Source organism: Sorex araneus, chromosome 5 (genome assembly GCF_027595985.1).
Source record: "Sorex araneus isolate mSorAra2 chromosome 5, mSorAra2.pri, whole genome shotgun sequence".
Taxonomy (NCBI): domain Eukaryota; kingdom Metazoa; phylum Chordata; class Mammalia; order Eulipotyphla; family Soricidae; genus Sorex; species Sorex araneus.
Window position 1 is genome coordinate 54,003,722 of NC_073306.1, and position 69,576 is coordinate 54,073,297.

The 69,576-nt window shown below is 51.1% G+C and overlaps 3 protein-coding genes across 4 annotated transcripts; 1 reads left to right on the forward strand and 2 right to left on the reverse strand.

The window, feature by feature from the left end:
- Positions 1–3,528: 3,528 nt before the first annotated feature.
- UBXN10 (UBX domain protein 10) lies at positions 3,529–11,150 on the reverse strand. The gene is made up of 2 exons (XM_055139728.1): positions 11,116–11,150; positions 3,529–6,317 (listed from the first exon to the last, which is right to left on the reverse strand). Exon 2 carries the CDS (start codon positions 6,300–6,302, stop codon positions 5,448–5,450), a length of 855 nt encoding a protein of 284 aa, XP_054995703.1. The 5' UTR covers positions 6,303–6,317; positions 11,116–11,150; the 3' UTR covers positions 3,529–5,447.
- PLA2G2C (phospholipase A2 group IIC) lies at positions 10,835–30,830 on the forward strand. Of its 2 annotated transcripts, XM_055139729.1 has the most exons (7): positions 10,835–10,971; positions 11,142–11,245; positions 14,429–14,521; positions 18,672–18,783; positions 20,778–20,919; positions 22,819–22,922; positions 30,070–30,830. In XM_055139729.1, the coding sequence occupies exons 4-7, from the start codon at positions 18,738–18,740 to the stop codon at positions 30,237–30,239; spliced, it is 462 nt and encodes a 153-aa protein (XP_054995704.1). In that variant the 5' UTR covers positions 10,835–10,971; positions 11,142–11,245; positions 14,429–14,521; positions 18,672–18,737; the 3' UTR covers positions 30,240–30,830. The 2 variants fall into 2 exon arrangements, with proteins under 2 accessions (XP_054995704.1, XP_004603739.1); XM_004603682.2 differs by lacking the exons at positions 10,835–10,971; positions 11,142–11,245 and adding an exon at positions 12,117–12,209.
- Positions 30,831–46,349: 15,519 nt separating this feature from the next.
- PLA2G2F (phospholipase A2 group IIF) lies at positions 46,350–52,915 on the reverse strand. Its single transcript, XM_004603681.2, has 5 exons — positions 52,803–52,915; positions 51,704–51,756; positions 49,766–49,910; positions 48,827–48,933; positions 46,350–46,561 (listed from the first exon to the last, which is right to left on the reverse strand). Exons 1-5 carry the CDS (start codon positions 52,913–52,915, stop codon positions 46,350–46,352), a joined length of 630 nt encoding a protein of 209 aa, XP_004603738.2.
- Positions 52,916–69,576: the final 16,661 nt, after the last annotated feature.

Here is a 69,576-nt window from a genome sequence, read left to right on the forward strand (position 1 = left end):
CTCTAAAGAAGAAATGCACTCTGGGGGCAGAGAGAGAGGGTACAGGAGGAAAAGAGCTTGCTTTGTATGTGGCTGCCTTGGTTCTACACCCCCAACACCCCGGGCACTGCCAGGGGTTGGTCACTCCTGAGCATTTCCAGACCTGCTCCAACATGCTGCCCTCCCCAAAGGAACCAAAACCGAAACCAAACCCAAGGAGAAATGCATCCTGAATCAGCTGCTGGATTTGAGTATATGGAATAAAGGGAGGCCGGAGAGCAAGAGGGCAGGAGAGAGAGAAAGAGTCAATGTGACTTGTCTTAGAACAGGGATTGCTAATTAAGAAACCTTGATCAATAATTTTACATGAAGAATTGAACTGGTAATAGCTTTTGTTTACCAAGATATCAAGTAAAATTGTAGCCTTTCCTCTTTCCTTCTTTCGTTCTTTCCTTCCTTCCATCATTCCTTCCTCCCTCCCTCCCTCTCTCCCTCCCTTCCTCCCTCTCTTCCTCCCTCCCTCCCTCCCTCCCTTCCTTCCTTCCTTCCTTCCTTCCTTCCTTCCTTCCTTCCTTCCTTCCTTCCTTCCTTCCTTCCTTCCTTCCTTCCTTCCTTCCTTCCTTCCTTCCTTCCCTTCTTTCTTTCTTTCTTTCTCTTTTCTTTCTCTTTCTTTCTTTCTTTCTTTCTTTCTTTCTTTCTTTCTTTCTTTCTTTCTTTTCTTTCTTTCTTTCTTTCTTTCTTTCTTTCTTTCTTTCTTTCTTTCTCTCTCTCTCTTTCTCTCTCTCTTCTTTCTTTCTTTCTTTCTTTCTTTCTTTCTTTCTTTCTTTCTTTCTTTCTTTCTTTCTTTCTTTCTTTCTTTCTTTCTTCTCTCTCTCTCTCTCTCTTTCTTCTTCTCTTCTTTCTTTTCTTTCTTTCTTTCTTTTCTTTCTTTCTTTCTTTCTTTCTTTCTTTCTTTCTTTCTTTCTTTCTTTCTTTCTTTCTTTCTTTCTTTCTTTCTTTCTTTCTTTCTTTCTTTCTTTTTCTTTCTTTCTTTTGACCCAGGGATGCTCAGGGCCTATTTTTGGCTCTGTGCTCAGGGGGACCCTGGCGTTGCTCAGGAGACAACTTACTTAACACATTACACTATCTCTCTGACCTAAAATTGTGACCTTTTAAGTTTCATCTCTTCTTTTCAAGCAGCTAATACTTGGGGATATGGGGTCGTTCCCCTTCCCCCAAATTTGTCCAAGAGAATTTCCCACTATAGACATTGCTGCCAGGTCATGCTTTTCCCAGCTACCATGGACTTGTCTTGTGGGTGGTGTGGGCTTATTGATTGGTTGCTTGCTTTTGCAGAAACAGTCCACATGGTGATCTGGTCAAACTATGTCCACTTGGGTCAATCCCAGCCCATTAAACTATCTTGCCCTTTCCCCCTTTAAGAAAATTGGTTGTATGCTCAGGATCTGAACATACACTGACAACAGTGGCCACCCGGTGGGCCTAGGTCCTCACCCTCTCTCTCCTGGCTAGTCAACCCCCTACAGCTGTGTCTCCCATCTCTTACTCGGGTCCTAACAGCTACTCTTGAAATGGCAGAGGGCGTCTCTGAGCAGGACCATCAGAATGAGGCCTAATGGGGGCCTCTGGATAGATGTTACATCAGTTGCTCAACCTCTTGGTTGGGATAGATCAAAATGTGATCCAAAATAGCCGCAGAGATTTGTTCTTGCACACGGTTGCTCAGGAGTGCCACTGCTTCTAAGCCATTTGAAAGCAGAGGAACACAGAGGGACGTCGGGACTGGCTGGTAGAAACTGCACTGACGGGAAAGGGAAAGGTCACATCACCCGTCTAGACCCCAAACGAAATACCCCACTTTATTTCCGTAATGTGAACTTGTCTTTTGTGTTGGTGAGACACCGTCTGCTCTACTTGAATGGTTAACTCGCCTGTTAGTGCCCCAAGTATGCTCTGCTTATGGGTTTGGGTTGGTTCTGGTTGTGGGTTCAAGGGTAAATAGATGAGAGTTTTGTTTGGTTTGGAGGCCATACCCAGCAGTGTTCAGGGCTGACACCTGACTCTGCACTCAAAGATCACTCCTGGTGGTGCTCAGGGGACCTATGGGATGTTGGGAATGAGCCCGGGTCAGTTGTGTGCAAGGTAAGCACCCTACCCACTGTTCTATTTCTTTAGTCCCTAGAGGAGAGTTCTTAATTGTGATGTGTCACTTTAGGACATTAAGAATATGAATGGTCCTGCTAACTTTTCAGAATGATTTTCAAATGGACGCAAGAGTAAAATAATCTTGTTTTTTTCTGCAACGCTTTGAGAGGAAAGAAGCTTCTCTTCCCATTAGACATGCTCATCTAAAATAGACCCAAATGATAGAAAACTGGGTGTCCTCTTGTCTCCACTTATTATGAAGACCCTAAAAACTGTGTAGAGAGAAACATTTTTGGGGGGTGGCGCCTGGGGCAGTGTGGCTTTAGTATTAGAAACCCATTTAAAATGGCCAATAGAAGGAACAAAAAAAAAAGTTGCAATTCTATAGCAACAGTGAGCTGGTCTTTAAGGTTTTTAATTGGATTGGATGAATGCGGGGCTGGTCCGACTTGCTGTTTGTGAAGCACTTTATTGAGGTGCTCTGGGGTGACTCTGGTCTGCCACCTCACTCACAGGACTGTCCTGTTTTGACAGCTGTTGGCTGAATCCCCAGGTGCTTTCAGGGCAAAGACTGTTGCATTAAAACCACCTGCCATCTGTTGGTGAAATATTTTTTAGATTCTCAATGATGAATCACTTATTTATCCTGCTGTTCCTTCTGCTGCCAGGCCTGATTTACCTATTGGGCTTGATCGGGGGGCGGGGGGGGGAGGGGGGTGTGCTGGAAAAACTCATCAGGAAGCTTGGCTCTGTGCGACGTTGATATCGCAAGCAGCCATCCTTCTGGTGCCATCAGCCTTTCCTATGCATTTGCACAGGCTGGGGGAGAAGACAGCGGTGTGGTCTAGCCCAAGCCTCCTATCAGATTAACGCCGCAGCCACTGACTCCTGATGTGTTTGCGCTTAGAGGCCCGGATTTCATTGCCAACATTTTTGTTGCAAGATCAATGTCTAGACAGATGTGACACAATCTGTGACTGCTGGTTAAGTGATGACTAAAGTCTGTGACTCCAAAACAGACAAATATCTCATCTAGGGCCACCAAGAGTTGTGTGCCCAGGTTAGCCCACCAGACCAAGGGATCTAACTGGCAGAACTACCAAAGATTCTGCCGTTGTGAGAGGGTTCGGTCTGGCCAGCCTCAAAAGAAGAATATAGGTAATGACACTTAGGAGACACGTAGGAGACTCTCCCCCTAAGGTAAACTTAGGGCCACGAGAGGAAGTAAAGGCAGCTATCGAAAGGGTGAACACCTAGGGGGTCTGGGAAAGAGGACTCAGACACAGCAGAGGTGACAAGAGGCTCAGGTGACAGAACACCTCCATCCGTGAGTGAGTGTGACCCTCCCAGTCCTGAACACAAGATGCCCTTCACTGACTCGGCTTCACACAAATCAGATTTTATTGTTGGTATCATCATCTTTTGTCCAAAAGCAAAAAGAAAAAAAAAAGGAAATTAAAGCTTATCAAGATGGTTCAAACTTAGCGTTAGCCACACATCCTAAAATCATCTTATCATTTATCTATCTGTTTGCCCTCCATTATTTTTCACCCCAAGTTCTATGCTAAATAGCAGGAGCAAACCCCCAAGTGCAGAAAAACTGAACGCCTTCAAGCATTGCCCATTTCACTGAAGTTCCTTAGGCTGCTTGCCTGGAGAAATGACCGGGTCCCAGGTGGGCGGGATTTTATTCTTACCACAGAGTAGGTGTGATTTCATGGGAGACTCTTTCCCCAGCCTCCATAGGGATCAGGGTTCTGTGCTGGAGTCCTGGCTAGGAGGGGAGACGCCTATACCGTGAGGCCCAGCTCCTACTACCAGTCCCCTCTGCCGAAGCTGAGAGAGGCAGCCTGTTGTGTGACCTACCCGTCAGAAAGGTGTTAAGAAATTCCAGCAAAACCTTTAGAAAGAAACTGTCCTTCAGTGGGCTGGGTGGTGTGGGACCTGGTGAGCTTAAGGCTCGCCTGCATCCAAGCAAAGCCCTAGGGTGCCAATATCCACAACTAAGCATTGATCTGCTGCAAGTAACATTTCTCACAACGTTCCCTATGTCTGCACCAGGGGCATTGTTGCTGAGGGAGCAGCCCTGACATGCTTCTAGAACTCCTGCTAGCTCTCAATACCTAGGAGGCAGGGTGCAGTTCAATTCTCAGGACTTCGTAATGGCCAAGCTCCCTGGGCATGGCAGGGTGTGGGTGGGAGGGGGGTGTTCCTCACTCTGAAGGGGGATTTGACCAGAAAATCCAAATGAGATGGGAGAGTCTCATTAAAATTCTAACACAAGAAAACTTTGGCAAACTGTATAAGTTACCTCTTGTGCGTTGAAAAAACCAGCCTTTGTGTACTCTATCTTGGCCGTGGCCGAGGCATCTGGATGCACTGTCGGTCAATCAGTCAGCCCCCAGCCTTCAGGGACAGGCCAACACAGCAACGTGACCACTGGTCCAGCCAGCCAGGGGGGGGCCGGCATCCTCCGAGAGATCCCAATCAGAGGAGAAATTGGGTTGCAAAACAAGGTATCTGCAACCAGGTAAGCCGGGATGCTTTAGGAAAATTTAGATTTGTATGGTTTGGAATCCAAAGATTCCATTACGAACAAAAGCAGAGGAAGTCACGTCGCACTGTGGCGGGATTTTTGCATACAACATCTGCTGGAAGTTGTGACCTGATGGGTGTGTATTTAGTAGTTCCTGGCCAAGCCAGGGTTGCAGGAGGGATCAGATCGCTAGCTCCCAGTGGCCGGGGAAATGCTGGGGGTCCATCTAAGCAGAAGCCTGTTCTTTCCCCTGAAGTCACCTCACGTACGCAGAGGCCCTGCCTTGAAACCCTGCCACTCCAGCCCACAAGGAGGGCTGCCTCCTACACAGGAACCAAGACTGCCGCTTCTTAATGATGCCCCTGATAAGAAATGGAAGAGGCAGATGCAGGCTTCCCAAACCCTGCTGACCCATCAGACCAGAGTCTCTCTGCGAAGTGTTTCATCCTGCACCAGAGACACCAAGACAAACCGCCCGCCACAAGCCCGCGAGAGCTCATTGTGAAGATAAGCAAAGATCCCAAACCCTGCGAAGGAGACAGTGTGGCCAGGCTGATGCGGGGCATCTGAGCCACTGCAGCAGGGGAGAGACCTGCACCCCCCTGCCCCCAGGGAGAGGATGTGAGAAAATGTCGATGCTCCAACCAGGAGCTCCGAAGGGGGAGTCCCACGAACCACAGCAGCACCCGGTTCATGTGGCACTTGCAACTCAGCTGCTTGGCGAGGCCATGGCACCCCGGGATACCTCCTCCTCAGAGACCCAGAATGCCATCTGCGGGCGGAGGACTCAGGGCCACCCCTCCCCGGGCTGCTGTGAGATGCCGAGCACGGACTTGTGGAGGATTCTGCACTCTTGCAGGGACTTGGTGAGGTCAAAGAAACGCCTCCTGGGCACCTCTAGGGTCTCGATGCTGCACTGTTGGTAGGTGGTCCCGTTCCTGCGTTCAGCCACGGCCAGCACCGTCTGCAAGTTATCGGTGGGCCGGAAGTGACGCACGAACCTTCGGCCAGACGGTGATCGGATGGCGAGCAGCAGCCTGGGCTCGAGATCAGATGGCTCCTCCATGTCCCCAGTTTGTTTCTGGGATCGAGGCACAGGTATCCCTCCCGGGGAACAACTTCCTTGAGCCCTGAGGTCTCCTTCACTTGTCTTCAGGGTACGAGCTTCCTTGTGGTAGAGAGCCCAAGGGCTGCTCAGTTGCAGTGACCCTGCCTTCTTGGCTATGGTTTCCACTGCCTCCTCCTCCTCCTCCTCCTCCGGGGTCCTCCTGTTGATGGACGGGAGGACCGGGTACTTATTGAGGGAGGAGGCGGCCCCGATAGGCACCTGCTGCTGCAGCAGCTCCGAGATCTCATCAGGAGTCCCCTGGGGCAGAGACTTTGGGGTGCAGGCTCTGGGCTTCTGGCTATTCAGTGATGTCTCACAGGGAATGGCTGAGGGTGGAGAAGATGGGGAGCCCTGAGCACACCCCCCTGAGCTGGGGGGCCTGTGCAGGCTCGGCCGAGTTCGTCCCTTGGCAGACTTGGGTCTGATGACGTGCATATTTAGTGAGTTCGGGTGCCAAGTGTAGCTGTCAGACGTGCTGAGGACAACAGAGCTGCGACCACCGGGGGCTCTGTTCACAGGGGCTTCTGTGGCCATTGCTTCTTAAGACCCCTAAGGAGGCATGAGAAAAGAGAGGTGAAACTTCCTGGATTCCAAGGTCCGAGCCCTTAGCCACTGGGTGCCAGGAATAACCCCAACCAGCACGGAGTTAGAGCAGGGGCACCCTCCCTAGGTTCCTGGCATCTGGAAAAGCACCCCAGTGGCAAGACATTCAATCATCCATTCATTCATTTCAGGCACCTGGAATATGTCAGTGAACTAGCAGCAAGGAATTCATTCATTCATTCCAGGAATCTGGAATATATCAGAGAACCAAAGTCCTAGAAGCTTATCATAGTGAAGAAAGAGAGGTGTTCACCCCAAAAGTAAATAGGTATTTTCAAAGAGTATTAACCACTTTGAGTCAGTGAAATAAAGCCTTGCACCAGAGAAGTCTATGGGTGGGAGGGTTTCAGCCGAGGGGCCCAAATGAGGAACTGGAACAAGCTATGTGACAATCTAAAGCAGAGGATGATTTTTCTGGAAATATTTGTCAAGCTGTGTGCCACATGGTCTCTGTTCTAGCTATTCAACCCTGCCACTGAAGCACAAAATCAGCTCCGGCCCATTTGTAAATAGATTGTGGTTGCAGCATTCCAATGAAACTTTATTTAGAGAGACAACATGGAAAAAGCCAGCTTTGGTTGGCCCCCACTTCAACTCTTGATCAGGCTGGTGTTGGGGGAAGTGCACACAGATGAAGGAAAACAGAGAAAACTCCTGAGGTGGGGAAGATCTGGGGTGTTGGGCTCCAGGGTACAGGGTCCTGGCTGTGGGAAGTCTTGGGCCATCCCACACGTGGGGTGGGGGTGTGGGGGGTGGAGAAGTGGATTTGGGGTTGTTGTAGTTGTCTGTGCTCTTGGAACCCGAAGTCACCTTGTTGAGTCAGCCAGCAGGAATCCAGGCTCAGACCCTGCTGGAGAGCTGGCGGGAGGCCGACAGCTTCTCTCCAGGGTCAGGGAGACACTCGCCTCCCGGTGTCTCACAAACTTGTTTGCCCAGGGCCAGAAAGTAAAGCACTGTGCCCAGAACTGCCTGACCATCTTCTTCCTCCTGTTCAGGGTGCCGCAGTAACACCTTCACCAGCACAGTCACCCCTCCTCCTCCTCCTCTCAGTGCTCAGTGAGCTCTCTCAGGACAACACAGTCTCAGTGGTCTCTGAATCCTCTGCCCGAGGACCGCTGCTCTCTCTGCCCACGGCTGGCCATGTCTCCCACTTCTCATCCACCCCCCCCCCACTTCCCAGTCATTCCTAAGCCTTGTGTTCTTCACGAAGCAGCAGGTTTGGGTGTAAAGGACATAGGATGTGATGCTGTCAGAAATGGCTTTTAAGTAGAATGTGGTTGTTGTGTTCCAATAAAACTTTATTTAGAGAGACAAGATGTGAACTCTGTCATACACTTAGCTGTGTGTGTGTGGCTGGGAGTAATCATCCTACTTTTCTGGAAAATATGTTTCTTCATTGTTAGAAAATTAGTTCTAGGACCTTGAAGACAGGAGTTAAATGTCTCCAAACCACAGTCTCTCCAACATGAAGACAGTAAACTGAGACCCTCGAGGAAAGCCCATGAGCACCAGACTTGGTGCTGAGTGAAAACAGTGAATTTTTTGTGCTTCATCATGTTTTGTGCTTTAGTTTTCCTGTTTGTTTAAAATCCTTTTTGTGATTTCATGCCCTAAAGTCTCCTTTTCCCAACTTTGTCCTTGGTGGTTCTATGTCCTTGGTGGTACTTCCAGTTTCTGGCTCATAGTCAAGTATGTGCAAGCACCACCACAGAGGCGCAGAATAGCCTGAGAGCACAACTGAGGCACATGATCCCTGAGAGCACCACAGCTGAGGTGACAACCCCTGAGAGCATCACTGCTGAGGTGACAACCCCCGAGAGCACCATAGCTGAGGTGATAATCTGAGATCCCCACAGCCAAAGTGACACCCCTGAGAGCCCCACAGCCAAGGTGACAACACCTGAAAGCCCCACTGCCGAGGTGACAACCCCTGAGAACCCCACAGTGGAGGTGACAACACCCAAGATCCCCACAGCTGAGGTGACAACCTGAGATCCCCACAGCCAAAGTGACACCCCTGAGAGCCCCACAGCCGAGTTGACAACTCCTGTGAGCCCCACTGCTGAGGTGACAACCCCTGAGAACCCCACAGAGGAGGTGACAACCCTTGAGAGCCCCACAGCAGAGATGACAACCCCTGAGAGCCCCACTGCAGAGGTGACAACCCCTGAGAGCCCCACAGCAGAGATGACAACCCCTGAGAGCCCCACTGCTGAGGTGACAAACCCTGAGAACCCCACAGCAGAGGTGACAACCCCTGAGAGCCCCATAGCTAAGAAGACAAACCCTGTGGGCATTATAACTGAAGATGCACCGAAGCTGTAGTCAGGGGTGCTATCCCCAAGCATGTGTGAGCACCACATAAGCGCTACAATCAGGCCTCGCACGACAACTGAAAAGTGTCTCACCCAGCCTGACCAAGCACATGGGCAAGCACTGCCCCCAGACGTGCATCCCTGGGCGAGGCCTATACTCCAAGGCGGGAGCCCAGCCCATCACTTCCAGATGAGGGAAGGGGGAAAATGTGCCATAAAATCCTTCTCACAGCCCCTTTCTCCTGCCCTGCTCTCATCCTTGTTTACCTCCCACTCACTAAGGCCAAGCTCCCGTCCTGGAGGGCGACTGGAGTCATCAGCTCTGTCCTCTAACAGACACCGAGGCTGGGTGACGCTCCCTTCCCCACACAGTCCACCCTAGCCCCCACCTCACCACTCTTTCACACCCCATGTAGCTGCTGGAGTTCGGGAGACTTCCCCTTCGCAGGGAAAAAGCCTGGCCGTCCCCATGGTAATCTATATTCTGATCAATTGTTCAGAATATGGGTTTCTGTCCCCTCCCCCCCTGTTGAGTTGAGCTCTAAAGCCACTTTCCCTAAAGCAGCTCTGCCCTTTAACTCAGGGTGACTGGAGAAGACCATAATTGGCCCAGAATTCTGCCCAAGGCACGCTCCCTGCATCAAGCAACCCCACTCCCTGTCCAGTCTAGCTCCACCCCTCCCCCTCCCCGTCCCCTTGCAGAATGGCTATTAATTTGCCACAGCTTCTACAGAATCATGCCAGGCTTGCCTTCCACCTCCCACACATGCCTCAGGAAGGCTTAACTGTCAGTGAGTTTGGTAACTTAGAAACCTCTTCCTTAACAACTTTGATGAGAAAAGTCATGTGTTCTTGCAGGCTCTCTGCGGGATTATTTTTAACTTCTGCACTGGAGTCTGTGCATGCACTTTCCATACCTTGTGGTGCTTTATAATTATCCATGCTCTGGGTGTCATAGTCAAGACACCCTGGTCATAAGATAACATGACTGTGAGCTCGCTAAGAGAAAACCTCAATTATGACTAATTCTTCGGAGCCCACTCGCGGTTATTTAGAGACTAACACCTCCTTCAGGTAAAACCGTTCCATAGAACCTGCTTTCATAAGCCGCTGCCGCCTCCCGAGCGCAGGGACCATCTGCTCCGTGCAGACTCCCCCTACAAGGACCACTGGACAGGGAAGGGGGCGGACACAGGTGTTTAGGGGCCTGGGGCCCAATGGTGCCACACCACCCTGGTCCTCCTGTGGGGTCCTGTACTCTGTCTGCTTCCCTTCCTGGAAGGCTTCTGCAGCCTTTATAAGGCTCCAGGATCTCCGCTCAGCCCCTTCCACCACCTCAGGGCTTGGCAGGCTGTCAACCGCAAAGTGATTTGACAAGGTCTAGCTGTAGGCATCCATCGAGCCGCCAGCTGCATAGGCAAGTGGTCTGTTTACTTAAACATGCAAGCTGCACCTCAGAAGCCTGCTAGGAGCCAGGAAACAAACACGGATCACTGTTTCCAGGGAGTCGCCAACAGGGCAGGTGCCCATTATGTAAGACTGGGCAGCTGAGCCTGAAAGTGGGAAAAAGAAATGGGACAGGTCCTAAAGTCATGTTTCTGCTTCCGTTAAGGGTCAGACCACTTGGAATCCACAGTAAAGGCAGCTAAATAAAACCACCCACCACCATCTGCCAGTATAGACCAAGGACACATACATCTGAATTGGTCTTTTTCGAATGTTTATCCATTAATCCCCATCCCTGCCAATCCGCTCCTTGGGAAGCTTTCCGGATGAAAAAAGGCTCAGGAGAACCAACGGAAGTTGGAAATTGGCCTGAGAACTGGGAAATGTTGGTCCTCGTCCCAGACGTACCCAGGACTCATGATTAGAAAAAGTGGGAGTGGAGAAACTGGACAAGTCACTGAGAGTGCAAAGGTTTGCAGGAGAGAGTGGGAAGGACTCCCGCAGCGGGGGAGAGGGCCCCGGGGGAGGGGGATTGCTTTAATTATTTCCAAATACAGAACGTTCTAGAAGGAAATAAGCTAGGAGGAGGAGGAGGAGTAAGAAGGAGCTTCTTGAAGGTGAAGAGTAAACCCAGGTGACAGGACGGCATGGGTCTGGGGGAGGCTTAGAACTACTTCCGGTCTTTCTGTGTGAATGGGTGGACCTTGCGGTGCCTGTGTCCGCCCTGGTCAGTGTGGCCCAGGCAGAAGGGCAGCGCCAGCGCTCTCAGGACAGCGTGCAGAGTGGGAGTCGTTCTAGTCCAGTAACCGGGAGCTCTGGCCGGTCTGGGTTTTGCCTGGGTGAGTGGCCGGTCCTCTGCCAAGGCAGACCAGCTTTCAGGGCATCTCCCCGGGGCCGGGGCTGGACGACCCGCGGGGCGCCAAGCTGGAGGGCTCAGCTTCGGGGCCTGGGGTGGGGGTGGGGGGCCCAGCCAGGGCTCTCACCTGGCCGCTGGCTCCATCCGCTGCAGGCTCCCGGCTGCTCATTCCCGCTGGTAAACAGCCCGGGTCTCCGGGGCAACCGCATCGGTGGGGGGCCACGTGCTTCCTGTCTGACCGGAACCGACCTTGCCCGGTGAGTGGGGGCTGGGGGCGGGGCAGAGGCGGTGGGACGAGTCGGGAGAACCGGTCCAGGGCCTCAGCTGCCTCCATCTCCATCTCCCCCTGCCCATCCCCAGCCTCCTGGCTCGTCTTCTCCTGGAGAGGGGTAGGGGGGCCGGGGTGGGATTGGGGAGCAGACTCACTAGTCTCCCAGCTGTGTCCTTAGTTCTGACTTTGTCTCCGTGTCTGTGATTCCAAGTGATACCCGGACTGGGTGGCTGCTTTTAGGGGATCTCTTCACGTTTGGGACCACGTGTGGGCCTCATGTTTCCACGCAGCCTGACTCTGCTTCTCCATGGGCCTCCCACTCCTAGTCACAGTGCTCCCAGGCTGCTGTCCTTCCAGCACCAGGGGAACCCCAGGAGACGCCCTGGTCCCTGGTCTCTGCTCCCTCCCTGCCCCTCTCCAGTTCTGTGGCTGAGGAGCCACACCCCAGCTGGTCTCTAGCAAGAATCCGCCCTCTCTGTCCTGCCCTCTCTCCACCTGCCACCGGATGAAGCATCCCCCAGTCAGTCCCCTTCCAGGCGAGGGCTAAAGAGAGCTGGACCAGGCACCGGTGGGGCGTGCAACTGTGTGGTCTCCCATCTCTGCTGGATCCCCAGCCCGTGCAGAAGCTCTCCCACCTCCCCCAGCCCTGCTCTCCCCTTCTTCTTCTTTTTTTTTTTTTTTTTTTTGCTTTTTGGGTCACACCCAGCGATGCTCAGGGGTCACTCCTGGCAGTGCTTGGGGGACCATATGGGATGCCGGGGATTGAACCCGGGTCGGCCGCATGCAAGGCAAACGCCCTACCCGCTGTGCTATCGCTCCGGCCCTCTCCCCTTCTTTTTCAGTGGCTGTTTCAAACCTGTCTCCTCTCCTGAGTCCTCCCACTCGGACGATAACTTTCTTCTTCAGAACGACCATCAAGGCCCAGGCCGGACAGGAGGTCATGCCAAGAGGTCAGCCTCATGGCATGCTCAGAACTGGGAGGGAAGAGATAGTCCCATGGGGGCGCCTTTGCCCACCCAAGATCTATGGGAGCTGCTGGTGCGACCACGGAAACACTGGCAGCTCTGCCACAACCTGGCAGACGTGTCCACCTGCTCCCTGGCTTGCCTTCCTCCGCCTTGCCCTGGTGGGAGGGGACCGAGATTCTGTCCTGGACAGACTCTTCCTTCACTGTCACCCTGAAGCCAGCTCCCTGCGCACAGTCACCAGGGGACACATCCTCACTCCATTTCAGGTCTTTGCTTCTGCTGGCCTCTTTGCCTAGAAGATTCTTTCTCAGCCTGCCCAAGACCCCCTTCCCTTCCTTGGCTGAATGCCCACTTACCCTTCAGGTACCAACTTAGACAATGAAAGCTTTCTTCCAAGATGGAATAAGGATAGCTCCCAAAGGAGCTTGCCTGGGCGTTGTCTGCCAAGCAACCCTGCTAGACCCCCGGAGCATACACATAAGTGGCTCAGCGAATGCAGGCCCAGAAGAGAATATCTGTAGACCTTCAGGCACCGCTTTATCGGAGGCAAGAATTAGAAGTTGTTATTTAGCATCGTTGCAAACATTTGCTATCTTCTCTGTCCTGGACACAGGGACAGAAGGAGGCTGATAATAGAAGCACAATGTAGATCCTCAAGGCTTTGAGACATGTGGTTTGCTGAGAAGAAGCTGTACATGCATAGCTACCTACAAAGAAGGTTATTTCCCATACAGTTTCAATCAAGGGTTGAAGAGCAGGGCCAGGCCGGACATGAGGTCTTGCTAAGAGATTGGCTTTATGGTGCGCTCAGAGCTGGGAAGGAGGTGACGGATTCCATGGGGACGCCTTTGCCTGCCTCAGGCAGGGAGCTCCACATCTGTGGGAACTGCTGGTGAGAGCTGGGATGGGACAGATCTCCCACTAGGGTCACCCCTCTGCCACCCTGTGCTCTTAGAGAAGCTGCCGAAGCCCCACGGGGGTGCAGGAGACAGTGGGTTTTGCAGCTCAGTGCTTGGCCTGCTTCTTGTAAATGATTCTGTCAGAAATATCTAAGCGCTGCTCTTCAGCCCTTCAACACCCACCCAAAAAGATTAAAGTGGGTTCTTCATCAGCTATTTTAATATCACCTAGGGATTATGCAATTCTTTAGAAAATCAGATTGCCCCCTCAGTCCCTCGGGTGTGCATTTATGTGTCCCCATGTGGGAACGCGCCGCCCCCCCACCAAGGACCTGCTTCATATTCAACGACCTGTGCCTTTCGTTTCCCTGGTGCTGGGGAACACACAGCTGCAGGGAAGGCAGGAAGCCCCCTCCCCACCCAAGCCCTCCCTCCCTCTCCCCTACCACCAGGGCTGGGCCTGGGAACTGGCTGAACCTTGGGAAGCTCAGGCAGCATGCAAGTGGACACTCAGGAAGCATGGCTGAGGCCCCTGCCTGGAAGAGACGGGTGGCCTTCCCTTCCTCCCCAATGCTCCCCCCTGGCCTCAGGGAGAGAGAGACCTTCTCGTTTCCAAAGTCTTCGTGCCTCCCTGCCCCCTCTGCTCCCTTCTACCCCCAAACACCAACCGTCCTCTTCACAACCTCCAGCCCCAACCCTGAGTGCTTCTTCTGGAACATGTCCCGTGAGTCACATTCCTGCCATCCCAGCTCATCTCCCCCTTATCTGAATGACTCTCCCCTGAGGCTGCCTTGACTTGTGCCACGGGAACCCTGAGCGAAAGCCTCCCACCCGGACATTCCTACAACACGCTCTCTGTTCCTACCCAAGATATGGGCCCTGGGGTTGTAGGTGAGCTTGAGTCTGAATCCTGGCCCCACCCCTCTGCTTGTGGATGACCCTGGGAGGCTGCTTTAATGCCTCTAGGACTCAGGTTTTGCTCTTGGTAGCAAACACACCATAAGAATAGGAATCTGGGGGCCGAGTGTGGGGGGCAGAGAGATAGTACAGCGGTAGGCGGGTAGGCACTTGTCTTGCATGTGGTTGACCAGGATTTGATTCCTGGCATCCCACATGGTCTTCAAATAACACCACCAGAAGTTACCCCTGAGTAGCAGAGCCAGGAGCAACCCTCAGCATTACTGGGTATGGCCCTTAAAGAAACAAACAAAAGCAGGATTGCGGTGAGTGGGAGGTTGGAACACAAGTATTAGGGCTTGAAGAGGTTAACTGTTTCAGTATCCTGTTTTCTTTGTCTTATAGATCACTGTCTCCTTGGCCTGGGGAGAAGCTCCTGAGGACAGGACTTTGCCTGCCTCTGAGTGTTCTCTTGGGTAAGACCGTGCCTGCTTGGTGGTAAGTGCTTGGCAAGTGATAATTCAATGGATGCTGATATTGGTTCCAAGCTGTCTTGTCCATGGAGAGATCCAGCAAGCTGCCAGTGTACAATGCCTCTAAGGATATCTGACTGGAAGTTAAATGACCTCCCGCGGGGCTGGGCTCAAGGCCAGAGCTTCATTTTCTTAGCAGTTATCCCTAAAGAGCATTCATTTCTTTTTCTTTCTTTCTTTCTTTCTTTCTTTCTTTCTTTCTTTCTTTCTTTCTTTCTTTCTTTCTTTCTTTCTTTCTTTCTTTCTTTCTTTCTTTCTTTCTTTCTTTCTTTCTTTCTTTCTTTCTTTCTTTCTTTCTTTTTTGCTTTTTGGGTCACACCAAGTGATGCTCAGGGGTTACTCCTGGAAGAGCATTCATTTCTTTTAGAACAAGTGACTTCAGACTTTGGTGCCTCTGTCAGTGGCCAGTGTTGTGTCCCTGTGCTGTTGGGCTTGTGGCATGGGGCCCCAAAACGCAAACAAACAAAGAACAAACCGAAAAATTAAAAATAGGGAAGTGAACAAAACAGATAATTGCAGCTAATGTATAAAAAATAAAACCTCTGTCTTTATTTCCTTCAAAGGTAGACATGGCCACCAATGGCTCATTCATGTTTAAGTAAGAGTGATGACATGTGAGTCACAGGTGGCCTGCAGGGACCAGTCAACTTGCAGGCCACTGTCCTACAGGCTGGCCTGGATGCACTACCTACCATATGCCCTGCCTCATATGCCTGGGTCTCCGACGCTGTGTTCTTGGTTTTGTTTCTGTCCAATTCAGACTCGCCCTCCACAGCCCCACCATCTAAGCTCCCCTCTCAAAACAAGCATTCAAGGGGCAAGAAAGAACCAGGTTTGGGGCTGGAGAGATAGTCCCGCAGATAGGGCACTTGCCTTACATGTTGCCGACCTGGGTTGGATCCCCAACACCCTTTATGGTCCCCTTGTCATGATGATCCCTGAGTACAGAGCCAGGAATAATCAGTGAGCACTGCCAGGTATGATTCCAAAAACAGAAAAGGGAAGAAAAGAAGAGAAAGAAGAAAGAGCAACATCTGTCTCGCTCAACTCAGAGCCATGACGGTTGGTGTCTGTGGAAATGTTGTTCTGCCACCTTGGATGTGGTACTTGCATACCAGAGCTCCAGGGAGCCCAGGTGTGGTGGAAAGAAGGTTGGATTTGGAGTCAGGGGCCAGGGTTGGAGTCCTGCCCTGTCGTGTGGTATTTGGGTGGATCTTTGATCAGCAGTTTGTCTTCTCTGAGCTTTGGTTTCCTCCATTATCCAAGTGGGGAGTGAGGGGCTGCCGATGGGATTATAGTAGGAAGGAAACTGGAGTGGAGAACAATGGGAGGTGCTTCCAGACTGCCTCCAGTGCCACTTGCTTGGGGAGGTGAGTTTCTTGCTGGTTTCTCGGAGCACGAAGGCTCATCACTGTCCATGGGCCTCGACTTGCCTCCTGGGATATGGGCTCCTGGCAGACAGGAATGTTGTAGGGAGAGTCCCAGAAGATACATGAAATATCGGAAAGAAGCGAGCTCCAGGAGGGGAGCTGACCCTCAGAGGAAGTCGCTGAGGTAACGAGGAGCTGGTCTTCCAGGAAACTCTGGGGCTGGGTGGTGCCTTGCCGAGCTGTCCTGAAGCGGGTGAAGAATGTTCCTTAAAGGTATCACCCCAGGGGCTGGAGGGGTAGCGCAGTAGGGCATTTTGCCTTGCACATGGCCGACCCGGGTTTGATTCCCAGCATCCCATATGATCTCCCGAGCACCGCCAGGAGTAATTCCTGAGTGCAGAACCAGGAGTAACCCCTGTGCATCGCCGGGTGTGACCCAAAAAGAAAAAAAAAAGGTTATCACCGCAGCCAGGTGATTGCTAGGGGTTACTGCTTCCCTGCATGAGGAAGGCCAGAAGCTCACAGCACCCAACCTCTGCATTTCTCAGGGAGGGAGAGAATCAGGGCAGCTGGGTCCTGTCCCTTTGGGGGTGACTTGCCAGGGACTGTTCCAAGGACCCAGGAAACAGCGGTAAAGCAAGCAGCATTTCTGCCCACACAGGGCGTTGGTCTCTCCACTAGCCCACGGTCCTTTACAGGCTTGGGTCTTGTCTGTTAGAGGTCCACGTTGGTGCTTAGGAGGCGTCCTTGCCACTTTCTTGTGAGCTCAGGCCCCTCCTGTGTCCCCAAAGAGCCCTGCGTGTCTGCGAGCTGTGAGTTCCTTGCTCGTGGCCTGGCGCAGCCAGCCTGGAGTGATGAGAACTCATTAGCAGCAGCAGCAGCGCTTCAAAGGGAGACTGGCCGGGACCAGCCCTCGGAGGGCCCCCAGGCAGACAGTCTGCACCAGAGTCATGCCAGCGGCTAAAATAGTCACTAGCCAAGGGAGCCGCGCTCTCCCAGGGTGACTGTTCTGAAGCGCTCCTGGGAAACTTGACCGTTAGGTACCAAGGGAGCCGAAGCGCCGTCTGATTCAGCCACATCCCAGAGCTCAGCTGAGCTTGAGCGTGAAGCCCTGAGGTGACGGGATCTGGCCGGAGTCAGGGCAGGAAGCAGAAGGACCAGCCATGGGGAAAGAGTATTGTCTGGGACAGGGGGCATTGGAAAGGGCTCACAGGGCCCCAGGTTCGAGCTCTGGAACTGTATGTATGGCCTTCTAAGCACCATGGGATGGAGTCTTCTAGGCCCCCAGCATCACGTGGGAGACCCCCCCACCGAAACAACTAAACCAAACAGACAAAACCCAGAGAGAGCAGCTGACTAAGGCATGTGGGTGCCCGTGACCAGGGGGACTGTCTAGCCTGGCCCCCTGAGGTGGCTGCCGCGTTCACAGCGGGACCTCACTTCAGGGCACTGAGCAGTTTCACTTGGATAAAACTGGGGGGCCCCGGGGAGGAGGTCGCTCTCTGAGGATACCGTTCCAACTCTTCAGGCCTGTGTTGCTCCGTCTCTGAAATGATAACCAAGTCTCTGGAGTTACTGAGGATGAAGTAATAGATAGAAGCCCCTGCTGGGTTTAAGGGAATAGCCCCCAGCATTTAAGCATTCCTTAGTAAGTGACGAACAGGTACTTTCAGTCTGGCTTCTGAGGAGAAGAGGCAGGCGGGCTGAGTCGATGGATGCCTATGAGCCCCGGGATCTCTGGAAGAATCTATGGGGAGAGGTGGTGCGGGAGGGAGCTGACTACCAGGCCCACAGACCAGGCCTTCCTGAGCTGGATTTCCGTTGTGAACCAAACTGAGAAACAAGGAAATGTGTGGACCCCCCTGAAGTAAGGGGAGGGGGAGAAGGGGAGGGGAGGATGAATAAGGTCTGGGGATGTGGCTCAGCGGAAGGATACTTGTCTCACATATAGGACACCCCAGGGTGTCTATCCCCAGTGCTATGAGAGAGAGAGAGAGAGAGAGAGGAGAGAGACGAGAGATAGGAGAGAGAGGGGAGAGAGAGAAGAGAGAGAGTGGAGAGAGAAGAGAGAGAGGAGAGAGAGAGAGGAGAGGGAGAAGGGAGGGAGGTGAGTGCATAATGTTGCCAAATAAGAAATTTTAAAATTTTGTTTGTTTTTTGGGCCAGACCCATCCTCTGGGCGTCATCCTGTCTCTGTGCTTCAGCATCACTCCTAGGGGGGACTTGGGACCATATGGAATACTAAGGATTCTGCATGGACCAGCCGCATGCAGAATAAGTACCTGACCCCACTGTACTAGCTCTCCAGGCTTCTCTTAAAAAAAATTTTTTTTTAAACCCACCATACTTAAAACCTTGAGAACAAGGGACACTTCTATTTGTTTTTGTTTTTGTTTTTTTGTTTTTGGGTCACACCCGGTGATGCACAGGGGTTACTCCTGGCTCTTCACTCAGGAATCACCCCTGGCGGTGCTCCGGGTACCATATGGGACGCTGGGATTAGAACCCAGGTCGGCCGCGTGCAAGGCAAATGCCCTACCCACTGTGCTATCGCTCCAGCCCCAAGGGATACTTCTATTTGTGTACGGAGGTCCACACACAGGAAAGGCACAGTACTGAGCGCTAACTCAACTTAAGAAAGGGCTCTCTATTTGGACCCTCCTCGGCTCTCGGGGCTGCTGCTACAGCTGGGTGTCTCCCACCCACTCGGCCTCACCTCACTCTGGGCCTGTCTCCCCTGAACAGGAGTTCTGTTGGCTCAGCCTGCAAGCAGAGGGGACTTGTAAGCGTGGCACTTGGACCCCCGTCTCCATGGGAATGAAGGCCCTCGGGTTTCTGGTGATCTTCATCTCCTGCTGTAAGTGATGAAGGAAGAGGAGGCGAGCTCAAGGCTACCCTCTCCCCTGCCCTCTCTGGAGTGCCCAGGCTCTCCCCCTCCCCATTGTCCTCTCTCTGTCCTGCAAATCTGGGCCTGGTCCCAGTCTTGGGAGCTCAGGAAACATCCTGAAAATCCCAAGCTGCTCACCATCCGGGAAGAGAGAGGACGTCGGACGACCACCTGTCACCACACACATGCACCGCACATGCGTACACATGCACACAGGAGGGCCTGTCTTTTTTCCCTCTGGACGCTGATCGCCTTTATTTCATTTGTCATGTGTGTTCTGGTGACTTTTGGAGTGATGTGAAGCACTGCTCCTGAGATGCCGCTGTTTCTCCTGCACTGTGGCCGGAGACCAAAGCTGGTCCAGCAGACCCCAGCGGAAGCAGTGCTGGGTCTGTTGGAAAGTCTTGGATTCTTGGAGTAGAATTTTTAGCTGTGTAGAAATACTATTGGGTTTCAGGTTGACATGGCATAAATAAGACTCCTTTTCCCCCTGAGTGATGGAATTTGTAGTCTTCCAGCCCGTGATGGGGGCGGTGTTGGGGAGCAGGGTAGGGGACCGTGTACAGTCTTCTGTAGCTCCCTGGGGTGTCCAGGCAGCCTCTCTCCATGCCCCCCGCCCCCAGAGCCATGGTCTGAGAGGGGAAGGCTCCCCGGGGGAGTCTTTGAAACCCTCGACTCCAGTTTTCTTTCTCAAGTTCCATCTTTTATTTTAAGTTTATTGCAAAATATATGCTCATAAAGAAAAGTAAGATAAGTGAGTGTGATGTGGAAAACTTCTGTTCCTCCTTCCTCCTTTCAGACCTTTGCCTGGAAGGTCTTTCAAGCCTCTGCCTTTCCTAGTTGTGGCTACTCCTAAGATGTACAGTTTACACCACACACACTCACACACACACACACACACGCACACACACACACACACTTTAATAGAGAAAGAATGCAGTTCATTGCAAAAGAGAAATCAGACAGCATGATAGGATGCGAAATTCATGTTGTTTCTTTTCTTCTTCTCCACCTACTCCAAATTCATTGCCTGGAGATACTGCAGTTAGAGGCGGGATGTTTACAAGGCATCACTCAGTGATTATCCCCTGTCAGTGCACAGGTGGGGCGTTCCCCATTTGTTGATATCACAAATGCTATTGCTGCAAACAATCCTGTGTATACATAGCAGCATCACAGCAACCACCACCCCCCGTGCCCCGCCCCCGCCTTCCTGGGCATTAGTGAAAATCACTGGCTCCATGAATGGAGGCATCTTTTGTCCCTGACATGTCTGCTCTCGCCCGTGAGCTAGTAAAGACGTGATGGTGTATATAAGGACTACACTTGCCCCCTCTCAGACCCCAAAGGTGGTCTTTCCCTCAGGTGGCAGTTTTCTGCTCTTGTCAGCTCTAGTGGACTGCATTGTCCGGTGCGTCACAGACATTGGGTTTCCATCCTGTACTTGCAAGTGTTACAGAAATCTGATCAGAAAACACATGGGCACCTGGAGAGATAAGAAGGAGGGCCCCGGTGTATGTGTGCCAGCTCAACCTGGCACGCCAGAAAGGGTCAAGCCCCGAGTATAGTTCACACAGACCTTTTATACGCCCCTTACCAAAGGCATTATTAAGCATGTCCCATGGTTGCTAACATGTACGATAATTGGTACAATCAGTGATGAATATAATTTAATTTCCATGCAGACATTTCCTAATTGTTTCTGTGACCCTGTTTCTGTTCAGGCAACCTGAGCAGACTTGCTCGCTTGTTCTGTTCTTGTTGTACCTTTGTGATTTACGCCCTATTCATCATTGCTGTCGGATCCAAGTCTGAGTCACTCAGAGGTCGAGTAAATGGGACCTTCACCTGTTCCTCGCTGAAGATACTGGGCATTGCCAGCAGAGTGCCCTCTTTCCCCACTAAGCGCTCTCAGCTGGGGGTGCCAGGGTACCCTGTCCTCTTCCCTGTTTTCTCCCTGGCAGTGCTGGGCCCCACCCATGGCAGCTTCTGGCAGTTTCAGAGGATGGTCAAGCTCGTCACGGGGCGCAGCGCCTTCTCCTATTACGGATACGGCTGCTACTGTGGACTCGGGGGCAAAGGAACCCCCGTGGATAACACTGACAGGTGAGTGCAGGGTCCCCAGGCCACCCATCGACACGGGCCACCGCTCTGTGCTGGGCTCAGGCTCAAAGCTATAGAGAGCATCGGGGCTCTTACACGCACGTGTCCGAAAGCTCCTCCGGTGAGGGCGAGGGAAGGGCGGTCAGAGGGCGGGCCCTGGGGAGCCCAGCACAAAGGCCCCCTGGCTTCTGGAATGTGGGGTCAGGACAGCGGCTTTCCTGGGAGCCACACGGGGACTTGCTGGTTGGCCATCGCTGCCAGCGACGAGTTCCTTTTATGGAATTTTCCAAGCAGTGCTCAGGGGACTGGAGCCACTTTGGCTACACTCAGCCAACCAGAGTGTAGAGCTCAATGGCCACATCGTCGGGGCCACACCCAGCAGGGCTGCGGGGCCATGTGGTGCCTGGGTATACAAAGCACGTACCCCTGACCGGGGAGCTACTTCCACCCTCGAGCCCCCTGTTCCTAATGACAAGGAGTGGGGCTTGTTTGGTTGTTGTTTGTTGTTATTGTTGCTTTAAACGCCAGGCCTCAACAGTTCTGTAGTGAGTTCAGTTCAAAGTGCTGCGAACCTTTCCAATTTCCAGTCCCCATGGCGAATGTGCCCGTTTCTCAGCTCACCAAGGTGGAGTGTTACAGACACCTACAGACCTGCTTGCTGTCCCCAGGACCAGATGCAGGGAGGTTCCGGGAGAGAGAGTCTGGGGAAAGAGATCCAAACTGGATGGGGTCTTGCGGCACAGACCTGGTCCCAGGCCCTCGCATCCAGGGCAGGTTGGGGGGGGAGGTGGGAGTGCAGGGTCCTGGAAGAAGGGGAGGGTGGTGGTGTCTGGGGTGTGCCGTGAGGCATTTGTGGACCCGTCCATCTGTCCATCAGAGAATGTCTACAGTCCACTCTCGTGCTGGCGTGGATAAGTCAGCCCGACAGAGCAGCTTAAATATCACTCCTGGAGCTTGACTCCTCCAAACTGGGCTCAGGAGACCATGGAATATTCCAGCCTACGGACCTCAGGGCCCTGGAGGGGAACTGGTACTCCCGACACCCTCATTACTGCAGACACCTGGACACACTTGGTAGAATCTACTTTTGTCCTTACAGAGGCCTAGCCAGCACTCACTCCTCTCTCTTTGATGGACGAAGGCAGCGAGGAACCGCCCCCCCCCATACCACAAAGCCCCCAAACATGCAACTCCCAAGTGATGATGTCAGGGTTGGAACAGGAATTTGCCTGTTGAAATTCTAGGCCCTTCCCTCAACACCCCATGCCTCCCTTTTCTTTATTCTCTCTCCTTGTTCTACCCTGACCCCCCAACACACACACACACACACACACACACACACACACACACACACACACACACACACCAAGTCTGAGCAGAGCTTTGTAAGAGCAAAGCTGCATGTAGTGCATGATTGTTACCAAACGGGTCTCCTCTGAGAATCTTACAGAGCCTCGCATGTAGCAGGTGCTCAGTGAAAAGTCATGAATGAATGAATGAATGAATGAATGAATGAGTGGACCTCTCATTAGTTTGGCAGTCACCCCTCCTTTCTCTTTTTATATAGAGAGGACAATTCTCACTTCCAAGGGTCCGTGAGGGGCAAAGAAGAAAGAAACTGATAGTGAGATCTTAGCTCTGTTGTTTGGTGGGGAGAGGAGGTTGGACCACACTGGTGGTGCTCAGGGGTCATCCTGCAGTGCCTTGGGGGGTCAGCTGGCTATAAGGCAAGCACCTTCGCCTCACTTCTCAGTGTCTCTCTCTCTCTCTGGCCCCTTAGTCATCACTGACGCTGCCAGGGATTACTTCCCTGCCTCCTTGCACTAAGTGCTCCCCTTTGCCCAGTCTCTTTCCCTGGTGCCCGCCCCAGGTCAAGTCTGTGTCTCTCCTGTCTGGCTCCAGGTGCTGCCAGGCCCATGACTGCTGCTACGAGAAGCTGAAGCAGGGCGGCTGCCAGCCTGTACTGGACACCTACCAGTTCCACCTGGTCAACGGCTCTGTGTTCTGTGAGTAGCCTGCAGGGAAATACTTTGAACCCAGAGTTTTTCCCAAGTGCCTGAGGAGGGAAGCAGCCATTGCGGTGGTCAGAGCTGGAGTCCTGGCTCTCTTCCCTGGACTGTCCTGCCTCCCGGTGACTCATCCAGGCCTGGGGCGTAGTAGGTGCTCAGTAAATAGGTGTTGCCTGGAGGCTACCTCCAGCCTTGCAGCTTCACTTGGCAACGGTGGCTTTGGGGAACATTCCTCCTTGGATCTGTCATGTGTTAACAAAGCAGCTGTCTAAGAGTTGCACCAATGTTTGTCAAGGGTGGCTGCATGTCGGACACTGTGATAGGCACCATGGGAGACACCAAAATAAATAGGTGAGGCCAGAAAGCGGAAGCCGTTGGAGGAAACGGACAAAGGGTGGAAGTGGGCATGGAGACGAGAGTCCAGCAAAGCAGGGCTGGCTCCCAGTACCCCACATATGATCGGAGACAGAGTGTCCTAAACAGACCAGAGACAGAGGCTCGGGGCCGCCCAGTGGAGCCAATGGTTTGAATGGATGGGCCTTCGGGCAGCAGTCTTCAAGGCCCAAGTGTGTCTTGCTAGCCCTAACCACCCCCCTCCCAGCCCCCAGGGCCTGAGGAGGAAGGGAGGCGTGCTGTGGAGGGTGGTGGGCACTTGGGTGTGAGGAGGGCCATCCCGCACTGTCTCCTGCTCACCTGCCCGAGCTGTCACCTGCAGGCCCCAGCCAGAGCCGAGCAACAGCCTTCCGGGGAGCCCTGCTCCCTCTGAGTTTCCTTTCCTCCTTTCCTTGGTAGAAGAGCATCTATTTCATTTTCTTTATTGCGCTTAGGGAGCGGCAGCACAGAGGGTAGGGTGTTTGCCTTGCCCGTGGCCGACCTGGGTTCGATTCCTCCATCCCTCTCGGAGAGCCCGGCAAGCTACCAAGAGTATCTTGCCTGCACGGCAGAGCCTGGCAAGCTCCCCGTGGTGTATTCGATATGCCAGAAACAGTAACAAGTCTCACAGTGGAGACGCTACTGGTGCCTGCTCGAGCAGATCGATGACAGTGATAGTGACAGTGCTCAGGGAATTTCTTTGAAGCATCATCCATATTTACGGTGCTTCCCTCCAACCCCATCTCAGGCTGTTAATTGCTTAAAGAGTTAAGGGTCTTTGCCTGGACCCCACCTTTTCCACTGACGCTGCGTGGCTGAGGGCTTCCTCCCCTCGAGGGTTAACCCAGCGGAGAGTTCTGAAATCTCGAACAGGTTGCCTAGCAGCTAGTGGCTGCCGGGGTGCAAGTGGTGAGCAGGCAAGGACAGGGTGGGGCGGGGGGTTGGGGGAGCAGCTGGTCCCTCCCTTGTCTTTAAAGGTCCCTGGAAGATCAGAACAGAGAAGGTTCTGGAAGTCAAGCCCAGGGGCCAGTTTTCTGAGATGGGGAGGGGAGAGTAAAGGCTACCCTCTGGCAGTCAGTGAAGTTGGAATCCCTGCTTTGAGGGGACTTATATAAGTACGTGACATTTGCAAGGGACGTTAGGATCGGCCATCGGTGACACCCCACTGCACCCACACATCCGCCGTATATGTCTTGTTGGGGGGTGGCGTGGGGCATGGGAGGCCGAGCAGGGATCCAACCAGCAGGTGTCACTGTCCCCTCCATCCCCGAATCTCTGGCTCCCCCCCCCCCCCACCTAATAGTACCCCCTAGGGTGAATCTTATGGCAGAAGTCTTTCTCTCTTTGCCCCTCGTTTAATCCTCATGGCCCCTCCTCTGTGACATGCCCCCACCCCCCCACCCCTATTTCTTTACTGACCTGTGTCTCCACCTCCTGTTCTTCTTGTTGACATGTCCTTTGTTCCCAAGCGGGGTACGAGATCAGTGGGAGAGAGCAGGGAGCAGGGGTCCTGGCAGGGTCCTCGTTCCCAGAGAGCCTGCGGCGATGGGGGCCCTGGAGCTACACGACATGGGGTCAGCATGCTCAGATCTGTACCCCCAGTTCCCTGCCGGAGGCCAGGCACATGCTAGGAACTCAGTCTCTGGTGAGGGGGTGAATGGGAAAGGCCTGGAATCCTCGTGCAGGATGGGGCCCGAGCCAAAGTACAGTGTACAGTGGGTTGGGTGTTTGCCTTGCAAGTGGTCAACCCAGGTTCGATCCCGGGCATCCCAGAAGGTCCCCCAGCCCTATTTGCGAGGAAACAGGCATGGAGAGGAGAAACCACTTGTCTGGGCCCCTAAAGCCTGCAGGAAGCACAGCTGGGAGGAGAGCTGGACCCCCGTTTCCAGGGAGGGCTCCTCCACTGCCCCCACGGGCCATCGAAGTCCGGTCAGGGTGATCACCACAGAGGGACAGAGCCTTTCCTCTGGGTCCAGGGACAAGTGGCCAGCAGTGGCTGGTAGGCTATGTGTCATGGGTGGAGGGGGTCAGTCATGGTGAAGCAGCCCCATTGCCCAGAAGAGCTGGTGTGCAGGACAACAGACAGACCCCAGCAGAGCCGTAAAATACGGTCCTTTCAGGGAGGGAGAAGCTGTGAAGTCGCTGGAAGGAGAATGATGAGTGCCGGGGCTGGGAAGGAGAGCAGCTTTAGGCACTGAGGAAGGCTCTCTCAGGAGATGGTTTGGTCCCGAGGCCTCAGTGCCATGGGGCGTGGGAGCAGAGGGTTTGGGAGGGTGTGCAGAGGCTGCTGGGCACCAGGGCAGAGTGTGGGGTGGCGGGGTGGGTTGGCGGAGGATCTGCCCTCCCTGCAGTCACGGGGTCCCCTCCAGCACTGTAAGCGGAAGAGGAGCAGAGCCCCCCCACCCTGGCTTAGCAGAGCAGGTGGCCACGCCGCAGAGAAGGTCGGGAGCAATGAAGGCAGCACGGGGGTTGTTTCAGGAGCAGTGGGAGACGTGACTCCGGCTGGGAGGGGGCTGAGGAAGTGGAGGGAAGCATCAGCTCCAGGGTCTGTTTGGAGGCGAATGAGAGGGTCTGCTGACGGAGGAGGGGAGCGAAGCCAACAGCAGCCAGAGAACCTTGTTGTCTGCCGGGCTGGCCCCAATGGGGGACGCTGGGCCTGGGCCCTTTGCATTTGAGCTGCCTGTCAGCCCCCTGAGGTGGGGTCAGCTGGACACACACTTAAGAATCCGAGCTCAAGGGTGAGCTGGGAGTTGGGGGGTGAGAGACAGAGGTCCAGCCTCCTGAGGGTGGTGCCGAGAGGCCTCAGAGCCCCAGCGGGAGGGCCAGCGGGCACCCTGGCGGAGCCTGGCCAGGAGACTGTCCACTCAGCGTCCTGGCTTGGCCTCCTCATTCGAGAGTCTTTCAGGAAAGGATAAAAGATACTCAGAAGTGGTCAAGTCCTCCCTTCATGCCTTAGTTTCTCCATTGGCAAAGTAGAAGAGGTGGGACGTGGAGGTAGACAGGATTTCTCAAAGGTGGCGTCCACAGAGGACCTTTCTCCAGCCTCAGTCTTCCTTTCTGTAGCTCCACATCTGCTCCAGGGGGCTCGGGGATGGAACCAGCTACCAGACTGGCAGGCGAGAACCTGGCATTGGGAAGAACCAGAGACAAAGGCAGAAAGGGGGACAGAGGCGAGGGGAAGGGAATGACCACACTTAGAGGGGCAGAAGATGGGGGCTGGAGAGACAGTACAGCGGGTCAGGCATTTGCCTTGCATACGCCAGACCTGGGTTCGGTCCTCAGCAACCCATATGGTCCCTTGAGCACTGCCAGTAATAGTTTCTGAGGCGTGCAGAGCCAGGAGTATGGCCCTTAAAAAAAAAAAAAGCAAAGCAAAAGACAGTGATGAGGGAGCAGGAGGGGGCAGAGAAAAGGCAGGGGAGTGGCCCAGGTGGAATGTGTTACCCGATGGGCCTCTAGAGAGGTCGCAGCTGTGTGACCACGCATGGGCCAGCTCCTGTGGAGAGGAGAAAAAAGCTGAACGGATGGGGTCAGGTCCTTCAGCCCAGAGGGCCTGATCCTGAGAGGACCCTTCAGAAGAGCCAAGGGGTCCTGGTAGAGCCCTGCAGCCTCTCGGGGAGGGAAGCAAGGGCAGGGCTGGGGTCAGCAGAGGCCAAGTGAGCGGTTGAGGCTCTCCGGGGGCTTCCTGGGAGAATTAGATCTTGCAGGGTTCTCACAGATGGTGAGGGGGGCGTGGGAGGGCAAAGGTGCTCCAGGCTCCCGGAATAGTGTGCCAGGCAGGCACCGAGGCCAGAGGCGTGAACACCCCAGCACACTTCCTGGGGCTGAGCGGAGGGTGCAGCTGGAGCGGAGGGTGGGTGTCGGCATGTCTTAAGAAATCAAGTCACCAAGGAGCCGTGGGCGGACAGCACGGGGGGGAACTGTGGACGCAGGGGAGGGAGGGAGGCAGGCAAACAAATACTTTCTAGCCAGCATGGGCCGGCTTTAAGAGGGTGTCTCTTTCTCCAAATTGTCAAGTCCAGGCTCCCTCCTCATCACACCCCTCCCACCCCCTGCCCCCAGGTCATTGTCCGCGCTGGGCACCGCCTGGCCACTCCTCGGCAAGCAACGCTAGAGTCTCCTCACAAGGACCCTGTGCCCTGCTTGCCTGTGAAGTTTTTGTTTGTATCTCTGCTTTGTAAACGCCCAGCCTGAAGTTGACTTGACGCCAGCCCAGGGTATCTGGTTGCCTCCCATCCTCACGCCATCGTCTCCTAGGAGAGCGGGAACTGCTGTGAAGTCCCCATCTAGTGAGGGATGCTGGGCCTCAGCCCCCAGCTAGCTAGTGAGGGATGCTGTGCCTTAGGGCGCTGTGCCTTAACCCGCTAGGGCGCTGCCGTCCGGGTTGAAGAGCGCCACCTACTGGTGACTCGGTCAAAGGGCAGACGCTCGTTCCCAGAGGCCCAGAGAGGTTTCCCTCCAGCTGAGGTTTGCCCGCACTGAGCGCCTGTTCTGGACGCTGCTGTGATCCTGGTGGACAGGACAGACAAGTCACAGCCTCCCTCTATAGAGAAGACACAGGCCCAGCCAAGTGGATAAGGAGAACACGAGGTTGTGGAAAGGAAAGCTTGAGTGAAGTACAGGGCGGGGGAGGGGCACGACGCAGGGTGGCTGGAGAGAGAACTTGATTCACTTGGTTGAACTTGGGAAGAGAGGTGTTTGGGTGACACCTGGTGATGCTCAGGGGCGATTCCTGGCTCTGTGCTCAGGCGTGGCCCCTGGAGGGATTTGGGGGAGACGGGCATTTGCTGGGGTTTGAAGCAGGGTCGGCTGCACGCAAGGCGAGTGTCTGACCCAGAGGGAACTTCAGATCAGGCAGTCAGGCAGAGTTTTACCAGGAGCCAAGAAGTGGGATGCCTCTGGCCCCTTGAAGGCCTCGGGGAGAAGCGTTGTCGATGGAGAAAACAGCGCAGACTCTGGGATAGGACCGAGGAAGGCGTGAGGCAGGCGGAAGTGGGCATGCCTGGCGTAGTTGGGGGAGGGCGGCGAGCCACGAGGATGGAGAAGCTGCCAAGGCAGGGCAGGACAAGTCTGCTTTGGGGCTCACGGCAATAATCTGTGTTTTCTGGGGCCACACCCGGTGACGCTCCGGGGTTACTCTGGGCTATGTGCTCAGAAATTACTCCTGGATGTATAATTACTCCTGCTCAGGGGACCGTATGGCATGCCAGGGATTGAGCCTGGGCTTCCCATGTGCCAAGCAAGTGCCCTGCCCGCTGTGGTGTTGCGCTGGGCCTCACGACACGAGCCTGGACTGTCTCCTCCAGAGAGCAGAAGCCACAGCGGGGCCTCAAGAAGGAGAGTAAAACTGACCCTGGTTTTCTCTTGTCAAGCACCCAGCTGAGCAGAGAGATAGCTCGAGGATCGCAGCCCAGGCTTTGCATGTGCTGGGCCCCTTTGCATGTCCTTTGGCCCCTGACCAAGGTCCCCCTACGTGGTCCTATCCGCAGCCCCAGCACTACCAGACATAGCTCCCCGGCCCCGAGAAACAGCACACTGCTGGGGGCCAAGGCACCAAACTCAGGCCCCAGGGCCCCTGGGCAGTGTTGGGGGCCCACCCCCTACCCCCGAGAATGACCTCATTTACCATCAGGGCTACTCTGGTGGCCCCCAAATACTGCTGGCTGGAGCCTCACCAAGAGTGGGCCTGGGTCCCCCAGTGCCACTGGTGTGGCCTCTACCACAAGAAGAAACAGAAAAGAAAGTTCATGGATGAGCCCGCGGTGATGGGATGGGGCAGCGGCTGAGCCGGCGCGGGGGGGGGGGGGGGCGGGGGAGGGAGGTGGGAGTGTGACTGCTGGGGGCTGGCTGTGGGGAGCCAGGTAGGGGGGCGTCGGGCAGCTGCCTGCCTGGAAGTTCCAGAAGGAGGGGCACCTTTGCAGAGCAAGGGTCTGGGTGCAGGACCTGCTGGGTGGGCAGAGGGGGGCAGCGATGTCCTGCGTTTCCTGCTGACCATGGTAAGGTGACGAGGCCCAAGCAAGCTGGGCCAGGGGTGGGGGTGGGGGGAGAGGTGGGAGCGACAGTTCCATGCAGGTCTCGCTGTGTGGTCTGGCCCCAGCCCAGGCAGCGTTCTCGGTGGCCGCTACAGGGGACTTGTTCTCATGAGAATGGGGGAGGGCTTGGAGAGGAGAGACCCCAGTTTTATTTATTTGAGTGCAAAGGTGGATGGTGGTTTCATGCTGGGGCCTAATGATGTATCACTGCTTGGACCCTGTGGTACCAGGAACTACCAGGCCCACGCCTGGCCATGCTGGGGTCTCCAGGCCCACCCCCTGGCCATGCTGGGGTCTCCAGGGCCCACCCCTGGCCCTGCTGGTCTCCAGGCCCACCCCTGGCCTGCTGGGGTCTCCAGGCCCACCCCTGGCCTGCTGGGGTCTCCAGGCCCACCCTCTGGCCCTGCTGGGGTCTCCAGGCCCACCCCCTGGCCCTGCTGGGGTCTCCAGGCCCATGCCTGGCCCTGCTGGGGTCTCCAGGCCCACGCCTGGCCCTGCTGAGGGCCTCTAGGAGTGCACCTGGTGATTTGCGTAAGGCCGTGCCGTGCCGGGGATGCAACCTGAATGAGGGGCATGCACGGAGCGAGCCAAACTCCTGCCCTAGCCCCCAGGCCACCCAGTTTCATTCCTTTCTCTTTTCACGGTTTTCATCCCATTGCAACAACTGTCTTTCCCCAGCCTTAGAGTCAAATCCCAGGGGCGGGTGGGCTGGGAACTGAGTGACCCTTGTGTCTCTGCAGGTGAATGTGCCCTGGGCCCCAGCGTCGGCGGCTGCCTGTGCGGGCTGAGGGCCTGCGAGTGTGACAAGCGGTCTGTGTACTGCTTCAAAGAGAACCTGCCCACCTACAGGAAAAGCTTCACCCAGTTCTCCAGCCGGCCCTACTGTGGCATGAAGCGAGCTCAGTGCTAGGGCAGCTGCGGGTCACTTGCCAGCCAGCCCCTGCCTTGGGACCCTCCCCTCTCCAGTAGATTCCAGGTCCTGCAGCTCTCACTTCTGTCCTGGCCTAGGGTGCTCCTCTGTCACTCGGCACTGGGGGTGCTGGACATCAGCCATAGAACAAGACAACAGTCCTTGCACCTTGAACAGACAGAGATAGATGCTCCTGAGAGCAGTGCATGCTGGGAAACACAGAACAAGCGGGGCAAGGAATGTCTCACCCTTCCCAGCCAGTGTCCTGGACGGGAGGCGCAGGGTCTGTTCTTCATGCCCCTCCCCCGCAACATCCACATGCAAAGTAGACTTGAGGAAAAGATCCCAAACCCAGCTCCGACTGGGAGCAAAGCAGGCCCCCTGGATAAGGGGCTCGCGGCCCTCCGTGAAGCACCCACAAAGTACTTAGGGAGTTAGTGTCTCACTTGCCCAAGTTCTGGCCTCTAAAGGCCCTCCTCTGTTGGAAAAGCCTGTCCCCATTTTCACCTCTCAGGAGATGGCATGACTCGTTGCTGTCACCGGATGTCAGGGTCCAGAACGCCCAAGAAGTGGAGAAAGACCCATGGGAGAGACCCCAACTGCCCGCACTTCCCAGCCCCCAGTTTCCCTCTGAGTTCGATGCTAATAAACACGAGAGTGATCTGACCTGGGTGGATTCTGACTTCCTGGTTTTCCTTTTATGAGAATAAAGACACAGCAGACACCGAGGTGCTCTCAGACCGGGAGGAACAGAGAGGTCAGCTGCAGACGGCCACTGACCGCTGGGAAATGCCAGTCATGGGGCTGACTTGGGGGACAAAAACCCTGGGAACTTCTGGGAGGTCTGACAGGACTTCATAGGGGCGGGGGTGAGGATGCTGAGCTCTGCCAGCTCCTCTGAGCACTGAAAAGAGTTGGGAGACACCTGGGGTGCACAGGGTCTTTGGGTGGAGGGACAGAAGGTGGCTCGACGTAAGCCCCGGTCAGGGCTCTGCCACCCAATTCTCTGCGAGAGGCCCGTCTCCGCCCGGCCCCAGCAACCTGCATGACTTTCTTACAGCTCACCTCCCACTCTCCATCTGTCGGCACTACCTTCAGAATATATTTAGATTGTGTGTTTTTAAAAGCTCAGCAAAGCGTACGTGTTAAAAAATAAACAAGATGGGGAGAAGCTAGCCTCTGACTGCGACTCACCCCCTTGGTGACTGCCATCACCTCACACTCGGGCGATCGGACCGTTCTGATCGTCCTCTAGCTGCCACCATCGGACGAGACGGCCACCAGAACAACAGCCTGGCATGGGACCACATCATTCCTCGGCTCACACCCCTGGCGGGTCCCCATTAGCCCCCGAGAGCTAATGCACCTTCCCGCGCTCCCAGACCCCACACCTGCCCTTTTGGACCTCAGGTCCCCAATTTTCTCCTGCTCTCCTCCCCTTCACTGCCCTGACCTCCCACTGTCCCTTACACCAGCACCCCACTCCTGTGGCCACTCCTGCCGGTTCCCTCCGGGAAGGGGGTCTCACATGGCCCAGTCCCGCCTCTGGAACCTCACCTTCTTTTTTTCCTGTGGGAGCAACACCCAGTGTGCTCAGGCGTTACTCCTAGCTCTGTGCTCGGGGATCAGTCTTTAGGTTCAGGGAGAGCCGTGTGCAAGGCAACTATCTTCCCTACTGTACTCTCTCTCTCTCTCCGGTTCCTGTGAGAGAAGGCTCCTCACCTTCTAAGCTGATTTACGTTGACAGCCCGCTCTCTCCTGCCGCCCCTCTACCTGGTTTCTGTACTCTCAAGCCTCTCGTTCTGGCTCCTTCCTCCTCCACTCAAAGTAGTCAACTATGTCCATCATCTCCCCCCACTAGGAGGTAACCTCAGGAGGGCAAGAATCGTTGTCCTTCACCCTTTTTTTGGTCAATCGCTGACCCAAAAATATCTATTATCTATCTATATATCAATAGGTTGAACATCCTGAGGTCACAAGAGAATGTGGAATGTGAAGGAAGTTCGCAAGTTAGCTCAGAGGGGGAAGCAGGGAACATGAAGGTGCTGTTTTATTTATTTATTTGTAATGTTTATTTATTTTTAATTGAATCACAGTGAGAGACACAGTTACAAAGTTGCTTATGATTGTGTTTCAGTGATATAACGTTCCAACACCCATCCTTTGCCAGTGGACTTTTTCCTCCGTGGTGTCCCATTTCCCTCCTGCCACCCCCCGCCCCCACCTCTATGGCAAACACGTTTCTTCTGGTCTCTGTCTCTCTCTGTCTCTCTTTCTGTCTCTGTCTCTCTCTCTCTCTTTCCTTTTGGACATTATGATTTGCAGTACAGATACTGAGAGGTTATCATATGTACACACACACACACACACACACACACATATCCCTTTACCTACTTTCAACACTCAATTCTTATCCAGACTGATCATTTCCAACTATTATTCTCATACGGGTCCCTTTTCTATCGGGTGCTGATTTTAGAGTGAACGAAAAACATGCCCACGAATTCATTTGTGGAGTATAAAATAACATCACATGAGGCTGACACCCAAGGACAGTAGATACAAGGGCCAGGAGGATTGCCCCGTAGCTGGAAGACTGCTTCATGAGCGGAGGGGAGAAGGCAGATGAAATAGAGAAGGGATCACTGAGAAAATGATGGCTGGAGGAATCAGTCGGGATGGGAGATGTGTGCCGAAAGTAGGTAATGGACCAAACATGATGACCTCTCCGTGTGTGTTGCAAGCCATGATGCTCAAAAGCAGAGAGAGTATGGGGAATATTGTCTGCCATGGAGGCAGGGGGAGGGTGAGAAAGGGGGGGTATACCGGGGATATTGGTGGTGGGGAATGTGCACTGGTGGAGGGATGGGTGTTTGATCATTGTGAGATTGTAACCCAAACATGAAAGCTTGTAACTATCTCACGGTGATTCAATAAAATTTAAAAAATTTTAAAAAAAAGTCATGCCCACGAGGGGCACATGGGCACTCCTAGGAGTCTGGACTCACAACAGAGAGCCGGGAGGATGGGCCTGGCAGTACTGGGGACTTGGTCATCCTCCTTCCCGTCACCCCCGGACACTGCTGGAGCCCACGGGAGCCAGTCTTGAGAGCTGCTGTAGTTCCTTCGGCTGACGGCAGATTCTCATCAGCCTCCTGAGATCTGGCTGGGCCTCAAACACCAAGGAGTGGGGAGGTGTTGGCTCAGGGCCCCCCTCCCGGGCTGCCTCGGCTGCGCTTCCCTCCCCCATTCACACTCCCGGGAGAGTTGCAAAGCCAGGAAGGGCTGAGCAGATGTGGGGTGTGTGACGTGTGGCGGCGAGCCACGGAGGGGCAGTCAGTCAGCTGGGGTGCGGTGGGGAGTGAGGTTTGTGGGTTTGTGGGTCACGAGTGCACGGGCTGGCGGCTCCTGGCTGTCCAAGCATCACGAAGTTCCCTGGGAACCCCAGCCACACCCGGATGGCCTGATGGCCCCGTGGCGATAAGCATTTGCCTTGCCCGTGTGTGACTACAGGCTCTCGCCCTGGTGGATCACGCGCTCCAGGCGAGGTCCCTGCAGCTCTGCTATGTGGGACCCCCAGCACTGCGACAGAGTTCATCTCTTACACACTGTCGCCAGGTGTGTGCAAACACCCCAAATAAAGTGTGCCGGAACTACCACGGGTCTAGATAACAAAGAATGGGGGTAAGGGTGGGCGGGGCCCTGAGCCCGAGGAAGGGAGGTGGGGAGTCCAGGCGGCCTCAGTAGCTGGAGCTCTGAGCCCTCATCAGGCTCAGGCACAGGGTCTCGTCTGCAACCCAAATTACCTGCACCCCCTCCAGGCAGAGACTGGTAAGGTCCTCAGCTAAGCAGGTTCAGTAAGGAAAGTGCTGGCTCTGGGCTATGGAGCCGGCAGGTGGCAGAGCAGAGACATGGGCCTGGCCCGAGGTTCTGCTGTGCAGAAGGAACCCGGGACAAGAAAGACCAGGTGACCCGGGTTTGATGCCCAGCATCCCATATGGTCCCCCGAGCACCTCCAGGAGTAGTTCCTGAGTGCATGAGCCAGGAGTAACCCCTGTGCAATGCCAGGTATGACCCAAAAAGAAAAAAAAAAAAGACCAGGTGGGTGGGTGACCCCAGAAGTTTTGCTGGATCGTGGAGATCATGCCTAGCTTCTGCATCTGCTCAAGCCAGAATCATTGTGTGTTTTTATTCATCCATTCATTCATTCATTCATTCATTCATTCATTCATTCCAGGGAGATGAAGGCTGGGCTCAGATTCCATGGAGACACGCTTCTTGGAACCCCTAGACCCCCACCCATGGAGACAGAAACCTGGGCTCACAGGAGTCGGGGAGCAGAGGGCTGGATTCAGCCTGTGGAGCGGGAGATTGGGGTGAAGAGGAGTTGGCCAGTCAAGGTTTCTGGGCGAGGCTCTGGTTCTGTGTAAGGCAGCCGGGGTGGGAGAGTTGGGGGGACGAGTGTGGTGGACGGGTCATACTTGGGGCCCGAGCAGGATGCTGTGATGCAGGGGCGATGCCGGAGCAGGCTGGGCAGTAGGGGGGCGGGCGGTCAGAGAGGCCTGTTCTCGGGGACGGCCACCTGAGAGCTGGGCTTTGCACAAGGCCCTCCGAGCCCCGGGTTCCTCGCTGTAACAAAGCGCCTGCATTTTGGGCGTCTTTGGGCCTCTTCCTCCTTAGGGTCCTGGGGCTTTTCACAGGAGGCCCAGAAGTTACCCTGCCCTGTTTCACAGGTGAAAAGAAAGGGTCTGGAAAGGCAGGTGAGGTGAGGCTGGCTGGACTCAAACCCTGTCTCCTGTGGCAGGGGGAGGTCAAAGGCCACCTCTGCCTCCAGTCCCAGTGCCAAAGGGGCTGGCATCCGGCTCTCCTGAGACCAAAGCTGGGCCGGTGCCAGGGACCTGTCTAGGGACTTGGGGTGACAGGTGCCCCCAGAAAAATCCTAGGGCTCCTTCCCCTCTTCATTCCGTCTTTCCCTCTGGCCCTCACTCCCACATGGAGGAGACAGATTTCTTTTGCTAAACCACAGCTTTGCTTCTGCCAACTTCCCAGGGGAGAGAATGTCCCCGTGCGTGTTCTACCAGTTCCTCCTTCCTGCTATCTATGGTTATTTGCCAATCCGGCTCCAAGGGCCCCTGGCCCAACATGCCAGCCCAGGGCCCCAGTTACCAACACTGGGACAACGGAACTTTCCATGCTGTCTGCCAGGCCCCATGCCAGGGGATTTGCATCCATGGCCTCCTGTCATCCCCAGAACCCCCCCCCCCCACAACACACAATGCCCTCCTCCTTCCTAGCCACTTGACACAGTAGGGGAAACTTGGGAGGCTGAGGTTGAAGCCACGTGCCAAGGTCAGGGTCAAACTGTTCAAGGCCAAGTGGTCCAGGAGTAGCAGAAGTCAGAATTGCGTTGATCTGCTCCTGGGAAGAGGTGGTGTGGGCGCCTAGGATAAGATGGCGGCGACTGCTCATTTTCTCCTGCTCTCCTGAGCGTCAAGAGGAGGGGGGCTCCCTCCGTACCCAGTTGGGAGCAGAGGAATGGCACGCATACCTGCAAGGCTTCAGGGAGCGTTGAACTAGTCAACAGACGTTGGACTGATCGCCACTAGGTGTCACCCGAGTTCTAGAAAAGAGTTGACAGCCACTCTGGAGGGTAACTGGGACTCCAAAAAATGGAGAAAGGGAACCTTGAGCTGGACAAGAGGGTGTCGCAGAAATATCAGAGGTGTATGTGGCAAAACAGATGTTACTCAAGATCTATTGCCATAGGGCAAAGAGTCCTCAGTATAGGACAGAACTCAGTTCTGAATCATGCAAACGGTTGATGGCTTGAGGGAAGAGGAAGGAATAGCTAGTTGGTAGATGGAAAATTACAAAGCAAGGAGGTGAGTTTCTGCTAACCAGTCCTCCAGATTCTTGCTGGGAAAGGGCCAGGGTGATCAGGGATTAACGGGAGAGTTGGGGCAGGTGAGAGCAAATCTGATCTGATACTGAGGGTGGGTGGGGCTCCTCACTGAACTGAAGTAGTTGGATTTCTGCTAAAACTGGTGGTGCTAAGTGGACAGGCCGTGTGGAGAAACATTAGCTGGTCAAGCAGAGGGCCATTGCTGGTTCCCCCTCCTGTCCAAGGAGAGAAGAGACACTCTCTTCTGAGCAAAGAGGCCGGTTCTCATTTCATCCCTTTCTGTTTGTCAATGACCGGCAGAACCATCTGTAAAGGGGGCCGGAGTGATAGATAGCACAGCAGATAGGGCACTTGCCTTGCATGCGGCCGACTTGGGTTCAGTCCCCAACACCCCATGTGGCCCCCACCACCCCTCAGCTCATCAGTCATAGTCTTTGAGCACAGAGCCAGCAACAAGCCCTAAGTACAGCTTGGTTCCTTCCCCCCAACCCCTGTGAAACAGAAACCATCCATGAAGACCCAGTGGCTGCAGAGCTCTGCTGGAGGGTGAAGGGCAGTGAAAAAACATTCAAATGAAATTTCTACAGTCGCCAGGGAAAAGCAGGGATGAATCACGGGATCAGAGTCTGACTCTGGAGGACAATTGCTGTGATCCCTTGAGCTGAGCACAAGCCCCTCCCAGCCATCCCCTGTGCAGCTGCTTCTCAATGTGGGTGTCTTGGGGATGGTATCATCAGCATCCCCCGAGGAGAGCATGGACGTGCTGCCTTCCGCTCACAGGGCGTCTGGAGAGAGGAAGGAGTCTGGGCAACTCTCAGACATGCTCTGTGAGGAGGGGCGGGGCCCGGCGGGAAATATTTGGAGAGTCGTAGCTGGAGCTCAGAATGATAATCCACAAAAGTGCTTTGTACTGAAGCTAAACATTTGTCTCTACGAGCACCACACTATGATCACTGCCCTTTTGGTGTTTTGTTTGTCTTGATAGTTGGGCCCAGCTACGTTCAGGGATCACTCCTGAGTGCTCCAGTACGTGATCAAACCCAGTGGACTACGTGCACGGCAAGAGCCTTACCTACCCCTGGACGTTCTCACCAGTCTATCCCTGTTCTTTTTGAAAATCTTTGGGAGAGACACACTTGAGGTGCTCAGGGCTTACTCCTGGCTCTGTGCTCAGGGATCACTCCTGGCAAGGGTCAGGGACCATATGTGGTGCCGGGATCAAACTCGGGTGGACCACGTGCAAGGCAGGCCCCCTGCTGCATGTACTTCCTCTCCAGCCCACCTCCCCATCCTTTGAGATTCCTCCTTGTAAATAAGCCTGATCACATTCTAGTTGGCATGATAATTTGCACACGGCAGCAAGAGCAGCCATTGGCCACATAGGCCTTTCGCTTGATTTTGGAATGCCCCTCTTAGCAGTGCTCAGGAGCTATTCAGAGTGCAATGCTCAGGGTTGCTCCCAGCAGTGTTAGAAACCATGTGGGGCCAGGGGTTGAACCCAGGTCTCTGGTGTGCAGAAGCCCTTTGAGTCATCATCGGTCCAGTTCTATGTAGACCTTTGTGGATTTGGTTTGCTGGAACCTTTCATAAGGAATCTCCGGTTTGACTGTTTTTTGGGGTTTTTTTGCTTATTTTTGGGTCTCACCAGCGATGCTCAGGGGTCACTCGTGGCTTTGCATCTCAGGAATTACTCCCGGTGGGCTCAGGGGACCATATGGGATGCTGGGAATCGAACCCGGGTCAGCCGCGTGCAAGGCAAACGCCCTATCCGCTGTGCTATCACTCCAGCCCCTCAGGTTTGACTTTTTATTTTTTTAATTTAAAAAATTTTTTTCTTTTTGCTTTTTGGGTCACACCCAGTGATGCTCAGGGGTTACTCCTGGTTTTGCACTCAGGAATTACTCCTGGCAGTGCTTGAGGGACCATATGGGATGCTGGGGATCGAACCCGGGTCGGCCGCATACAAGGCAAACGCCCTACCCGTTGTGCTATTGCTCCATCCCCAGGTTTGACTTTTAAAAGCACCTGAAGTTTGGGAAGCCAAGGCAAGATTTTACTGCTAGATTTATTTTTTTAATAATACGTATCGATTTAGGTGTGTTTTTCTTCTATCAAGTTTCCCATGGTGTAAGCCTCCTGTTTCTATTGGGAAATGACCTTCCTTTCTCAGCTGAAAGGCTGAGATCCCTTTAAGCCAGGTACCAGGGAAGTGTTTCTGAGGGATTTCTAAGTTCTGGCTTCATAATATCAACCTTAACTCATTCAATTATATTCTAGGCACATCACTCTCAAATAGGATATTCCAGTCGATCCGGGGTAATATAACCGGTGTTTCCAATTATGTCCTGTCTTAAGAAAACCGACTCTTATGTAAATAGCGATAGCACCATGAAATAAGAACACTCCTTCAGATATTTCAAATTTGGAGGAATGGAGAAGGGAGAAGAGATGAATGTTTTTATATCTGTTTATAAGAGTATAATCTGCTCAATTGTCATGAGTCACAGATAGCTTAAAATCTGGAAAAAAAGAAAGATATGCCTTAAATCCAGAAAACAGAAGATTGGAGAACCAGCACCGTTCTGAACAAAAACCTATCATCCTTCACCAGTTCAGAACCAGGCAATTCATTCTTGTGCTGCCACCGGATCTAGAGTTCATGGCTTGCTAAACCCATCGGCTTCCCTACTAGTGAAAATCTGTATTCAATGACATCAGAAGCCTGTACCCCAGAGTACCTGCCCCTTCCCCGAGTCTCTGATATAGTCTTTACTGATGACGACAGCATATTCTGGTCATTCACTGTTTGCAGGAACTTTCAGGAATGTATCAGTGTCAATCTGTGAATGACAAGAGACTTAATTTGGATGGGTAGAGATCTGATGGGAGTTTTTATGACACCGTTGATAAGGATGTTTAGTTGTTTCTGTCAGGACAGATTGATGCAATAACTGAAATTATGACTCTTAGCATAACACCAAGGACAAAGACAAAGTTTCTATAAATTTCACACAAATGTTTAAATATTTGTATTAAAAATATTTATATGTACAAATGTAACTCGGGGAAAGTTCAAGCATTTGAAATACCTTCCGTGCAATTAAACATGTCAAATAAACCAAATTATTTTGACCAGCTCTTTTTATTTAGTACAAGAACAAATCCTTTGAGATTTTCCAGGAATCCTCTGGAAAGGGCTGCTCAAGATCTGTTCAAGATCAAGATTTGCATGGAGGATTTGATTTGAAATAGACAAAAATGCAAAATTCAAGCAAAAGAAGAAAAAAGTGAGTTTTTTTTAAAAAATAAGAAGAAATTTGAGGTTTTTTTTTTTTTAAAGTCAATAGTCAATAGGGGGCCGGAGCAATAGTACAGCAGGTAGGGCCTTAGCCTTGCACATGGTTGACCCAGTTTTGATCCCCAACATCCCATATGGTCTTTCAAGCACTGCCAGGAGTAATTCCTGAGTGCAGAGCCAGGAGTAACCCCTGAGCATCACTGGGTGTGACCCAAAAAGCAAATAAATAAATAAAATAGCCAATAGCCTGATAAATGCTTAGCATAGCTCAGGAAGCCTTCCACCTTTGTTTCCCCAGGTGACTTACTCAAAAGGTAAAGAAAAAACCTCCAGGATCCCTAAGTCAATGATGGTTGGAGGGATCACTCGGGATGGGAGATGTGTGCCAAAAGCAGATAAAGGACCAAACATGATGGCCTCTCAGTATATATATTGCAAACTAAAATGCCCCCAAATATAGAGAGAGTGAGAAAGAAATTATCTGCCATAGAGGAATGGGGTTGGGTGGTGGCGGCGGGAGGGATACCGGGGACATTGGTTGTGGAAAATGTACACTGGTGAAGGGATGGGTATTCTATCCTTTTATGACTGAAAATCATGAAAACTTTGTAACTGTATCTCATAGTGATTCAATAAAAAAATTTAAAAAAAAGTGGGGGAAAAATAAAAGCCCCCCAAAATATTTTATTAAAAGCTAGGGCAACCCCCTCTCCATGCCCCCAGAAAAGAAGTGTCTTTAGACTATAATTGAAAACTATAAAATTCACGTGCCAATGACAAAAACCTTTGAAAGAGGTGAGCCTAGGAAAATCTGTGAGACCATAGCACATAATGTGGCAGAGAAGCAGCTTAAGGGAAGGCAGAGCGCACAGATCCACGGGGTGCTTGGGAAAGAAGCACAGTGAGGGGCTCAGAATCCACTCTGAGAGTGGAAGGAAGGACCAGGCATCTGTGCTCTTCACTTGATAGATCTTAGTTCACCTAGACAAGACAGCAAAAACCTTAAGGTAAGTGACCCTTTTTCTTGTCCTGTGGTAGTGAAAAATTATGATAATTTATGCTGCCTGAGAGGCTAATACTTTTCCTAATTCTACTTTCTGGTTTACCAATCTCCCCCAATATCAGGTTTCTCCCTGGCTCTGCTCCTCAGCACTTGAAGTCCCACTAAGCTCTTCGGGCTGACGAGGGGTGATGTTGCTAGGAAGCTTTTGGCATTTTTCTATCGTGGTTAATGGAAGTAAAGTGTTTGAAGGGAAGGGTGTGAAACAGTGTTTTCCTGCTACTGTATACTTCTAGATTAAGTCCATGAGGCAGTGTTTACTTTCGAATTTTAACCTGAAGTTGAAACTCACCAAAATAATAGTTGTGAGAAGGAAGCTAATAACTTGCATTTTGCCAGAGAATAACTAACCAAGCAAACAAATGCTTTCAGCTATTTTTGGAATCATGGTTAATATTAATACAAAGGGGGGGCAGAATGCATTTGCCTAAATTGATCTCTGAAATCTGGTTAGAGTTACATTTTTATAACTTTTTCATTGTGTTGGTTTTTGTTTTCATTGAATATATTGTTGGGGAATGTTTACAAGATGTTACTACGAAGCTGTTTTCTGAAGAAAGCAAATTTTGGGGAAAACACCTAGTTAACAAAGAAAAATAATGAAACTCCTTCCTTTGGGTATACTTGTTGGTATATATAATTTTTTCATATTAATCATATCCAGTGCTGGAGCTATAGCACAGCTGGTAGGGCGTTTGCCTTGCACATAGCTGAGCAGGGTTCGATTGCTCCACCCCTCTCAAAGAGCTCGGCAAGCTACTGAGAGTATCTCACCCGTACAGCAGAGCCTGGCAAGGTACCCGTGGCGTATTCGATATGTCAAAACCAGTAACAACAAATCTCACAATGGAGATGTTACTGGTGCCCGCTTGAGCAAACTGATGAGCATCGGGATGACAGTGATACAGTGATATAGTGACTAGTCATCAGGAAAGCTTGATGTTTTTCACTGCATATTAGTTTTACATCAGTAGACTACTGGACTCGTTTTAAACTCCTTATAAATTGGCCCATTCAGTCTCAGCCAGCTTGACTACATATAACATCTTCTTGCCACAAACCCACCACAATTTTCTGTAATCACTCGAAACATTTTGTCCTGTATTTTCCTCTTGTCATTATGGAACAATTTTTAAGCAACTGTTTTAGGACAAAAACGAATTCTTTTTCTTTTCCCTTAAGAACAACAACAACAGCAACAAAACTGCATTTAAACAGATTTTTCTTATTTAAAAAACAATGAAGTTTAATTGATATACCATCACATTTACAATACTATCCATTTCCAAGGCGGAGCAGCACTCTGTGTCTGTGCATTGAAAGGCCCCCACCAGAGTCCCAGTGCCACCACCTGATCCCAACAACCCCTCCACAGATGCTCCCATCCTTCTTCCTCGTCCCCTCAGGGAACCACCGTAGTTTTCACAGGGTATAAATGTTATTTTTCTTCTGTTTTGCCGGTGGTTTTGGTTAGTTATATTCTACGTAAGGAAAGTCATCATGCCATTGTCTTTTTCTTCCTCACTTATTTCACTTTGCGTAATCACCCCAAATTCTAACTATGTAGTTGCAAAAGGCATAGTTTCATCATTTTTTAATAGCCAATTAGCATTCCACCAAGTGTACACACACAGCTTCTCTGTGCAGTCATCATCCATCGAGAGACATTTGGCTTGTTTCCAGGTTTGGGTGTCCTGAATAATCTTGCATACTTTTTCACAGAGATATTTTATCTTTATCATTTGTAATAGTTTTATTTCAAAATATTGATTAGGGTTGTTTTTTTCTTGTTTTTTGGGCAACACCCAGCAGTACTCAGGACACACTCCTGGCTCTGTGCTCAGGCATCACTGCTGGTGGACTCAAGGAACCATATATGGTGCTGGAGATCAAACCTGGGTTGGCTGTGTGCAAGGCAAGTACCTTACACACTATGCTATTTCTCTGGGCCCTAGATCAGAGTACTTAACCTTAATCACATTAACTTCCCATGAAAATAAGGAAGTTGGTCATTGTTTATCTGTTTAGTTATAGTAGATAAGCAATTTGTGTGTGTGTGTGTGTTATTTCTTTTGCTTTTTGTTTTTTGGGCCATAGCTCAGTGTTGGTTAGGGCTTAGTCTTGTTCTGTGCCCAAGGACCACTCCTGGTTAATGCTCAAGGGACCGTGTTTTTTTTTTTTGAGGGATAAACTGGGATTGACCACAAACAAGGTAAGTGCCTTATGCCTGTACTGTTTCTCTTGGTATCTGTGGTCCCGTGGTAAACAATTTTTTAAATATGGCATCTCAGTTTCTAGAAATAAATTTCTTCTTAATCAACTTTTACATTCATTGATATATCCAAATATATTTAGCTTTTCTATGCCAGATAAAATTAAGAAACCAGAGTGGATAAGATTTAAACCTAGTCTCACTAATTAATCTTTCAGGAATTGAATCTTATTTGTAAATGACCTAGATATTTCATTAATATTCACTCATTTAATTCTAAGATTGAAAGTTTTGAATTTATATTATAAAGCCCTCAGGGTCCTGGTGACTTGTCTCAGTGGCAGAGTGTGGACCTTGCATATCTGAGGCCTTGAGTTTGATCCTTGGCCCCACCCTGTGCCCCTGAGAGTCCTGGCTCCATTGTGAGCGACTGCCTGCCCAGCCATGGCGTTCACACAAAACAGCCGCCATCTCATTTCCTTGCCAATTCGTGTTTGCTGTTCATTCATGTTGTGCCTGAATCATAAAAACAAACGCCTAATACTGCTGAGCTTGATATGCATGAAGTGATTGTTTTATTCCTTGCAATTTTTAAAAAATCTTAAGCACCTAGCACATAAGAAATGATCTACGGGGGAAGGGGGGAGGTATACTGTGATTCTTGGTGGTGGAATATGTGCACTGGTGAAGGGATGGGTATTTGAGCATTGTATAACTGAGACTTTAACCTGAATGCTTTGTAACTTTCCACATGGTGAATTAATAAAAGAATTAAAAAAAAAAGAAATGATCTACTTTAGCTGGTAAACTCAAGTGTAATAAAAAAATTTTTAATTCTATTTTCATGTTGGTAATGCAAAGGACAAGGCAATTTTTATTAGGTCAATAATATCACCTTAATATTACACTAATGGAAAGGTTGAGTCAAATGATAAGAACTTGAACAATATTCAGGTTAGTTTCTATATTTCAGGGCCTGCTGGGAATCATGTGTGAGAGTCGATCTCTCAGTCATTTTAGCATCCTTTTAGCATCACCCCTGGTCCAGAGGGTTGCTTTGGGAATTAACCAGTGAGTGATTGTATCTAGAGTTTGTCAAACTTGTGGAACTTTCTAGCTCAGGAGTCTCTTTTCTTCTTATATTGCCCCTGTGAAAGCTTAAATATTATAAAGGAGAAGCAAGGATGAGCTACTGAACATTGAGTGTGGGGGTGTAAGCCCATCTGCTCAGCCTCCCCTTCTCCAGAGATTATTCTGAGCTGACCCCAGGAAACGCCACGGCATTGGGGGCCCTCTAAGCTGCTCATCTGGCCCATACTGGTTGGAGTGGGGACAAGACCTGGGTCAGAGATGGGGCTGAGTCTAGGACACAGGACTTAGTCCCCAGCTGGATTCTCACTCGCCCTACTGCTATTTGTCCTTAACCTCAACAACCGACAACTTCCAAGTTATCCTTAAGAAGGTGTAAAGGAGGTTGGCTAAGAGCCAGAAGCTGAAGACTCCAACACCAGCTGCACCCTATAGGAGCTGTGTGACTTGGGGTAAATGATTCCCACTCTCTGGGCCCCAGTTAAGGATGGGGTAGAGGGAGAGTCTCGGAGAGACTTGATTCCAGACACTGAGCCCAGGGGGACACTACCCACAGCCAGGAAACCCTATTTCCCCAAGGGACTCCCCTGTCTCTTGACATGGGGGTGCCATGCCCGGTTGTGGGATGCAGGGCGTGGGAGCAGGAGGCCCTTGTGAGCTTGAGAAAGGGTGCTGAGTCCTCATGATATTCTCTTAGGGGGGTTGGGGGTCAGAATTCAGGGAGGGGATGTGGCTGTTAGGATCCCAGCTTGCTAGCTCAGGAAGGGGTTGTGCGTGGTGGGGCTGCACAGCCGGGCCTGGATCCCACAGGCAAGGTGGCCAGTCCCTACACCCCTCACCTCCTGGGGACCCCAGCTCCTTAGCTGAGGGACTGCTCCAGCTCAGAGGGCGAGGAGGTGCTGGGCTCTGACCTGCCTCAGAGGACAGATGTGGGGAGCAGGCGGGTGCCCCAGGGGCATGGTCCCTCGGCCGTTTCCCAGAATGAGGGTTGTGCTCCCACTCTGCCCCAGGCGGGTGCTCTGGATGCTGCCGCTTGGAGGACCGCAGGCTGGCCTGGTCGCCCTGTAGGTTCTGGGGCTCTGTAGCTGTCCAACACTCTCCATGTCCCTTCCCACCCCCTTCTGTCTGGCTGTTCCTCCCACAGTGACAGAGATCCCAGGGCACCGCTGGGACAGGCAGAGCTTCTGGGAGGTTCTTGGGGGTCCAGGTGGCACAGTGCTGGGTTGGGGGTGTCCTCTGGCTTGGCATCAGATGAAGGCAGAAGACAGGGGTGAGGCAACCGCTGGCCCTGGGGTAACTAAGGGAGGCAAGAAAAGAGGGACACCCAAAGAGATGATGGTGCTGGGCAGAGTCCCGAGAGGCAGCCTGCCGGGTACCCCCGTCTGCCTAAGGCACTCGGGGAAGAGGCACCCCGAGTGCCTCTTTCTCACTGCTTTCCCCATCTTCTGGGGAGGTCTGACCTGACTGGGTCACCCCCCTCCCACCTCTGCCCGCCACCCACTGTCCCCTAAAGCTTCCACACTGCCACCCCCATCTACAGCCCAGCCCTGCCAGCTGTGTCCCCTCTGCACCGAGGGGGTCCCGTTCTGTCTGGCTCATGGATGGTTTGCGCTCCTTCTCTCCCAGGAGGGTGGTTCTTATCAGGGCTTGGGGTCCGGGTGCTCTTCCCAGCAGTAAGGGCCAGAGTATGTGTCGCTTTGCCAAAGGGGGATCAACAAGGAAGGTAGAGGTGAGAGTGAGGCGGGGGTCTAGGGGAGGGAAAAGTTTGAGCACCAGGGACTTGTGTGAGTGTAGCCCCATCTCAGTCCCTGGGCACAGGGGTTTGTGGGTGCCCAGGAGCTTGTGTGAAGCCCGCGGGGTGACTGAGGCCACACTTTGGACAGGACACCAGAGCCTGGACAATGATGTATCTGGGCTGGGAACCAGGAGGTCCCCCAAGTGGGAATTTCCCCGAGGCCTCCTGCAGGGGTAGAGAAATAGCTTTGGGGTGTCCTACAACCTTGGGATCGGCACCCTGGCACCCTTGTTTCTTTGACAGGGGTGTTCAGGACTGCGCAATGCCAGGGTGGAAGGCTGGCTGGGGTTCCCACATGCCCAGCCTGTGTTCCAGCCCTCCTGGCATCTCCCCGAGGGGACCAGCATCCCTATCTGCCTGGGATCTTGGTCCCAGGTCACAGCAATCTGGAAGAGTGGGCTTCGTCTCTCTGGGTCCCAGGGGTCCAGCCTAAGGGTCAGGCTGAAGAAGTGAGCTGGGTGGAGCCCCCATAACGCCCTCCTCCCTCTCAGGCTGGCTTTCCACTCTCAAAACAGGCTCCCACAAGCCCGTTCCCCATCAGGTCCAGGACCCATGGCAGGGCACAGCCTTGTCAGGACTGGAGTACAGGTCTGGGGGTGCCACAGCTGGCTTCCCGAGTCCTCTGGGGGACAGGTATTTTTTTGGGGGAGGCACAAGACAGAGCCAGCTCCTCATGTGGCCCCACTCCTTTGCTCCCTCCAGTGCTCCCCAAAGCTGATGCCTCCACCTCTTCTCCTTGGGGACCCAGAGGACACTAGGGAGATGCAGGAGACCCCGGCCAGAAGGGCGGGCAGGCCATAAACTCGGGGGGTGGCTCGTAGATGCTGCAGTTGGGCGTGGGGCCCCGGCAGTAGATGTTGAGATAGTTGCGGTACTCCTCGTTGTACGGCTGGTTCTGGAGGCACAGCACCACGCTCTTATCACACTCGCATGTCTGCTGGTCACACTCCGTCGTGTTGACCTTGTCTGTGGGGAGCAGAGTGTAGGGACTCTGAGGCTGGTGGTCCCAGCCACAGCCCCGGCACCCTTTAGGTTCAACCCAGGCCTTGGCCTCGGAAGTGTTTGGCCAGATCCATCAATTTATAGTAAGAACTTTATGCAGGTAGACTGAAATCAGAGAACCAGAAATGTCTGACATGTCATTGCATAGTTGGGGAAACTGAGGCCTAGAGTCAGGATGGATTTATTTAAGTCTACCATGTCCCCCTACCCCATGAATCGAAACTACCTCAGTACTGGGACAGAAACTCTCCCCATTGACTTTCTACCATCCTTGGTCACATATCAATGCAACTCTCTCTAATAGAGGGAGTTTGGCGCCAGGATTCAGCAAGTAAAACATCGGCTAAAGACCTCAGCTCAATGCCTGCAGGGGAGCGAATGCACCATGTCTAGTGGCTGTTGTGGTCTTTTCAATTGTTGTTTTACTGATTTTTGTTTTGTTTTTGTTTGGGGTCACACCTAGCAGTGCTCAGGACTTACTCCTGGCTCTGTGCTGCGGGATCATGCCTGGAAGGGGCACGGATAGGGTGTCTGGGATCAAACAGGTGCCGACCACAGGCAAGGCAAGTGCCTACCCACTGTACTATCTCTCCAGCCCCTATTGCTGTTTCATGAAAGGTTGATTCTCAGCCTTCCTTGGACATTGGGACTGCCAGGGGTCCTATTAAAGCAGATTGCCCCCATGTCCCACCCCTTAGAGTGTCAGGCTCAGGAGGTCTGGGTAGAATGTGAGGATTTGCTTTTCTCTCTGTTTTGATAATAACATTCCCACCCATACACCTTTAGTGAGTGTGTGGTGGAGCTCTGGCTATACCCGTCCAGTGCTCAGGATGGAACTCAGGGTCTCTGCATGCCCTGCATGTGCTTTGAGCCTCCTCGCTGGCCTGGGATAATGTGCATGCCTCACATGTTCTTGGGCACGGCTGATGGTGCACATTTGGGAAACACCCCTGGAGAACCACCCACTAGCCCATGGCTTGCAGTTTTCTCAATCTTTCTGGGTACAGAGTTCTTTCTCTCTAAAGAAACTGCACAGAATCAGCTTTTGAGCAACTGAAGAGGAGCCACGTATACCACAAAATATGTTAAAGAGCAGCTGACCACTTAGCCTGCCTCCCTAAACACACACACACACACACACACACACACACACGCACACACACACACAAACACATATACACACACATGCACATGAGCACACACCCCTGCTTGCATACACACATACATACGTTCACATGCATGAACGCACACACATGCACACACACACTCTCGTGACCTCTCCCACAGCTGACTCAATGTCCCCAGGAACCCCCAGAATCCAGGTTTCTATTATTGCTTCGATTGATCCATTGCCCTGTAAGGGAATGTTGAGAAATTTCTCTCCAAGATCTGCTTTAATGGGGTCACCACCTCTCAAGCCAATCCTTGCACCCCAAGTTTGGATAGCTGACTATTAAAAGACCACAGGACCCTGGCTCCTAAGTCACCCTGGATGCACCCTACTCCCCAGCACACTCTGAAGGCATAAGAGACGTGAGATCTTTGCAAGGCTGGGCTTGCTCAGGAGTAAGGGAATGTGAGGAGTCTGGACAGGGAGACAAAGGGAGGCAGGGGATACTGCTGCCCAGCAAAGAGCACTAACAGGAAGCCGGAGCATGAGCTGTTAGCTTAGCTGGGGAAGGACCATAGAGGGCCCAGGGGAAAGAAAGCAGCCTTGAGTCACTGGCTACCATGTCAGTCTCAGCATCACCAAAGGGTCTAGCTGGAAACCAGCTCCTGGCGCACTGCTTCAGAATCCCTTCCAAAGCTTCCCGGTAGCATAGGAGTCTATTGGCACAGGTGCCAATTCATGCTCAGGGGATCAGAGCACGGGGTGGAGATGCGCTCGCACCACACCAGGGCAGCTGGACTGAGCAAAGCAATGCAAGAGACCTGCTCGTGTGAATTTCAACAAGGAAGAAATGCTTTGGCATAAGCAGGTCCCGAATGCTGCATGCAATATCATATTCATGAACTGGAGCGTGTTCGTTTGGTAAAAGCATATCTTGTGCAATATTTGGGACTTCCTTAAGTAAAACCTGGGCTTGTTGTTTCTCTCCCACTTGAGCTTATTATTAGGGCAACCCGTGTTTCTTCTGTCCCCCAGACCCAGCATCGACTGGGGACTGGGGACAGCACCAGGCCTTCTCCCTGGCCCGGTGGTTTGGGGAGAGTAAACGAGGGACTCACTGCACGTGATTGTATTGTTCTCGATGGTGTACTCATAGTGGTCCATGTAGGGGTGGCATCCCAGGTCAAAGAGCTTCTGGTAGCAGCAGTCATGGGCATGGCAGCACCTGGGGGATGAGAGAGAACCTCAGGGAGTGTCAGACTCTGCCACTGGCAGAGACCCCCACCCCAGGCCTCTGTTCCAGCTCCTCAGAGGAGCTCCCAAGAGGGATGGTGTCTTGCACGCAGTCACCCAGCCAGGCAGGAGCTTGTTCTGTGTCTCAGGTTCTTGTCCTCTACCCATCCTCCTTGTCCTATGCCCAGAGCTACCAGCTGGCCCCTTGAAAGCTAGGGCTGCAGCTGCGGGAGTGACCAGATGGTCCAACAATGGGGTCTAGGCGGGAGGGAGGATTTGGGTTAAGCCCAGGGGGAGGAGAGTGACCATATGTAGAAGTTTGATTAGGCTTTGTCAGGACAGAGGTCTGGAGGGTTGAGTTGGGGCTGGAGGTGGGAACAGGAAGTCACTGTGATGGCCCATCTGGGCCAGAAAGGTGTTGACTAAGCCTGAGAGAAAGCAGACTTGCCTGTTATTGGGTGGGGGTGGGGGGAAGGGAGGCAGGGACAGCAGGAGTGGAAGCTGAGCCAGGGATGCTGGCTTCTGTCCCGGGGTGGGGGAGACAAGCCCTGTGTTCTGAGCCTCCCGTCTTGGGGAGATGGGAGCAGCATTGTGCAGCATGAATGCGGCTGTTGCTTGAGTGTGTTTGTGGGATATCCCCAGACAGTGGCTCTGACAATGGGAGAGGTCATGGGTCACAGGTTAAGGGTCATTAACTCCTCTACCTAGCCTCATCTTTGGGGAAAAGGGTCCTCTCCCATCTCTCAGGGATAGGACTAGTCTGATGCCACCCCCCCCCCCCCCCGACCCAGTCCCGACAGCCAACCAGGCCCTTTAGAACCTACCAGTCCACCTCATCCATGGGCAGCCCGTGCCCGCCCAGCCCGCAGTAGCAGCCGTAGCCCACGTAGGACAAGATGGCATTTCTCCCGGTGATGGTTTCCACCATGGTCTTCAGGTTGAGCAGGCTGCTGTGCGCCATGGACAGGACTGCGAGAAAACTGGGCGCGGTGAGCTCCCCACTGGGACAGCACCCCCCGACATGCAGACCCAATAATTGGGGCCAGGAAACGGGGAGGCAATTTGTGTGCACAGGAGAGTGGGCGGAAGGCCGGGCATGGCACATCACCCACATTTCCTCTGCACCCCAAGAATATGGTCGTAGATTACTGAAGGCTTTTCTGGATCTGGCACCACTCTAGAGCCTCCTGAGCTTTGCACGCGCGCGCGCGCACACACACACACACACACACACACACATACCTGCCATTTCTCACTTACACCGACCCACTAGCCCAGTTCTCAGGAGCCGGGGAGCTTCTGTCCACAGAGCCTCCTGACCATGAGGTGCCCCTCAGCAAGTAAAGAAAGGAAATTACTGAGCCACACACTGAATGGACACACATAGGCACAGGTACCTCTCACACTATTGAACTACTATTGCGGACATGCACATGCTCACCCACCTCCAGTTCCCCTCCACGAACCATACTGTTGAACGCATACACACTGGCCCAAACACATTCACCCACACATACCTCATGCACACGTACAGACGTTTGTCCTCGCCCACATCACACACTCAGACGTAGTTCACACAACTTCTAGATCTGACACACTACATGCACTCCTACATAGACACATATCTCACACAGGGACACACACTCACAGCCACCTACACTCACAACTCAAGCATACCCTCACACAGGGACACACTCTCAGAGATGTCAAGCCCACACTCAGACACACGTTCACCCACGGGCACTTCCCTACTCGCAGACTCACCCTCACTGCATATCGATACATTCTTGTGTACGTGCACGCACGCTCCATCACAAGCACACAGATACACACGGCAGCGGGCTGGGATCGGTGGCCTGAAACGGACCAGGTCGCCAACAGCCTCCCACTGGAGGAGACCAAATCTGTGTTCAGTCAGGCGGGAGCTCTGTCCTAGCCAGAGGTTGGGCTGGGCGGGAGTGGTGGTTTTCTAAATAACAGGTCACTTTGCCTGAACTCAAGCAACAATTTCTCCTGTCCAGCATCATTCCACCTCACTTTATTTCGTTCTTTTACACAAAGCAGGTTGTGTTGGAGGGCTGCTGAGCTGGCCAGAGGAAGGTCAGCAGCGAGTGTTGTCTGCCTCCTCTTCCCACACCTGAGGGCTGTGGGTCTAGCCTCAGCCACCCTGAGCCGCATGCCAGAATCATATTGGGGAAAGGCACCAGGAGGGGCAACAATGTTTCCTCCACACTCACACACAAGTGCCACAGCCCCACATTTATGGACACACTGGCACACCCCACCACGTACGGTCTCCAGGTGCGAGTTCAACAGGTCATGCCACCTCGGGTCAGACACACCGACACACACAGAGACACCCCCGAATGCTCTTTCCCTCGTGCATGAGCCCCTGCCTTCTGCTCACGTGCACACTCGCAAACACTCTCCTGTGGACACAAACACCCCAGGTTTTGCAGGGATGCCCAGAAGCCCAGCAAACACCTCCATTTTACGAGCTGGCTCAGCTCTGGGCCTGCCCCTCTGAGGCTCATAAACACCCAGTGCCGCGGGGTGTTTACCAGGGGCAGCAGAAGTAAACACCTCGAGGCGAGGATGCAGCCCGGCAGGGGCTGAGCAGGAAGTGGAGGCGCTTCCTGAGAGGGACAGACCGAGGTCCTGCCGCATGGCAATGGACGCGGGGTCAGGTGCTCAGAACCCCCAAGGGAGACTGGGAGAGAGGAGGACAGTGGAGCCCCCCCCTTCCTGGAGCCTTTACTCACCACTGCCGGCCACCAGGGCGATGGTGAAGAATTTCTTCATTCCCAGAATAGATCTGAGGAAGAACACCTGGTCCTGATTTCATTCCTTCCCCCAGCCTCCAAGAGCAGGCCTGCACTGCCCTCCTGCCCCTTATCACAGGTGCCATCAATGCCATCCTTTGGTACCTGGGCTGTTGACCGGCCCCCCCTCCCCCATTAGGACCTTCACTCGCCCTGCACCTCCAGAGGGATGAGGCCCCAGGATGCAGAGCTGGAAGCTGGGAACACCAGAAGCTTCCTTCCCTCTGCCCCGTCACAGGAATAACCTCTGAGCATTAGCCACCCAGACTCTTTGCTCAGAGGCTCTGGGTTCTGGTCACAGGGACAGATAAGAAGTAATTCTCCAATGGCATAATGGATAGAGCGTTTGCCTTGCACGCAGCCAACCTGGGTTCGGTCCCCGGCATCCCATATGGTCTCCCAAGCACTGCCAGGAGCAATTCCTGAGTGCAGAGCCAGGAGTAACCCCTGTGCATCGCCGGGTGTGACCCAAAAAACAACAACAACAGGGGACTAGAGCGATAGCACAGCGGGGAGGGCATTTGCCTTGCATGCGGCCGACCCAGGTTCTATTCCCAGCATCCCATATGGTCCCCTGAGCACTACCAGGGGTAATTCCTGAGTGCAGAGCCAGGAGTAACCCTTGTGCATCACCGGGTGTGACCCAAAAAGCCAAAAACAACAAAAAACAACAAAAAATAACCAACAACAGTTGAAAAAGAAGAAGAAGAAGAAGAAGTGGCTCCCTGCCCCACACATACCAAGGAGCTGCGGGACTTGACCTGCTGGCTAGGTCTTGCATCCAGAGCCCAGAAACCTGCACCTGCGAGTCCTAGTTTCACCACTGCCTAAACTGTTGAGCATTCTCAGGGAGATCCCTGAGCCTCCAGGGTCTTGCTGAGAGTTTATACGACAAGCCCGAAGCCCCCCCCGGTAATGCAATAGCATGTCTCAGCCCTTGCCAGAGACTCCGAGCTTCTCTCCCGAAATACAAATCCTCTGTCCCCACTCCTGCTCTCTCCACACCGGCCTCCAGCCCGGGGTCTCCTCAAGCGCATACCTGGACGTTCTCGAAGAAGGTGTTCCGAGTCTTGGGCACCTCCACTCCAAAGGGTGTCTAACCAGCACCTTCTTCCTGAACCCTTTGGGGTTGGCCTGCGCCCCATCTGCCATGTCCTGGGTTCTGGGGGGCCAGCGACATAAGGCTCTCAAGATCTGAGGTCCACTCCAAAGGCTCCGGGCAGCAGGCCCCAGCTTCACGCTGCGGCACACAGTGGCAGGGTAGTGCCGGGGCTGTGCCCCTGGGCAAGAAGCAGGTGACACATGCCCTAGAAAAGGAGGCTCCACCTCCTCCCGCCCACTGCCACCGCCCTGCCCACAGCTGCCTGGTAAAGTACCCACCCCAGGGTGCCCTGATCTATGGGGGTGGGGGCTGATGTGTCTGCCCAAGAGCCACCCCTCCCTGCCCCACGCCAGTGGAAAGGAAGTTAATCCCACCTAAGAGAGTGTTGAAGGAAAAACTAGTGACATGTACTAAAGCAGTGTGATTTGCTCAAGGGGGTCCGTGGGATGGGGAGGAGGACCAAGGGAGGAGGACCAATGGGAGGTGCAGGGACCAATGCCATGGCATCTTCTTCATAGGGGCACCCCAGAGCTCTAGAGGGCCACTCCCAGTGGTGCTCAGCACAGGTGCACAGGACTGATGGTTCCATGCTCAGGTCTGGCAGTGCTTGTGGGCCACCATGGCCAGACCATGGTTAGACCTGGTAGTGTTTATGGAACTATGGGTCAAATCCAGGCAGGCCTCTTGTGAGTTAGCTTGTGCTCTACCAGGTGACCTAGCTCCATGATCTCATAAGGGGCCTGCTACAGGGGACATTAGACTCAGCTCCAAATACAACAAAAGACAGGCTGGAATATAGAACAGTGGGTAGAGCACTTGCCTTGCATGTGGCTGACCTGGATTTGATCTCCGGCATCCCATATGGTCCCCACCAGGAGTGATTCCTGAGCACAGAACCAGGATTCAGCCCTAAGCATCACTGAGTATAACGCCCCTCTCCTCCAAATAAAAGAAGAAATGAATAAAGAAAAGAAAACTGGGAATGTGTGAGCAAGAAGCAGGTTAGAGGCAGTGGTTAGAAGCCCACCAAGGAGAAATATCAGCAGTAGAAGGTTCTGGTTTGAGTTCTCTAGGGCAGGCTGGGGCAGGCAGACATTGCCTTGGGAGGGTGGGAGAAAAAGGGCTCCATCAGATAAAGGGGCTTATGAGGTGCTGAAGACAGTGTTGTGACTGGATGTGCTAGCTGGCTTCTTACTAAAATTGGACAATGCAGAAATCAACACAGACTCTTCCAAACCAAGAGCTCATTGGAGTTGAATAGTTTGGTCTGGGAGAGACCATCAGGAAGACGTTGGTGGGGGGTGGAGGGGAATCTGTCCAGGTCTGCAGGTAACGTCCAATCCTGCAAAGGTTTATATGGGACCTAAAGAAGAGAGACCCCACCCATACCTGGAAGCTGCTTCTATGGGGCCAGGCTGTGGGGGAGTGGAGAGTGGAGAGGGGAGGGGAGAGGAATTTTTTTAATTACTAAAAATAAAATAAAAAAATTAAACAGAAAGCAATGATTTTTCTTGTCGTTGTGTGTTAACAGAAACAAGCTGATTTGACTCATCAGAAGATATTTATTACTAAGTCATACTTTTGGGGGGTTATTTTGTTCACATGTGCTAGAATGACAAATCCACAGATAACTTTTTTTTTGTTAAATTAAGATCTTCGTGTGAATTAAAAAATTTGATGACAAGTAATTTTTTTCACAGTCTTAATATATTACTCATTGGTGACATTTTGGTAAGCTGGGTTTTTTTGTTGTTGTTGTTATGAAGGTTATTTTTTAAAAAAAACATCGAATTTGCTCCAAAAATGCAAATCACTGTTGACTACAAGTTGAGTTTCTTTCCTTTAGGCTTCACACTGGAACTGGGAATATATGTACAAATGCTGTGACAAAACAGAGGAAAAACAACCATATAAGGATTATTCATTAAAAGTGAGGGGAAAGGGCCAGAGATATAGCACATCAGGTAAAGCACTTGCCTTGCATGTGGCAGACCTGGTTTCAATCCCCAGAACCTTGTATAGTTGGTTCCCTGAGCCCTGCCAGGTGTGATCCCTGAAATGGAGAGCCAGGATTAAGACCTGGGCACCAGAGAATGAGACCCATAAACAAACAACAAATAAACAAACAAACAAACAAGAAAGTAGGGTGAAGGAGGTCAGAGAGATAATACAGGCTTAAGGGGCTAAGGGGCTTGCCTTGTATACAGAGAATGGGGTTTGATCTCCAGCCCTGCATATGGTCCTCTGAGCACTGATCCAGGAGTAACCCCTGAATATTATCAGGTGTGGCCTAAAACCTTTAAAAAGTAAATTAAGTTAAATTCAAATTAAAGTGGGGAACCAGCAACATACACCCACACCCAACACCTTTTGGCATAGAAAACAGCCCAGCTCCACAGCGAATCTTCAAAGGAGCATGATGCTGCTGAGTTATCTTAGGCCCATCTGGGCTGAGAACTCTGGGGCCTTCTCAGAATGGGGGCGGGAAGAATCCCCTTTCTTCCTGAAGGTCCAACAGTCCCCACCCACTCCCAACACCCTCTATTTCTAAAATGGCCCAGCTCCACAATGAACCCTCATCAGTCTGCTAAACCACCAAACTGTTCCAGCTCCATGGCACCTGGAGCGCTTGGCAGAAATACCTCCAGATTTCACAGTACTGACAGCCCAGTAGGAGCACAGCAAATTTGATGGGAAAGTTTTACAGACCACCCACCTCACCGAGCAAATACAATGACACAGAAGGCTCAACTAGCACCAACCAGCTTAGTAAATCCTCAGATGATGACTTTAGTAACATCATTGTGAGATACAGTAATGATCACAAATTGACTTTTATTGATCTATTCTCTGATAACTCCATTTGCTTTCTTGTTGCCAGAAACCATATGAGTTAAATTTGTTTGGGCAGGCTGGGGTGGTGGACTGGAAACTGGGGACAGTGGTGGAGGGAAGGCCACCACTGGGATTGGTGTTGGAACATCGAATGTCTGAAACAACTGCATTGTGAACAACTTTGCAAATCATGTTGTTATAATCTTTTTTAAATAATAAAATTAAAGTGGGACAAAAGGTAGACCTTTGGAAAAGACAATCACTTGACCACCACAAGCTAGAGAGTCTCAGATTTGAGTTTCTGGATTACAGGTATGGAAGAGGAGGGGCGTTGTCCTCACCCTTCTGGATTCTTCTTGAGTTGGTCCAAAAATCAAATGAATATTGGACAGATTCACAATCAATTAAAAGACCAGATTGATTACAAACGTATAGGAAACCCTCATAGACATCAGGATTCCAAAGACAAAACAGGGATATAAACTCCTAGTTAAGGAAGGAGATGGAAAGTTTGGGTTTCAAGCAAGAAGAAGACAAAAGAAGACTTGGGTGATTAGGAGAGGGTGATAGTATGACAAAGAGCAGGGACTATGGGGAGGTGTTTGTCGTACCAGGAAAATGCATTTCTCAGACAGAAAGTTTCTTTCCAGTGATAACTCTCAATGAGGCCCCCAATTTCCATTCTCCGGCTGGTTAAGTATTTCTCCTGAGTCAGCAGGGCCTTGGCTGACCTGAGCTGGCAATAATAATCCCCATGCCAAGTGAATTACTTTGGGGAGGCCTTTTCTTCACACTGTCAATGATTTGGGATTTTTCATGGAGGATATAAGCTGATCAGCCATAACTCCCCACCCACCCCACAGAATGTTGAATGCAATGATCATTCCTCCTGCTGGCTGGGACCACGGCTTTCTCCCACCCCAGCCCCTCTCTGTGAATTTATTTAAAAGAAAATAAAAGGTTTGCGATGACTATATGGAGGTGTTTTTTTTTTTTAATTTTAATCCTGTCTTTTCAAGGGGAAAAATCACAGACACCCTCATCTGGCTCCCACTAGAGAGCAAGAATATACACATCTGACAGGAAGCCCTTATCTGTAAGGGGAGCCTGCTGATCTGCGGGCTGGAGCGATAGCACAGTGGTTGGGCGTTCGCCTTTCACTCGGCCAACCCGAGTTCAGTTCCTCTGCCCCTCTCGGAGAGCCCAGCAAGCTACCGAGAATATGGAGCCTGCCCGGCAGAGCCTGGCAAGCTACCCGTGTGTATTGGATATGCCAAAAACAGTAACAATGAGAGACATTACTGATGCCCACTCGAACAAATCGTTGAGCAACGGGATGAAAGTGGTGCTGATCTGCAACTGACCCATCAGCCAGCCCCAGTGACGTGCATCCCACCTACTGTCGGGGAGGCCGCCCTTGGGGATGCTGGAGAATAGAGCAGCATCCTGGCTGCTAGCCCCTAGGCACAGAATAATCCTTTCCTGCTCCTCTGCCCCTACTCAGATGAGCTGTGACAACCCTAATGTCTCCAGAGAGCTACGTGTGTGTGGAGAAGCTGAGGCATCCTACCTGAGGGCCCAAGGGCCCAAGAACCTGGGAGCAACAGCCTCTGGGGAATGGGAGAAAGAGGGGAGGTATAGGGAAGTTGGGTCACAAGAGCTGCAGAGGGTGGGCAGCCCTGGGAACCCCTGGACATCTGCCTTGACAGGGGCTCCTCGGTCCCTTCACCACCTCCACTTCTTAGCCGTGATTGCCTAGCAGGCCAGCTCTCCCCTGGGGTCAAATCCCCAAGGTAGAATAGAAATAATCAGGCCACTGAGTAGAATTGGATTCACATGTGAGGCGCTCAGGGAACATCTGAGTTGCCAACTGAGGCCCATCGCCAGCTTTGAGGTGAATGAGACGGTGAGAAGGGAAGTGAAGAGGGAGGAAAGAACACTCTTGGAAAACAAAAGCTTCGAGCTAGTTTGACTGCTGGTGCCACAAGGCCCCTGGAGACTCCTGGGACCCACTGGGGTTAATTTTGGCATCCCCCAGGCTCTGAGAAAGTGGTGCTGCTCTGCATCTCCAGGATCCCCAAGTTCAACCATCCAGTTAGCCAGAATTTTGGGGATGGCTCCCCACTCTCCTGAGCATAGCTTTGGAGACCTCCTATGACAGGAAGGAAGGAAGGAAGGAAGGAAGGAAGGAAGGAAGGAAGGAAGGAAGGAAGGAAGGAAGGAAGGAAGGAAGGAAGGAAGGAAGGAAGGAAGGGAGGGAGGGAGGGAGGAAGAGAGAAAGAAAGAAAGAAAGAAAGAAAGAAAGAAAGAAAGAAAGAAAGAAAGAAAGAAAGAAAGAAAGAAAGAAAGAAAGAAAGAAAGAAAGAAAGAAAGAAAGAAAGAAAGAAAGAAAGAGAAAGAGGAAGAGAGAGAAAGAGAGGAAGGGAGGAAGGAAGGAAGGAAGGAAGGAAGGAAGGAAGGAAGGAAGGAAGGAAGGAAGGAAGGAAGGAAGGAAGGAAGGAAGGAAGGAAAAGAGGAAGGAAAAAGGGAGGGAGGGAGAGGGGGGAGAGAGGGAGGGAGGGAGACAGAAAGAAAGGAAAGGAGAAAGGAAGGAAGGGAGGAAGGGAAGGAAGAAAGAAATGTGAAGAAAGGAAAAAAGGAAAAAGCAACTTCACAACTTCACAATCCCCTCATTTATGTTGATCTTCTCTCTCAGTGCTCCCAAAACCAAGATTTGCAGAGACCCCCTTGGGGATTTTGTCTCCTACCCTGCCGTTTGCAACGTCCTCTCTCTACTCTTCCAAACTAATAAGCCAAACCATTCCTCCCTCCCATCAATGCCCATTCTCCCACCCTCTCCTTCCTCTGCCCCATGTCCTTCCGAGGGATGGGGCACTTTTTCTTCCCGGGAAATGATCTTAGAAAAGTTCATGGCATCTCATCACTTGTCCCTACAGGGTGGAGTGTGGGGGATTTACACTTGCTTCCACAATTTTTGTAGTTTCCTGAGGATGTTTTGGTTTGTGAATCCCCGACTGAGTATCTCAAAGGGAAAGGGAGTCAAATTTCCTTGCAAAGCCCAGAGGTTCCCTGCCAGCAGAGGTGGCTGCTGGGTGTTCTGGGGGCTGATGTTTGCCTTCACGTTCCTGTAGGAAGCACAGCTGAACTTCTTGAGTTGTGCCTGTGTCTCTTCATGATCCAAAGCAGGAAGGACCAAGGAAGGCCCAGGACAGCCGGCACTGCAGATTGTACTCCAACGTGTTGGGAACCTGGAGCCACTCAGGGTCTGTGCCAGGGGGTCACAGCCCACCCAGCAGCGGGGAAACCCCTGAGAGTCTCTGGAGAGCCCAGTGGCCATATTTTCATCTCATTCTCCCGCTGGCGGCTCCGGGTGGGCTGGCCTGCCGAGGATAAGCCCCCGAGGAGAACGGGCTCCTTCCTCTCCTGCCCTCTCCTGCCAGGCACAGGATGCTCCACACCAGAAGTCAATAATAAACTGGTCGGCCCAGTAATTCTGCTTCTGGGACTGTAAACCAAGATGACAAACTGAGTTGTTCCTAGACACAGATAAAAGAACACCGGCATTTTGTTTCAGTGGTCTGCCTCCCCCCTCACAATAAGCAACTTAAATTAGGGGATAATTTAAACAAATTATGAACCCTCTATATAGGATTAAAAAAAACCCACTGATGGATGGATGGATGGATATAGAAAACATGTTATTGACCATATGATCTCATGCATATATGGAATCTAAGCAAAAACAAAAACACCGGGGGGCTGGAGAGATAGCACAGCGGGTAGGGCGTTTGCCTTGCACGCGGCCGACCCAGGTTCAAATCCCAGCATCCCATATGGTCCCCTGAGCACAGCCAGGGGTAATTCCTGAGTGAAAAGCCAGGAGTAACCCCTGTGCATCGCCAGGTGTGACCCAAAAAGAAAAAAAAAAAAAAAAAAAAAAAAAAACACCAAGGTGCACTCTGCCTGGAGTAACCTCCACCTCAGGTCAGAATGGATAATTTCTCTTCCTCTATGGATGGGAATACCTCTCTTATCTCATAATTCCTAAATAAAGCTATTTTACATTACAAAAGAATTTAAAAATAAGCCAGAGAAACAGTACAGCAGGTAGGGAATTTTCCTTGCATGCAGTCAATCTGGATTTAATCCTTAGACACCCCACGTGGTCCCCTGAGTCATGCCAGGAGGGATCCCTGAGCACAGAATCAGAAATAAGCCCCCGAACACCACTTGAGGTATGCCCCCAAAGCAAAAATAAAATTGAAAATGGGAAAATATTTCAACATAAATTAAAAAACTAAATTCATCTCATGGATATGGAGATCTTTGCATGGATATTGGTGGTGCCAGAGACAGGGGGTTGGGGCTGGAAAAAATGGGTGAAGGAAGTCAAAAGGTACAAACTTCCAGTTAGAAAATAAGTGAATTATGGGAATGGATGTAGAGAATGGCCACCGTATTTGAAATACTTCATTATATATTTGAAATATGCTATAAGAGTAGGTCTTACCAGTTCTCATCATAAGAAAATATTTTTTGTAACCGGTGTTGGATGTCAATCAGACTTTTGTTGTAGAAATTAACAAGCTAAAATTAGTCCTAAAATTCATATTGAAAATAAAAGGACCCACAATACAAATCAACTTTGGAAAAGAAAGAAAGTTACAAGACTAAGTTGGCCTGACATTAAAACTTAAAAAAATTACCATAATCATTAGCACATTTGCCTTGCACGTGGCCTGCCCAGTTTGATCCTCTGCACCCCATAGGGTCCCCCAACCCTGAGCACTGCCGGTTCTGGCCCCCAAACAAACAAACAAAAAAAAAGTAAAAAAAATACCATAATCAAGACAATGTGGGCTTGAATTGAAACAAAATTATGAACAGCAAACTCCTAGACCAGGACATTTTCCGTATTTTACTCTCTCCACTTAATGGGTAAATAAAATGTGGTATATACTTAAAAATGATAGTATTTAGTATTTTGTTTTTACCTTGTTTAGGTTTGCAGATAAGATGAGGTGTGCCTCAAGAAACCAGCCTACAAAAGAATTCATTGAAGGAATGCATTGTTGTTTTGTTGTTGTTTTGGGGCCACACCAGGCTATGGTGAGGGCTTACTCATGCTGGGGCTCTGGGGACCACATGGAGTTCAGGGTGATAGAACCTGGGGTCAGCCATGTGCAGGCAAGCGACCTGCCCACTGTACTCTCTCTGGCCTGCATTGTGAGCACTGGTACCCACTGCTCTGTAGACGACCTTTCTTCCTCTTCTTTCCTATGAAACCCCATTCTTAACATCAAAACCATGAACATGAACACCATTGTAAACTTGTTATTTATTTATTTATTTATTTATTTATTTTTAATTTTATTTTATTGAATCACCATGTGGAAAATTACAATGCTTTCAGGCTTAAGTCTTAGTCATAAAATGCTGAAACAACCATCCCTTCACCAGTGCCCATATCCCACCACCGAAGACAAAAAAAAAAAAAACCACAGTACACCTCCCATCCCGCCCACCCCCGCACCCCCCCCCGCCTTGTAACTGATAAATTTCACTTTACTTTTTATTTACTTTAGTTACATTCAATATTTCAACACAAACCTCACCATTATTATAAGGAGCACCCCACTAGAGTCAGACCTGTTGTGAAGAGAAATGAGGTCGAGTGGCCGCAGTAGCGGCCACGCAGTTTTGTATTTCTGTACTTTAACAACTAAGTCCAGGGAGATTTCTTCCGGATCATTGCAAGCTGGTAAACCCCATCTGTGGTCGTCATAATATGGCGGTCCCCACGCCCTTCATCCCCGGGAAGGGACAGGCGAGAGAGAGAAATACCTTTCCCCTCCTAGGCGGGCATGGGGTCTCGGCTTAGTTCTCTGGCTGGAGACAATCTGCAAGGAGCAGTCCATGTTGAAGTTGGTTCAGCTGGGTCTGGATTCACACTCGTGGAGGAGCCGCACGCGTGTGCGGCCCCCGGGGTCACATCTCGGCAGCCTAAACTTGTTATTTAAACTACAACCACAGTGATCAATGATAATAATAGTAAGACCTTCTGTGATCACACATACAACACGACTGCTTTGAGGACATGAGTTCCCCATGCAGGCTGGTTGCCATCAAGTTCCTTTTCAACCCATCACTGTGTCTCTTTGGTTCTCAAGTAACCATGGAATCAGACCTTTATATATTTTATATGATATAGACACATGATCAATGAAAAACAATAGATTATCTAAAATTAGATGTACTCAGGTGTGGAAAATTTATTATTTTTTTAAATGAAGATGCTATGGTAACTCGTTGGAGGAAGAGTGTTTAACAATTTTACTACAGGGGCTAAAGAATTAGTACAGCAGGTACTACAACAATTGGCTATCAGTATGGACAAAAGAAAAAAAAACAAAAAAAGAGAATTTCCAATTAAACTTCTCACCATATGCAAAAAATTAATCATGATTCTCTAAAGGTTCTGAGACAATAAAATAAGAAGTATCAGCAAATGGTACCACAACAACTGGTTGGCCCCAGAGACAACAATGAAGTTGAATTCTTTCTTATACAATACATAAAAGTTAACTTACAATGTATATAACACTTCTAAATGCAAGGGTTTAAACTATAAAATTCCTATGAGAAAAGAATATGGGAGTAAATCTTTGAGACGTTGGGGAAGGTGATGGATTCATAGATACCACAATAAAAGCTTAAGTGATGATTTTTTTTACAAAGGTAAATTGAAATTCATCAACATTTGGAACTTTGAAAAATTTGTCTCACTGATGTATATACCCAGGGAGGGCCCTTAGTAATGAACTTCAGGAAGACATAAACCATTATTCTGTTGTTTCAGTCCTGAGAGCACAAGGTAAGACAAACTTGGCTGGATTTAAGACCAACCTGAGACTAACTGAAGACTGACCCAGTTCCAATCCACAAAGGGTAAGGCATTTTGTTCCATTCCTGTCACCCTTTATGGCCCCTCTAGTCCGCCAGGAGTGATTCCTGAGTGCAGAGCCAGGAGGAAGCCCTGAGTACTGCCAGCAGTGGGCCAAGACTCCAAAAGAAAAAAATTAGTCACCCAACTAAAACTAGGCAAAGGCTTTGAATTACTCTGTCTCTAAAGAATATAAATAAGCATTTGTAAAGGTTCTCAATTAGTCATGAAGGAAATGCAAATTAAGGCCATATCAGTTACCACTTTGCATCCACCTAAATACAATAATGAAAAAGATAGGTGATAACAAGTATTGACAAGAATATGAAGAAACTGGAACCCACATGTTGCTGATGGGAATGCAAAATGACGCAGCCACTTTTGAAAATAGCTGGGTACTTCCTCAAAGCGTTAAATATGGAATTACAACATGACTCAGCAATCCTACTCCTAGGAATATACCCAAGAGAAATGGAAACACGCACCCACGCCAACAATACATACAAACACTCATAGCAACAGTATTTATAGCAACTTCAAAGTGGGAAAACAACCAATACATTGTCAGTTGGTCAATGGGTACATAAAGTGTGGTATACTTAAACAGTGGAATATTAACCAGAAGTTAGACGAAATAAAATATTGGTACGTTCTATAACATAGACGAACCTTGAAACCATCATATTAGGGGGCTGGACCTACAGCACAGCGGGTAGGGCGTTTGCCTTGCATGTGGCCAACCTGGGTTCAATTCCCAGCATCTCATATGGTCCCCTGAGCACTGCCAGGAGTAATTCCTGAGTGCAAAGCCAGGAGTAACCCCTGTGCATCGCCGGGTGTGACCCAAAATGCAAAAAAAACCAAACAACAAAAAAAAACACATGATGTTAAATGAAGGAAACCAGTGACAAAAGGATATATGTTGTAAGATTTCATTCATATGAAATGTCTAGAACTGAGGGTGGGGAGAGAGACATGGAGAAAGAGAGAGACAGAAAGAGACAGTGGTGGGGGCATACCTGGGGGAGGGGCGTGTTAGAGGGGGTTGAAGAGTGCTGTTAATGGGGAAGGTTTCTTGTGAGGATATCAAAGTTAGATTGCAGTGATTGTGATATGAATATTTCAAACACGAAACAAAAATTCAACAAACAATGAAATTAATGAACTGTACTTTATGGGTTTTATATTTCAATAAGGTCATTTTTTTTAAAAAAAAATGGATGACTTGTGTTCAGCTTTGAAAAGGAAGAAAATTCTAATGCATGCTACACCATGGATGAAACTTGAGGATATCGTGTTCAGTCAAGTTAGCTAACCACAAAAGGACTGATATTATCTGATTCCACTTCTCTGAGTTATTTTGTCAGTTCACAGACAGAAAGGAGAAGCATATTTGCCTGCCATTGGGGCATGGAAGAATGGAAATTAGTGAAGTAGAAGATTTCAGTTTTGTAAGATGAAAAAAAAATCCTCCTGTGCATAAACAGTGGTGTCAGCACAATGTGATACACTTAATGGCCCAATTTTTGAACTGTACTCTCAAGAATAGTTAAGATGCAAATTTCATTTATTTGAAATGAAAATTAAATTTCAAAGAAATTCTCCTGATTTCTTTCCTTCTCTCTAAACACTGGGATCAAGGTCATCTAGGCATCCCTTTTTACTACAGTATATTTCCTCATGTAGTTAAGATGTAAATTTCATTTCTTTTTCTCAAAAAATTAAAAAGTAAGCATTTTGGGGGCTGGTTATTTTATTTTTTCCTTTTTTAAAAAAATTAAAGAATTGTTGTTTGGTTTACAAATTTATTGATAGTTGCATTTTCATCATATCATATTTCAACACCAATCCTACAACCAGTGTCAACTTGCTTCCGCCAGTTTTCCTATATTTCCCTCCAACCGCAACCCCCACTCCACCCCACTCTGTAACTTGACAAGCACATTACAAAGTTTCAGTGGTTGTAGCTTAGATCTCACATTTTCAGTTTTGTTGAGTCTGTTACTTGGATATATGGCTGCACTCCTCACCCATATCACCAGTGTAACTTGAACCTCGATGCCTGTTCACTCATTACTTCCCATTCTCTTCTTCCCCTCCTGATTTCTTCCCCTTCTTCTCTGTCCTTCTCTCTAAACACTGGGATCAATGGTTATCTAGGTATTCCTTTTCACTACAGTATATTTCCTCATCCAGTATTCTATATACCACAGATAAGTGAAATCATCTTTTATTTGTCTCTCTTCTGTCTTACTTCACTCAACCTGAGATCTTTCAGTTCCAACCAGGTTGCAGCAAATTATCATTCCTTGCAGCTGGGTAGTATTCTAATGTGTCTATCTACCACATCTTCCTAATCCATTCATCTGTCACTGGACACCTAGGTTGATTCCATATCTCAGCTATGGAATGAGTGTATCAATGAATAATGGTGTGCATATGTTCTTTTGAGAGAGTGTTTTTTATGTCCTGAGGGTAGGGGCCCCAAAATGGAATTGCTAGGTTCAATTCTCATTTTTTTGAGAACTCTTTGTACTGTTTTCCACAGGGATTGTACCAGACAACATTCCAACCAGCAGCGGATGAGAGTTCAAAAGTAAGCTTTAAAAAAAAAAAAAAGGTCCTGTGATATACAGCTATTCATAGTAGACTTTCAGGCATTTAGTATTCTAGCACCAGTCCCAAAACTAGTGTGGAATAGCCTGGCAAACGGAAGAGGCAAAGACATATGATGGGAGGAGCAAGGGGAAAAGTGAATTTATTTTTCACCGGTGCTGACTTAGCAGACTCACCGTCCAGGGCTGAGCATTTGACCCAGGGTTCAGGTTGCAAATAATATAGAGGAATCCAGGACTGGGGAATGGTCTTGCTTGGGAACACTTGGCTGAAGTGAAAAGTGGGTGGGGTTCCACAGGATAGGGTGCTGTAGTGCACAGGTGTGGTAGGGTGATGCTGTGATGGACAGAACTGGTAACGGGAGTCAAGTTACCAGTTGACTTGGTAACTTGTCAACTGGTAACTGAAAGGGTGGTAACTGAAAGGGTGGGATAGTGACGGAACCAGGCTCTTCCCAGGAACCAGGCTTCTTTTTAGTGTCAAAATTCCTCCACCAGTGTCCCCAAATTCTTTCCTATACAAAAAGTATTTCTAAAAGTGGATCATAGACAGTGATCTTGTAAAATTTGTAAGAAAACAAAGGAGAAGCCAGCTGTGACTTTGGATTCAGCAGATTCTTGAATCCAATACCCAAAGTATAAACCATAAGTAAAAAACCTAATAAGCTGGTCTTCATGAAAATTGAAGTTATTTTCAAAAGACCCCATTATATAAAGGAGAATTAATTAATTAATGAATTAAAGTAGTCCCGGGAGATAGTACAAGGATTAAGATATTTGCCTTGCATATGCCAACTCTGGTTTAATTCCTGGTATCACATGATCCTCCAGCCCAGAATTGAGAATATTCACCCTCCTGAACCAAAAGAAGTGACCCAAACTTCTTTACATCCCCCCTCAAATAAAATAAAATAAAATAAAATATAGGCAATACACAGACCAGAAAAGTCACTGTCTGATAGAGAACTGACACCAGGAACCTGTCAATAAATCCCCAAACTTTATTACAATAAAACTCACAACCAGTTTTATAAAATGAGCAAAATATTTGAACAGACTATGCATCGAAGATAGCGTAGATCTAAAAATCTAAAATAAACCCAATTAGCACATAGCAAATGGGCTCAGTTTCATTAGTCATTTGGGAAAGAAAAGCAAACACACATGAGCTTCTATTATCGGAGCTCTGAGAACAAGGACTGGCCACACCAAGTGTCTGTGATAATATGAAGCAACAGAAACTTCCGTAGTCCTAAGTGGGAATGGTAAAGTTATCTCCACGCTGGGAAACGTTTGGGCAATTGCTTATACTTGTGTACACCGACCGCATGACCAGGTGCCCAGTCAAGACAAAAGAAAGCATGTCCTCACATAAAGACGTCTGCACCAACGTTCCCCTTTATTCTACCACTTTACTCATAATGTCTCAAGCCCCTACACAACCCAGGGTTCCTAGGCTGGAAGAGGGCTAACCCAGTGTGTCCATACGGTGGATTCCCTCAGCAACCACTTGGAATGACCGTTTGACACATCCACCGGACTCCAAATGAACAGGAGAGAAATCTGGGAGTAAAAGAACTATCTCATGCTTTGGATGGAGAAGTCTAGGCACATTTACCAAAACTCACCAGACTTGAAATGGACACCTTTGGTGGAGTGGGAGGGAGTTGTTTTGTTTTGTTGTGGGTGGGGGACACAACCAGGATGGGACCCAAGTCAACCACTTGCAAGACAAGTGCCTTACTCCTTCTTCTATAGCTCCAGCACTGATTTTTTGTTTTGTTTCTGGATAACTCCCAGTGATGCTCAGGGACTACTCCTGGCTCTGTGTTGGCGATAAGTCTTGGCCAAACTCATGGGGACCATGTGCTGCTGGACTTGAGCCTGGGCCTCCTACGTGCAGAGCATGTGCTCCAGCCTATAAACCATGTCTCTGGGCCCTTTTAAAAATTGTATGTAAACTAGCTAGCTAAAGTTTATTTTAACAGAAACAAAATGTTTCTAAGATACACACAGTTTATTTACAACAAAAATCATACATAACTTACACATGTATGAAAATGTATATGGACATATATGTATATACATTAATGACTATTCCTCCAAATAATTCCTAATCATTAAGCAGTCAACTATGGAGGAGGGAGGCATCAAAGGAGATAGTTTCCAGTTTATGGAGGCAGAAACTGGGTCTATGAGTTGGGAACCCCGTGTCTCTGGCGTGAGTCAGGAAAATCCGGTCTGTGGGCCAGGCTGATTCCTCACCCAGGTCTCTGCAGCACGGGGACCATGTGTGTACTCTGTAGGGAGGGTGAAAGAAAGACTCAGCATTAACAAGGTTCGCCTCCCCCAGGAAGTCTACCTGGGCCTCCACTGTCTCTCCAGGCTCTTTCCACACTCGTGTCAGTTCGCTCAGGCGGCCGAGGCCAGGTACCAGCAGAGGGGGTGCAGAACCCGTTGGATTTATTTTCCCTGGACACTGGGAGTTCAGGCCCAAGTTGCTGGTGGCGTTAGGTTTGGGGAAGGTGTTCCCTTCTGAGGCCTCCCTCCTTGCCTGCCCAAGCCACCTTTGCCTTTAGGGGATGGGAGTGGGGGCTCGTCTCCTCTTCCAGCAAGGCCACACAAGTCATCTTGGATTAGGGACACCCAGATAACCTTAACCTAATGGCCCCTGAATTGCTTTCTCCAAATGTGGCCACATTCTGAGGTGCTGGAACTAGGAATCTAGGGCTAAGTCAGTAAAGACACTATTAGCCCACCCCAGCACCCACTCTCTATAAGGCCCGGGGCAGGGCCACTCTGGGAACCGTGAATCAGCGTGGGATGAGAAGTCTGAGCCTGGGCAGGCCTGTGTGGAGTGTCACCAACCCCACTGCCCCTGTGCCAGGAAGTGGGAAACAGGATGTCATCACCCACACACTTCCTTCCCTGTAGTCAATGGGGTGGCCGCTCTGCCCCAGGCTGACCCTTTCTCCATGCCCCACTAGGCTTCAGACCTTTGGGGTCAGAGGTGCGGCACAAATATCTCTGACCATCCGTCTCACCCACAGACTTCAGTTACCCCCTCCCCATAAAGTCTTGCTGTTATTTCTATTATTCCAGAAACCTCAGTGTCTGTTCTGCTGCCTACCCCCACCTCTACAGCTGTTCCTGATGGTCTCAGCTGCTCAGAGCTTCCCAGGAGCCTGGCATCTGCCAGACTCAGAATCACAATGGACCCCTGCCCTGACCCATGCCAGCTGGGAACCTGCTGCCCCAGGGCTCCCCTGTCCCTTGGCCCCACTGTCCCCTGGTTCTAGACTTCTCCAGACCTGTGTCTAGGGTTTCTGCAAGGCTGTCTCCAGTTCTTAATGCTTCCCCCGCTCCCACCCCCACCAGACATACACCTCTGAGTCCACAGTCACCCCTGCCCTGACTCCTCAGGAACCTGGTGATCCCGCCCACTGCACCCCCCCCACACACACACTGCCCAGCTTCCAGTCAACCCCAGAGTTCCTGTTTTCTCCAGTGACCCCGCAGCTTCGTAACGAGCTGGGATCTGTCTTACTCCTTCCTCTCTGCCAGTGGGATGATCCCGCCTGAGGCCCAGCCTGCACTAGCGGCTCGTGAAATGCCTGTGAGAAAATTGTTCCAGTGGGATTTCTTTTTCTTTTCTTTCTTTCTTTCTTTCTTTCTTTCTTTCTTTCTTTCTTTCTTTCTTTCTTTCTTTCTTTCTTTCTTTCTTTCTTTCTTTCTTTCTTTCTTTTTTTTTTTTGCTTTTTGGTCACACCCGGTGATGTACAGGGGTTACTCCTGGTTCATGCACTCAGGAATTACTCCTGGCGGTGCTCAGGGGACCATATGGGATGCTGGGAATCGAACCCGGGTCATCTGCGTGCAAGGCAAACGCCCTACCCGCTGTGCTATTGCTCCAGCCCCTCCAGTGGGATTTCTTACAAGCGTGGGCTTTGCCTTTCATAAGCCCTCAGAAGCCAGCACCTAGGTCACTGCTGAGCACTGCTGGAGCCAAACCTCACACCTACTCCTGTAGCCTTGCATCCTCACGACGACCCTGCTCACTGGTCTCCTTGGCCTTCTTCCCACCTAAGAGATGAGGAGGCAGAGGGAGAGGCAGGACTCAGCGCGGTCTGTCTGAGCCCTCTCGCCCCAGACCCGCCTCTGCTGCCTTTTTGGGCAGAAGGACAGTGGGGGCTGGGCCAGACTGAAAACAGAGCAAGAGCCATCAAGCTTGGACTGTCTTCCAGCTGCCCCGGGGATTTTTAGGCTATTTTGAACGTGATCCAGCAGCGACAAGTTTAAACTTGGGATCTTCTAAATG

Coding starts and splice junctions, on each gene's coding strand:
- PLA2G2F (XM_004603681.2), bottom strand. CDS start 52,915: ATGGCAGATGGGGCGCAGGCCAACCCCAAAGGGTTCAGGAAGAAGGTG. Junction 51,757..52,802: donor CCTTCTTCGAGAACGTCCAG/GTATGCGCTTGA, acceptor GTTCTTCCTCAG/ATCTATTCTGGGAATGAAGA. Junction 49,911..51,703: donor CGCCCTGGTGGCCGGCAGTG/GTGAGTAAAGGC, acceptor GTTTTCTCGCAG/TCCTGTCCATGGCGCACAGC.
- PLA2G2C (XM_055139729.1), top strand. CDS start 18,738: ATGGGAATGAAGGCCCTCGGGTTTCTGGTGATCTTCATCTCCTGCT. Junction 18,784..20,777: donor GGTGATCTTCATCTCCTGCT/GTAAGTGATGAA, acceptor TCTCCCTGGCAG/TGCTGGGCCCCACCCATGGC. Junction 20,920..22,818: donor CCCGTGGATAACACTGACAG/GTGAGTGCAGGG, acceptor GTCTGGCTCCAG/GTGCTGCCAGGCCCATGACT.
- UBXN10 (XM_055139728.1), bottom strand. CDS start 6,302: ATGGCCACAGAAGCCCCTGTGAACAGAGCCCCCGGTGGTCGCAGCTCT.